Source organism: Carassius carassius, chromosome 19 (genome assembly GCF_963082965.1).
Source record: "Carassius carassius chromosome 19, fCarCar2.1, whole genome shotgun sequence".
NCBI lineage: Eukaryota > Metazoa > Chordata > Actinopteri > Cypriniformes > Cyprinidae > Carassius > Carassius carassius.
The window spans coordinates 16,460,027-16,532,115 of record NC_081773.1 but is presented as its reverse complement, the minus strand read 5'-3'; the positions used below and the strand labels follow the sequence as shown (position 1 = coordinate 16,532,115).

Here is a 72,089-nt window from a genome sequence, read left to right as displayed (position 1 = left end):
CCTCCTCGATGTGATCTGGCATTAAAGAGATGGTAGGGTTGCCATGCTTTGCAATGTAGTGGAATAAAAGCTTTAATTTTCAGTATTTATGTATGACAAAGCTGCTTGTTTCAAGCTTTTTTTTTATAACAGAACCTGGGGCAAAAGCCCCCACCCCTTAAAAGCCATGTGTTGTGTCATGATGATACCATAACACCCTTACCCTTTCCTGTACAGTGAGATTTCAATGTTGAAATACTGGAGGGGTGACAAACAAGTTTCATGTCAAGTACTGGAAGTACTTTGCTATTTTCAATAGGGCTGTAGTCAACCAAAGAAATGCTTAGTCGACCAAAGTCCTGTCCTGCACAATAATCAGTCAACTAAAAAAAAAAAAAAAAACAGATGCGATGTTTAGCATTTTGATTGAACATTTATGAAACAATTGTCATAGAGCATTTATAAAACAACAACGAAAAAACATCAATAATACATTAAACTATAATAATAATACGGTTCCTTGAAAATTAAGTGATTTTTTTTAACTGCAAAATGAGGAGCTCTGTCCTAGGTCTATAGTGACAATCACAATCGTGCACCTGACCACACCTAACCAACTCCACGTCTGGCCACTGACCAGATCCCTTCAGTAATTCCACCGAGAGCATGTTGGCAGCGTTGTCTGTTACCACTGACACCAGCTTCTCTGGTGGAATGTGGTAAGCGTCCGCGACTTGAGTGAGCCATCTGCTTTGTTTCTAACACAACGCTATTCATTTTCCAGTCCGCAGCGATAAAATGGGCCATAACTGTCATGTATGTCTCCATTCTATGCGAAGACCACAAATCAGTTGTGAGGCCTACAGCCTCGGAGGATTGGAGTAAATGTCTTGTCTTTTTTTTTTTTTTTGTAAAATGCAGCCAGACAAAATATTTAGATTTCTTGGACATTTTGTCGACTGAAGCCAAAACAAGTAGCTTTCTAACTGAATGAATACAGCAAAACTACCTATATTCCTTACTGAGCGCGAAGCAGCAGTGCAGCCAGCCACAGGTACGGTTCCCGAGTGTTCACGTGGTGCGCTAAACTGTGGCGCTGTTATAAAATAGCTTAAATTAAAGCATTTAAAGTTGGGGATAAAACATAGGCTAATTATATACAGAATACAGTAATATATAACTGTTAATAAAGGCATAAATATCAAGGAGTAAATTAATGAAAATGTCTTTATTGGTGAAAAAAAAAAATTACGCAACTGGTCGACCAATGAGAATGTCAGACTAAACGACTAATTTTCAACCTGATAGTTTCTTTATAGTGTTTCTCTTTAAATTTTGTTAAAAGGATATTCCAACCCAAAATGAAAATGTTGTCATTAATCACTTACCCCCATGTCGTTCCAAACCTGTAAAAGCTTCAGTCATCTTCGGAAAACAATTTAAGATATTTTGGATGAAAACCGGGATGCTTGTGACTGTTCCATTCACTGCCAAGTGAAATACACTGTCAAAGTCAAGAAGCCGCTTTTGTGTAGTAGTATGATAACCTCAATGATAGGAAATTATAATTTTCTGAGAATTTAATATATTTAATATTGATTAAGTGGAATCAGAAAATAACATTAGCATCAATTGGCATCAAATTAAAATGCTGGACAATTAGGTGTAAATTGTCAAATTGCTTAAAAAATGGTTAATAAAGAAAAAAAAAAGACTTTTACCCTTCATCTTTTTTTTTTATATATATATGAGGGGGCTGTTGATATAAAACAATCAGCTGTGTTTTCAACAAATGTTAGTATGGGGTAAAGGAGAGATCTAATTGTGCACTTAGCATTCCTAAATAAATTCCTAGACTGATTCAGACAATTTAACAGGATAGAACGTTCTGTGCACTTCGATGCCTGTGTTTTGTGTCTTTATAATGAACTACATGGCTAAATTGCTTTGATTGAAATTATTTTAGTGAGCGAGAGAAGGAAAATAGGTTTTATATATTATCCTAGCAGAATTCACTAGTTAATCAACCTCTACTTCAAGTTAAAGCTGCAGTCCTTAAGTTTAGCCTCTTTGTCGCCATCTGTGTTTGAAAACCTGGAATTATATTCCATGCGTGGGTTGTGATCCAGCGCGGATGAATCTGTTTTGAGGTGAATGTGTAGCCGTCTTTCACCGCACTGGTGTGGATATTCACTGTACTTATTAATCTCAGATTCTAGCCTATGTCTTGGAAATTATGACCCAAATAAGAATTTTTACCACATATTGTCATCTGAAAAAGTAACAAGTCTGCCATACTTTGTTCTGACCAACTGAGGAAAAAAGCATTACAATAAACCATGCTACCAACGGTGATTTAATCTAACGTTCGATTAGCTAATATCACATCAAACCTTGCAAATTATTGTTATACTCATTGCGTGACTAGTGTGTTTTCAGTGGTGTTTTTTATTATTATTATTATTTAGGTATCATTTTCATTTGTGTAATGTCCACAAAATGGCCTATGATTAGTTTCGTTGAGGTTGAGTCTGGGTCCAGCACTACAGATAGCGCTTCCCTTTTGTTCAAAGATGGCTCATCTGATTAGTAAAGAGCATTAGTGACAGAATCATCAGCCAATTAAAATGACATTCCATGACAGCACGCCCTCTGGGACCAGCGACGTGCCCAGTGCTTCCCCCAGCCAGGGTTGCCAGGTTTTCTCGTCAAAACCCACCCAATCGGGTTTCGAGGTGTCCCCCATTAAAAATTTTATTTCAGGGGTAAAATTCACATTTTTGGTGGGGTTCCCCTGGTAAAATTCACATTCCAGGGGCTAAATATCATGTTATTGAGGTCGCTTCAACCAGCAAACATGAAAAACAACCTGCGCCAACTGTGTAAAATTAGCCCAATTTGACAACAATGTGCCCCAGCGTTTAGTTGGGAATTTCCAAGCTGCAGTCGCCGGTGCCTACACCAGATATCCGTGTCCGTGACGTCACCCATAGACTCCTGAAGAGCGTTTTTGAAGCTCAAAGTGTGCAGTGCGGGCCGTCGCCATCTTGGCAGCGCGTCACCGTGCGACTCTCCCGGACAATTCAAAATGGGCAAAAAGGCGGGAGCTGGATGCTGAAGCCACGGCCTCCTAGCTCGATGGCAGTGTCAGCAGCGGCAATCCACCTGTCACTCAAGTGGCCACACCCTTCATTATGCAGAAGTTTAAGGCTGAATATAATTGAAACGGATGAGTTATATAAAAATTCACCCCTTCACAGTTGTCATGAAGGGAAAAATTTGCAATATAGACCAAACTCACTTTTTGCACCAGGCTGTAAACATGTTCTGCTTTAAAGTTGGGCATTTTAACATGGGGAGTCTATTGGACTGACTCCCTTTTTGCAGCCAGCCTCAAGCGGCCAGTCAATGAATTAAAGTTTTAGTCACTTCCTTGTTGGTTTCAAGAGAGAGAGCAGGAGGTTGCCGCTCAGGAATAACTGAGAAAGGATAAACTACTCAAACTGAATTCACTAACAACGGTTTTGTGCGCCATTTCAAAGATTAAAACAATTAGTGGCTAACAGAACAAAAAAAAATATATAAACATGGCCAAATAACTTTGGCTCGGTGCTAGCACAAAAAGTTATTTGGCCATGTTTATTTTTTTTTAAATGAGTAAAGGGACATGGAATGATAGATCCAATGATTTTATTTACAAGTGACAGGTGAGTGCTTTATTATTTGATGAATATTGTATCATGCATATTGTTATGAAAGTGTACGTGGTGCTTTGATAATACTGTGGCGTGGTGTGTGGATGTCCAGCATTTGTACAGTTTGGCTGCTGTGGGCGCGTCGTCATTTTAGAGTGACGTGAATGTTCATAGTGACCCGTGTATTGGTGGATTAGTTTTACTGATCCATGTAGGGACCTGCACGATCCTTACAAGGCCTAGTATCCGGTACAACAACTTTATGTTTACAGACGTGACATAATGAAGCAGTGCCATGCTTGAATTTCCCGCAAAAACCTACCCGAACCACTCAAATTGGAAAACATTTTTATAAATTAACCGTTGTGAATCAGGCTAAAGTAAGGCGATAGTTTCGAACACTGGCTGGTTATGTACTTGCTCTAATACTAATATTGGATAATTTTTAACCCAAAAAAGTTACAGACTGCAGTTTTAATTACTTAATTAGTCAGATTTTGATTTTCTTTTTTCTTTTTTTTTTTATACACTTTGTATATTACATGTTATGTGTGGCTCTGTGTGATTGATTAGCGTTCTGTTTTACAGGGATTAAAATGTGTTCAATAACTATTGAATGTGAATGGATGTGTAAGAAAAAGATACAATTTATCCTGGGAAGTGGCCCATATCTTGTACCCGGATTCCATTTGAAGTAGTTCAGGACTAAACTTAGCTCAGTCATTAACTTGGCATATTCACAGGCAAGTGTGAATCCTTTGAATGATGACTGTTTGCTGGGACAATTACATTTGACAATCGAAGTTACTTTATTACTACTTTGTGATTTATTTATTTGCTGTTAAAAAAAAGTAAGATGGCAACAATTATTTTGCAATCTCTTGACGTATTTAATAAAGTATCTTCAGGGAATGTGCTAAAACACAGCCTTCATCTGATCCCCACGTGCCAGCATCTGATCCACCCAGTCCAAAGATAGGTTAAAAATAACCCTTTCCATGTGTCCATGGGTTCCCTATGTACTGGGTTTTAAGATATCAACAGTTGTTTGTTTTACAAGCAAATTACTCAAGATTATTTGAACGATAATTACATTTGAAAAATCAAACATTTCAAGTGATTTGTGGGTTATTCCTCAAAATCAAATATAATATCTTCTGAATACAAGGGGGGAAAGAAGGGTGTGGTTGAATGTAGGTTCATTTTTTTGTTGTCTTTGGTATCTGGTCACTTATTTAAGGTGCCAAGTCAAAATAGACTGCTTAGCGCACAATTTAGTGTTTTCTTCTTGTAAAAAAATGTCATAATTATTCTGTGCAGGACAGAAATTAGCAATAAAAATTCAGAGGGTTTGCTTTCTTGACATGAAACATGTTGTCACCCCTCCAGTATTTCAACATTGAAATCTCACTGTACAGAAAAGGGTAAGGGTGTTATGGTATCATCATGACACAACACATGGCTTTAAAGGGGTGGGGGCTTTTGCTTCTCCAAAAATGAATCTTGAAAACAAGTGGATAGGAATGTGTGCTCTGATTGGTTGGAGGAATGGCATGTCATCCACTGGCCGAGGGTAGTATAAAGGCCAGGGCCACTTTGCCCCAGAACAGATCTAACAACTGCAGGGAATCATTTACTGCCGTGCCACAGCTTATTTTTTTACTTTTTGGGGGAAGACAGACATTGAAGTTATACAGCAAAAGGCTTCAAATCGACCATTAACATGGACATTCAGCGAGCTTCCTTGTTGTTGGGGTCTCCTGGCTCCATGGAGAGCCTTGAGAAACAACTAAGCTGCCCGATTTGTTTGGACATGTTCACCAAACCGGTGGTGATACTGCCCTGTCAGCATAACCTGTGCCGTGGATGTGCTAGTGATCTTTATGACTCTCGAAACCCTTATCGTTTCTCTGGTGGTGTCTTCCGGTGCCCTACTTGCCGTTTTGAAGTGGTTCTTGATCGTCATGGCGTGCATGGACTTCAGAGAAATCTTCTGGTTGAGAACATAATTGACATATACAAACAGCAGCAGGAAGGTGGAAGTGGTGGCAGCACCACAGAAACGCCAATAAAACCTAAAAGCTCTAAAGAACCAATGTGCCAAGAGCATGAGGACGAGAAGATCAACATCTACTGTGTGACTCACCAAATTCCCACTTGCTCCATGTGTAAAGTCTTCGGCCAACATAAAGACTGTGAGGTGTCACCACTTGCTAGTGTCTATCAGGCTCAAAAAGGGGAGCTGAGTAATGCCATCGATGCTCTTGTAGCAGTTAATGGTCGCCTTCAAGCGTTGCTTAACCAGATGGAGGAGGCCTGCACAACTGTTCAGGACAATGCTCAAGGTGCCAAGCAAAGGCTTGGTGAATGCTTCGATTCCCTGTATGCAGCCTTGGAAGAGCGTAAGAATGCCCTCTTGGAACGTATAACCAAGGAGCAAGATGAGAAGATAGATGCCCTCAGGAGTCTGGCCAAGCGTTATGGGGATCGTCTTCAGGCAGCCACAGAGTTGACAGACACGGCCCTGCAGGCACTGGAGCAAAGCAGTGCTGCAGATTTCCTGCTGGCCTCCAAGAACCTGATTGCACAGACAAAGGACGTGACGAAGAGCTCATTGGCTGAAGAAAGGCCTGAGCCAGGCTTTGAAAGAATGGACCATTTCACTCTGGATACAGAACAAGTGGAGACTTTGTTGTCCAAGATGGACTTTGGAGGAGATGATGATGAAGAATTTGAAGATGCTGAAGATCAGGAAGAGGAGTAAATGGGAATAGTTTTCTAGAGGGCAAATAGGATGTGATGAAGGACAAGATCAAGCAAGGACAATAGCAATGAGAAAGACGCAGGTTTAATGTTCGTATATCACTGCTAAGCAGTGTCAGCATTTCAACTTTTATGACAATAAGAATATTTCAGAATAACTAGGTGCCACTTTTATACTTTTTATGATGTAGTTGCTGTTGTCACTTTAAAAGTTATCTTCTTTTACATGTTTTACTTAGCATTGTTGTAACAGTATGTGGTTATACAGTTCTGTTTACTCAAATGTGGACTTAATGCTTTGATATTAAATAAAATGTTCAAATTTATTGAGATGAGTTTATTTATTTTACAATTATTTTATTTTAACAGATTTTCAGTACAAATCAAATGTCAAATTTAAGAAGCAGTTTAAACAGAATATTTTGGAAATGGAAAATACTCCAAAGGTTGCTGTTTACAAGTAAACTGTTTGCACTCTTTGCCCTCAACTTTCTTCTCTGGTTAAAGGCACATGCTATTTTTAAAAGGTAACAGGATGAGTTATAGCTGGGGAACCTTGGGGGTAGAATACCAGAATAGGACAGATGGACACTGCCTTCACCTCCCCAAGCACTGCAGCAGCTCTAGCTGTTCATGATTTCAGGTCAAGGCGAGTGAGAAATCCGGAACTGGAAATCAGGTTGTCTAGCATGGATTGACAAGTAATAAAAATAAAAAAAGCAACATGCAAAAATCCTGTTAAATCCTCCAAATGTAATGTGTTGCTTGTGAGGTGGTAAGACCAAACATGTTTCACACATTGAGTCAATCTGAATTTCTTTCTGTAGAGGGCATCCTTGTATAACATGTTCTTGTCTATGTCTAATTTCTAAATGGTGGGCTTGTAGGCTCTGCTGACTGTCCTGGTGTTGCATACAAGTAGCGGTTAGTAGACACTGTTGCTATGAGTGTTGCTATTTATTTAGCCTTCAAAGCATACCCCTGTATTTGATTTAATGGAGTTTATAAGTAATTTTCCGGATCCAAAGCAATATATTTGTATACCTGGGTTAATGGATAATGTCACACTTATAATTCCTTTAAGTTTCTTGAAGTACTTAAAGTCCACTGTAGTAATCAAAAGTGACAGATACAATGTCAGACACCAAGGATGCATTTATTTGAATTAAAAATGTAGCAAAAATATTATTACAATTTTAAATAACTGCTTTCTATTTTATTATATTTTGAAATATAGTTCATGGCAAAGCTTAATTTTTTTAGCAGCTATTACTCCAGTCTTGAACGTCACATGATTCTTCAAAAATCGTATGATATTCTGATTTGGTGCTCAAGAAACATATCTTATTATTGAGTTTGTGGCAACCTCGTTATATTTTAAAAAGATTCTTTGAAGAATATATAGAATAGAATTTAAAAAAAAAAACATATATAAATATTTTTGTTTCAAACAAACATTTTGTAACAAACATCTTTGTCTCTTTCAATCAAAGTGTCATTAACCCCCCATTTTAACACTGGTCGTTCACACCTCAGATTTGAAAAATACTCAAGAAATGGTTGCGTAAAGTTGTGGGAGTGAAGAAGGGAAAAGATAACAATTAAAACACAGACCTACAACACACTCATTATAGAGACTTGTTGTTTTTTGGGGTGGGGGGTCAACTAAATGGGTGTGAACTGCTGTCTGTATAAAGTTTAAGACCACTGTTGTACTGTTATGAAACATAAAAAATGGTTTAGTGCACTTTGCAAAGTGTTGTTATAGTATTTTCACTGTCACAGTACCTTCTTTCCTTGTCCGTGCCTGGGTGTGTGCAAAGATGGTGCAAAGTTTGCAGAATATAGAGTGAAAGGAAAGAGTATGCAGGTGTGTTGGGAGATTACCACCTTTTTAAAAATCTTTTTGTTTTTCTCTTGTGCTTCATGTTACTTACAGAGTCCACCCGTAGGAGGGCATATGGGCTAGTAGCGCAAGCTTACACCTCTATCAGTGCAGAGGACTTTGCTGCCTTTGTGGGATACTCTGTAGAAGAGGCGGTCAAAGGTACATAATCCAAGACGCTGAGTGCTGCAAAAATATTTGAGTTTTTTTTTAGGGATTAAATTATTGTTATTAATTAAATTATTAATATTGTGTATATTGATATATGGATTTTTTTCCCTTACCCTTCCTTTCCAGTAAAAATAATTATGCCAACCCAACCTTTTTTTTTTTTTTTTTTCAAAACAAAAACATTTAAACAAGTCTGCAGTTCTTTTGAAATACTCTCACATATAATTGGTCATCATTAGAATAAAAGTAATTTAATTTGGCTGTGATGATTTCTTGATCTTCTACAAAAGCAGTGCAACTTGCATCGGTTTAGAGAGAAATGTGAACAAACTTCTGTTGTCTTTGTGATATAAATGTCTGTTTCTCTTTCTTTTAAGGTGTAGTTAGCCATGGGTGGCAGGCGGATCCGAACACCAGGATGATCATGCCACAGAAACCAGGTGGGGGCACTGTTTCACTTCTTATTACTAAGAACAGATGTTTCTTCCCCCCACTCTATGACTCATTCCTCCATAAGGTTTCATTCAGGGCCTCTCCTCTTTACAAAGAGCTTGTTCCAACCAGTTAACGGTTCTGCAAGTTTTTATTTTTTTCATAACAAGCATGTGAGTTGGTGACTTCACTCAGACTCCACTTTCATCCTGCTCTCATGTTTGTCGCTGATTGGCTCTCACAGTTTCTTAAAGATTCATTCATTTTGTAAACAACGAGAACTTCATTCGTTTTTGGTCACCTTATGTTCATCATTCTTTGTGTTGTGTGTTTTAGTGCACAGCTTTTTATGTGTTCGTCTGTTACCATTGAGAACTGTTTTTATGAGAGACATTTAATCCAAAGGAACACGAACAAGCAGCATCTGGGTTTCTGCATGGGCCTCGTGAGAGAGTGCAGATGTCTGTAATGCATTTAAATAACTGATGATTGAGAAATTATTCCCAGTACCGATGACCTGCAGCTTTCACTAAGAGCAGCTGATGTTTATTAATTCAACACAGTTGCCATGACATTTTTCTTTCTTGCATAAGCTGTTACATCTGTAACCGATTCTTGTTGCACATATATTCTTGTTCTGTGCTCGACATTGTTTACATTCATATGTCTGTGTGTTATAGAGCAGATCGTATAGGGCTTGAAGGAATCCCCTCTTCTCTCATGTTTTCTTCTGCCTTCCTTCCTCTCTCTCCAGATCCGCCTCCGGTCTCTCTGGTTCCCAACGAACAACAGCTGGCCAGGCTCACAGACTACGTGGCTTTTCTTGAGAACTGATAAGCACTCCACCCCTCTTCTTCACCACCTCTCAGTTTTACAGAAGAAACCTGTGGAATCCAGGACCCTTCACACACATTTATCTGTCCTGCTTCAGTGATGGAGCCACCATCTTTCTTTTGTCTGTTTTGCTTCTTGAACTGGTCAGCCACAGTGATGTAGAAAAGTTCCAAATTCTTTTACATCTACTGTGGAGTATGACATCGCTGTCAATATTGTAAATTACTGTTTTTCAGCATAAATGCTTCACTATATGCACATATTGTTCAGGCTTTTTGTGCTGTTTTCATATAACAGGTCAAAATCGCATCCTTATGTAATTTCATATTAACAAAGATGATGGTTAGGACTTCCTTTTACAAATTGTGTACAAAATCACTCTTCAGAATGAGTAGACATTTGTCTAGACGTGTAATAAATTTTTTATCATATAAATTTGGGCACATTAGACAAAATGACTTCTTCTTGCAATATTTAATGCATTCAGTTATGCACTATATAAACAATATTCTCTTATGTTGTTGCAGTGAACAAAACGTTAACTTTTTAACCACTAAAAAATGTCTTTTTTTTCTTTATATAATAATTTATGAAAGTCAGTTATGAGGGAATAGTTCAGTTTATGATAGCTGGGGAACAAAAAAAACCTAGCAAAGGTATTGTTTACCAGTGCAGACAGCCGACAGCTCAAAGCAGCTTATTTTGGGAGGCGCAGAGTTGTGTTTAAGATGTTTTCCACTGTCTGACAAGTGTTTTGTTGACTGTGCATCTCTGTCTGTCTGCTATTCAGATGTTTTGCTCTGCCACTGGTTTCTCACGCACAGTGGATTTGAAAAGCAGAGGAGCCATACCAGCTGTTGGCCACTGTCACATCCTTTCAGCTTGAGAATAAAAGTGCGATACATATGGTACTGTGAGAATGTTAACCTCATCCATTTTACCATATGTTTGTCTTTGGATTTTATCTTCCATATTGCATTTGCTCATCTTTTTGCATTTTGAGGTTGCACCAACCTGGTCCTATCTAGTTTTTGACTAATATTATTATTATTATGGACTTGGTGTTTAAGTTTCTAAGTGCCCGAGGTCTAGCATCTTGCCTAAGGTTATTGGAAAAGAGTTGGCTGTCTGGCACTTGACAAGTTTCCTGTTAGCGCTTATCTGGCATGTAACCCTCAACTTTTACTTCAATGACTGAACCGTTATGTTTATTCTTAGCATATTTAATTTCTGAATATTTTAAAGGAGACTGTTTCTAATTCTTCCAACATAATCCTGCACACTTCAGTTTAGTCTGTTCTCTAAAAAAAAAAAAAATGTTGGAATGTTGACAGATGCTTCATTTGGTTGTGCATTCTTTTCCCATGTGCTCTATCACAGTGTGAGAAAAGACTGAAGGACTTTGCACTACTGAGAGGTAAATGCGTTAAACCTGCAGACTTTGTTTTAATTATTACTTGGACCAGCCTGATTTCCTTTGATTTTATATTTCTATATTATATCAAGTATTTTAAGCTTTATGATCAAGTGCAAAAAGACCTTCAAAGGACATGTTTAATGATCTGAGATCATCACTGACCTTACATCACATAAAACGGTAATAAATGCAGACCAGCTGAACTGAAGTCTTTGATTCAGGACCGGTCAGGGTAACAGACAGGCTGTACCGGAGCAGTTTGTGTGTATGTGTGTGTGTGAGAGAGAGAAACTGTTCAGCCATTTGTGAGGACAAATTAAACTGATATCCACTCCTGAACCTTTAAAGTTGGTGTTCTTTTAGCTTGCTTTTTGAATTCTCCTTGACAAATGATAAATCAGCATTGTCATGGTAGTGTTTGTCTTTGCTTTCAAATAAAACAGGCACCCTGAGATAGGTTTACAAGGCCAGGTCTTACCTCTTCTTCGACAGATGTTTGTAAAGTGCCATTGGCCATTCCTAATGAGCTCAGTGTTTGCAAGGTTTAAGGGTTATGTCTGTATCCCATCATGCTACATTCCACAGAGGTGACGTGCAGTAAAGGTGAGCAGATTTCGGATCCTCCTCTTGCCTTTACATAACTTTTCTTATGGTTTCCTCTTTGAAGAGATTGTCATATTTTTGTCTCTCAACAACATGATGAAGTCTGAAAGTCTGGGATTGAATCTGTAGAGAATGTTTTTTTTTTCTGCTTTTGCTACAGAAAAAGTGTTACTTCTTAAAATAGTGAAAAGACTTTATCTCCTTTGCCGAATTTTCTGCATCTGTTTAAAATTTTGATTCAGCACCGTAAGTGTTGCCATCCCACAAACCTGAACTTCTCTCCAGTACTGTCGTTCTGTTTATGGATAGAGAGCGTTATGAACCATTGAGGAAGAAGGGCTATTCGTCAAAACGCAGAGTATTAGATTTTTTAATTTAAATAAACAAAAATCCTGCTGCTTGTGATGGCGAGTGTTTCCATGTGGGTGGATGAGTCATAGTTTTTTTTTCTTTTTTTTTCAACCTATGAAGTATTTAAACACTGTTTAAAACACTAAAAATAGCAAAATATTCTGAAGAAGCTGTTTGTTCTGATTAATTTATGGTGTAAAATGTTATAGTTAATGGTTATAGATGATTCAGGAGCGGGGTAGATGCTCCTGATTAAAGATTGTTATAACCTCATACAGTTAAAAGAGTGACTCATTTAATTTGACCCATATGGAATTCTGTAATTTCAGCAGATTTTTTGTGTATTTCACATGCCCTGTTAGTCCATGAAAAGTCAGAGGTGGATAACATTGCTTTGTCATTATGTCTCTGTATGTAAACTACGGAAGCGGTCTGACCAACATCAGCGCACACATGAAGGTGGCCTCCAAATACAAAACACACTGCCGTCCATATAGCAAATGTTTTAGGTTCTTCTCCGTGGTAAAATGAACTCACAAGGATTACAAAACAATGCTTTTAAGACAGTCAAACAAGCTGCAGCTGTTTTTCATTTGGCTCCAAGTAGTTGTGCATTTTAGTTCCAGTATTATGATCTTCGATAAAAATTAAAAAAAGGAAAAAGATTTATCTTCTTTCTACAAATAATCATTGCCATTGTTTTTCTTTGTGCAGGGGTTTAGCTGTCATCCAAGATTGTATCTCATTTTTAATTTATTAATCTACATTGTATGTTTGTTGAAGTTGTTCAGCTATCTGGGTGTTCCAAATAATTCATACAACTTGTGTTTTTTTTATCACGAGTTGCATGGAGACAGTGTAATTATCAACTGTGCTTCCTGGACAGATGACCTGAAGCCCACCCAACAGGAAAAATCAAATTTACCAGCCCTTTTTCTAGGGCCACTACAGTTATGCCCTGAAAAAACAGTGTGTTTCAGGTTTAAGCGTTGTGGCTTTCTTATTAGGCCTAAAACATACTGTATATAATACAATGTCAGATCAGAGTCTGATGGCAGCCGGTGCTCCACACAGAGATCTGATCTCCCCGTCACCCAGTCTGTCCGGAGTGACATGAAGAAACAGAACAAACTGAGACAGAATAAATCCAGAAGAACTGTGGCAACATCTCCAAGATGCTTCAAGAAGCCTACCTGCAAAGCTACTGTTTCTTCGTGTCACTCCAGACAGACTGATGATGATGAGATCAGATGTCTGTGTGGAGCACTGGCTGCTGTTAGACTCTTTGTGCAAACAAAATTCTCACTGGATTATTACAATTAATGGCAAAATGACAAAATTACAAGTGTAAACTGATATTTCTTACTCACACACTACAGCAAAAGATAGAAATAACTGACTTAAACCCATTTTTAGATTGTGTAAATACTATTGTTTTGATCATTTTGGCCACCAGTGTATATATAGTACAAGTGTCAAATGTGCATATTTCCTAATATGCAAGTTTTTTACATAGAGTACATAGAGTAAAAAAAAAAAGGATTCAAGGAAAGACTGCCCCTGTTATTACTATTATTAAGCAGTATTTATTGTTCAGCAGAGTGTTGGTTGATAGCAAAAGACAAACTAATGAGAATAATGAGACTTCTCATTTTCAACAGTTTAAACATTACTGAGAAAGTTTTTGTTATTTCAACCTGCCACTGCTCCATAAATTTAGAGTACTTTTCCATGGGCTTCAAACCTAAACATGTACAGGCCAAGAAATTACATAATGCTCCCTAGAAGCTGAAGTTTGTCAGGATATGGAAAGGTAGATGTGCTAAACACTCAGCCAAAGCAGCCAGTTCTAATCACAATTAGATCCAATCATTTGCTTGTTACTTTTCCATTCCAATCACTGAGAGATAATGGGTCATTTAGATAACCAGTAGCACAAAATAAAGTGTATAATTAAAAATGTTTAACCAGAATTTTTCATACTTGCATGTGAACAAACAGGTATCTGTGGAGAATATTCTTGCCTGCTTCACCCTGTCCCAACGAATGGGAGCATTTGGTGTCTCATTGCTGGCTGACTTGGAAATATTACCCAAAACGGAGGCAGATGAGAAGCATCAGGATGTTACGAGTCAGTGGAAAAAGCCCTTTTGCCATCTTTCATCTGGAGCAGGGGGAAGTCTGTGGGTTGAGGGCTAATCAGTGTTCTGGGGCAGAAGGCTGAAGATGAGTGTGGGATGTGATTTTGGTTTGGCTGAGGTGGACATAATGATTCTCTTCACTAAATAAATGGACAGTTATGTACAGCTGTGTAAAAAAGCAAAATATTATTTTTTACTTTTTAAATATTATACAATTAATTTAACAGAAGCCTAGCTCTAAATATTAAACATGGATTCATATTATACCATTCTGACAGCAGATTCTTCAGAAAGACTGATAGTGGTGTACAACATGCTACAGGAGCCTAAAGGCTCAGTTCATTTTCTTCTAAACAGCAAAATGCATTGATTACATCTATGGCTTGATATAGATAATGTTTATGCACTCGTGAAGTAATGTTTCTTAAAGTTTAAAGATACTTTGTTTTTACTTATTTAAACTGTAATGTGTCTTACAGTTTAAGGTAATTTTTTATTTTTTCATTTAAACATATGTTTATCATAATTATGATCAAAGACTAGCCAATTTCCCCCAAAACATTTCACACAACACGTTTTTCTCGTTTTAACCTCCATGTTGATCTTCAAACAGAATTTTGAACTTTGGGTAAATACTAAATGGTTAAATGGATAAATAATAATAAGTTATCAATGCAGTTTCCTAGCAATAAATGTTAAAAAAAGAAAAGAAAATTTATCTAATTAGTAACTACAATTATGAGATTTAAATACATTGTAAAAGTTATTGTTTTACACAAATGTCTTGAACCTTCAACAACATACAACATATTGATTTTTGCTTTGATTTGTTAGTGCCTCTTCACATCAAATGCAAAACAAAAAAGTGTAACAAATTGTAGACAAATCATGTTACACTAAGGTGCCAATGACCTTGGAGACAGATACGGTGCCAGTGCCATGAAATGCTTGGCTCCCACAGTCAGACAAATGGAGATAGTTTTGCTTTGTGATGCAGCTTGCAGATAAATTGGACTTATGGTGAGCCCTTTCATGATTTGAAATATATGGTTGGTTTTCGTTTTTATTGCATCCATGGAAAGCCAAAATCCCATTAGGATGAGTCATTCAATGAGCCTGGGATACACTCAGAGCAAAAAGTCACAGAGCAAAAAAGCTTGAACTTCTCATCTGAATAGATAGAAAAGAACAAGAAGTACTCTGTAACTTGCACAGACATCTGAACCATGTAGACCTTTTGAAATCCCCTGTTAATATTCAGAGTGTATCTACTTCACACTGCTAGAGCTTTTTCCGCCACTTTGTGTACAAATGAATCCTTCCCTTTTTTCCACTCCTTTTTAAATTTTGTTTCATGATGCCTAAAAATAGTTGTTGAGAGATGAGAATATATTTAACACACACACACACACATATTAAATCAACTATCAGGTATGACGTTTTGAAAGGTCAGTATTAGAAAGATAATATATATGCATGGAATGCAAATATATTGACTACTTTTAAAGCACCACTGAATGGTTCTATATTGAAAGGCACCACATTCCTAAAAATTCTGAGTATTGAAGTGAAATCTTTTTAGTATGGGTGTGTAAGACCTATGAAAAAGGATGCAGGAGCGAAGCAAAATCTTCATAAAAATATCAATGAAATACACTATTGATTTAGCACTGTCAACAGTACTGTACATTGTTTTTTCATTCCAGTAGTTCACAAGAAACAACTTCTGTTTAACTAAACCAGAAGAAGAATGTAATAACATCCTACTATGGTAACGCTTTATTTTAAGGACCAGTTTTCACTAATAACTAGTTGCTTATTACTAGCATATAAGGTGTTTATTAGTAAGGCACATATTAATGCCTTATTCTGCATGACCATATCTTATATCCCTTAACCCAACCCAATATCTAAATGTAACATCTACCTGAGCTAACAGTTACAGTTAGCCTCAGCATGAGAAGGGGGCCACAAGGACTGCTGCAAAATCCACATAACTAGCTACAGATTGTTCCGGATGCATATATGCTGCTGTGATGTATTTACAAACAGACTGTCAGAAAAAGAAAATGCAACACGTGTGAATGACATATCAGAAAGAGATGCTTTGTAAATTGTTTATAAAATGTGTGGATTGACATACAGTTTAGGAATGGAAAAATACAGTTTATGGAGATGAAACCCTTTCCCATTTAAGCGATTTACAATAACTTTATAAATACTAGACTGGAACTAGTTTTGGAAAGTTTTATGTGGCAGTGTTACTCTGAAAATGTTAAGAAATTGTAATCTTTCTAAAGTGGGTCACATAGAGTTCACAGTGAAATGTTTCTCAAAGTTTATCTTTAGTTGCCATAGAACTTGATTTATAGAACATCTGCCAATGAAGCCGTCTGTCCTCCACAAACAGTCTTGATTTGGGGTAATTCCCAGTGTGATAAAAAGTCAACTGTTCACAGGAGAGAGAGGAAATTACAGCTTTGGTGGAACAGAGGAAATCAGAAGCTTACCTCTTTTTAATATGCACAGGTTCCTGCACTTTCAACAAGCTGATTCTTTTTATATAATTTTTCAAAGTCTGAACTTACAGTATGTATGCGGGATAAAGGAAAGGGAGAATCTTGTATCTCTGAAATATAAGCTGCCAGTGTAGTATGTCTTGAATTACACTATGCTTTCCTATGAGCATGCAAAGGCCACATCTGTTCATTTATTTCTTGTTCTCTCTGCAGAATTTGGCGTGAATGATCAGAGTCATAAAATGATACTCTTCTCAGCATGACTCACAGCAAGAGTAAAATCACTTTTAAACATGAATCTTTTGTAATGCATTACAAAAAGTAAAAAAAGAAAGCACAATCAAAATCAAAGTTTTATAGAAAGAGTAATTTATTTATATCTGCCCATTTCCAAGTGAAAAAAAACACCCCAAAACATATGGAATGTAAAAAATACATTCCAATTTCTTTTTGAAACCAAAACTTGTGTGCAAGGCAATGGCTCCAAAAAATGCATATTTAAAGAAATTACTTTCTTGGTTTCATATGATGTTCATGTTATCAAACAGTAAAATAACATTTGTTTGGAGATTTTAGAGTCAGTGGAGATATCCAGCGATATGACCAGAAAGAGCAATTAAAATTCTTCCTCTCAAGCAGTAAAAACAAAAACACAAAAAAGGAATTAAATCGTCTTGACCTTTTCTCATAACTACAAAGATTTACTGATATGTTTTTATCAAGATACTTCCACAAGCAAACCACATGTTTAAAATAGCATAACATTTTTTTAAAAAAAATTTACATTTACAATGGGTTTTATTCAAACCCTCACACACATGAAAAATAAAACAATAACAATTCTAATAAACTGAATGTAGCACCAGCACGAAACAAAAAATCTTGTTATGCTTCTTTCTTTTTTTCTTATGTGGAAAATACTACTTCAAGGATTTCTTCAATCCTCTTACAAGCTCCAGTGCAGGCATCTTGGCTGTGGCTGTGCTTCTTGTTTTAGGTGCTCTATCCTCTGAGTGTTGTCAGTGGTTAGCTTACAATCTTCATTAATTCCTATGTTTTAACTGCAGCTATGATCCCTTGTTTTACAGGTGCTGTTAAAAACAGACAATGTTAAAGCGATACCTTTTTTTATCAATCAATACTTACACTACAATTACCTTGACATGCTATTTTTAGAAGTAAACACACCTGCTTTTCCACAAGCCTTCTCACACTCATCTTGTGTATCAAATCGATTCTGGTTCCCTCCACATCCTCCGTACCAGAAGCGGGCACAGTTTCCACTAAGCGGGTCATAATGCCATTTAAGCACAAATTTAGTACAGGAGCCTTCTTCTTTTGGTAACTTGCAGATATCCACACTGAAGCGCAGGGCAGCTGTTAGAGGGTGTAGCAAGGATGAGAAAATAAAGACAGTGATTTTAATTGAGTATCTGATTATTTGCTAATATATATATATATATATATATACACATATTATAATAATATAAATATAAATATTATAATAATATAAATATTATAATAATATATATATATATATATATATATATATATATATATTTCTTTTTTTTTATACTGCATACAGGTTTTATGATCTCTGGACAGTGGCATTTCATATGTCAACTGCAAAGTGATTTCTTATAACCGTATATTTTACCCTAAAAATTTCAACAGCTATATAAACCTTTCAGTTCACTTAACACAACATTTACATTAGGATTTAGTCGCAATTATTTCCAGGAATCATTAAAAAGTATTGGTCACTAAGGAAAATAAGTTACTTGACTTGCCAAGGTCTTTCACAAGAAAACAGTTCTTTATCTGAACATGGGCCATATTTTACGCATTATTATCCATGACAGGATATTTCTTGTGTAAACCAATTCATATGAATCAGGCATTATTCGAACTGAATAACAACAGTACTGTCTTATACTGTAGATACATACTGCCAAATTGAACTTGTTTCATGACAAATTAACTTCACACAGTTAAACCGAACCAACACTGTACTTACTTTGAACTGAATAATGACATTATGGTCTTGATACAGCTGCTAGGCCTGTAGCAGGATTTGTATTTGCCTCTTTTGCAAAGTTTGTATCATTGATTCAGTACTTTCCTGTTTAATATTGTGAAACAGCTTTGAAATCTCTATTGCTATAAACCAATATAAAAATAAAAGGTGACTTGACATTACTGCAAGGAATCTAATCTGAATTTTAAATCTGTTTCTCTCAGTTAGCATTTTTTTGAATGTGGTCTTGTAATAGAATTGAAACACTTCATGACTGTTGAAAACACAGAAGAAAGGGTTATTAGAAGTTAACTGGTGGACTGACCTGGAGCTGGTGCTGGGGGAAGAACAGCTTTGACATGCTCTTCACTTGCTTTAGGTTCAGACACTGTGGTTGTCAGAAAAAAAAAAAAGTTTAGCTTTTTTCAAGAATCTTCCAATTTTTCATTTTATTGTACCTTCTTTGAAAGTATTCTAGAAGCCACAAGTAGCCAAATAATAGGCTAGTAATAGAACAAACATTATATTTGTGTGCTGGAGAGTTAGTATGTGGATCATACATCACTGTACCATTGAGAAAGGCACTGCATTTAGTGTGCTGTAAATTCTTTAGTTTAGCCATCTAATTAATAATTGATCTACTTTTGTAGCTATAGATTGTTTCAGTTTCATCTTGTTTTGGGATTAAAGTCATTGAGTACTGCAACTTGTATACTCATAATTAATAATTTTATGGCTCAATCATGAAGTTTTTGAAATAGAAATAACAGGATAAATCAATCGCTGCAGTGATCAGGTCAAGGGGTCAAATGGCACACATACCTGGCTTCATGCAGCGTTTGAGGCAATCAGCCTCAGTCTCAAACCTATTGTCATTTCCTCCACAACCTCCATACCAGAACTGTGTACAGAATCCATTTTTTCTGTCAAAGTACCACTTAGCTTGGTAATCTTTGCATGGCAGTCCAGTGTCAAAGTCAAGTGAACATGGGTCCATTAGATTTTTAACTGAAACATGCAAACAAATGGACACAAACAAAGAGGGTTTATCATGAAAGAGGAAAGACAAAGTTAGTGTTGTCAGAACAAATAGTCAGTAAATATTAGGTGACTATAGCTTGTTTAGAGGAATTAGTTAATTATTTGAGTGGGTTAGCTGTATTAAAGTCAAGATTATGAAAATCATGTCATTTTCAAGTCAAGCTTGAATTTAAACTTTAATGCTGAAACTTTGTTATAGGTTATACCTGCAAAAGGCAAAGTTTGCTATTTACAAAGACATTATTAAGTTTTCTAAATATCTTTGGATAAAATAGGAATCATGTTTCTAAATGCATTCATTAGTATTTTAACCACATCAACTCTGGGGACCCACCGGTGGGTCCAATATTGCATATGCCTAATTCTCAAAAAATCAAAATAACAGCTGAAGTGGATAAGCCCCGTCAGTCCAAATAAATGGTCATTGGACCTTGATTGAAAAAGCACTTTGAAACATTTATATTTTATATGCCTTTTCTGGTTCATTTGATTTATGTGCTATATATCAGCCATCTGCAGGTAATTACTGTGATGTCAGTCTCATTAACTCTGTCTGTGCTGGGACCATTTCACAAATCTCTGCTTCATAACCCATACAGAGTAAACCTGCCTTTTATGTGAAACAACCATTTTCCCTTTGCATTGTATTGCACTTTGTTAGTGGGTCAAGTCGAACAATCTCTAGTTCAATACAACTTAGGTTAGTTTATTAGTTTTTGTAGATGCATTTATGTTAAAAGTCAAACTGCCCTGAATTAAACGGGACTCTCTATTGCCAGCTAATAAAAACAATGATCTCATTGTTTTGCAATGCCGAAAGCCTCAGTCCAAAAATAAAAAAATCACTTACAGTGCAGATTCAAAACTCTAAAAAATACCCTTAAAATGCAGTTTTGTGAGCTGCTCTGACTTCACAAATGTATATATTTTGTCTTTAAAACAATCAGTGCAAAGAATATTGTATATGCAGATATATTAGATTTTTTTACTTTTCTAAAACACAGGAAACCTCTAAGAACTTTTTTTTATTTTATCCCACAGCACTCACAAAGCTGCTTTCTTATATATTATTTAAACAAGTCAAAAATAAAATAGTATACTTGTTTGCTCACAAACAGGTAAACAAAAAACTGAACTGATCCATGTGCTGTTTGTTTTGTGGATTAGAATTCACGAAAAAAAAAAAAACCTGCAAATTTTTAACATGCAAAGATGCTTCTGCTGTTAATCCTTAGAATTTCTTACTTGTTTCTGGTTTACTTAAGGGTGCAGAGGACACAATCCCCATTGCTTCACTCGGAACCTTCTGTTCTGCTATTTCTGTTCAAAAAGACCAGATCTCAGTTAATTAGATCTCAAAAACTTAATGGCTTTCAGCCAACGTTAAGGCTTTACTACTTGGGAGAATGCTCTAAGAATGATTCCAAATACAAAAGCTGTGCTCTACTTGTTTCTCTATATAGGAGTAAAATCATCTTGCTTATAGAGCAAATTCTTTCACTTACTAATTTCTGGTTTACCTGAGGGTACAATTCCTATCACTTCACTTGGATTAAGAACCTTCTGTTCTGCTGATTCTGTTCAAAATAAATCTGAGGTTAACTAGATCCTGCAGAAATCATAGTTTTCAGTCATCGTGAATGCTTTCTTATCAAACTCTCAACTATGTACCGTAAGAGAGCAAGGTCTATTAAAAACATTATTTCCTCTGCTTTGCATGTTTTGCTATATTCAGAAATAAAATCTGGTCACTTACTAATTTCTGGTTTACTTAAGGGTGCATTCCCCATCACCTCACTTAGAGTAAGAACCTTCTGTTCTGCTGATTCTGTTCAAAAGAAATCTGAGGTTAACTACATCATAGGTTTTCTGGCAAGATTTAAAGTATTCTTATTCTATACTACCTGTATGTAACAATATGGAAGCTAGAGTTATAAAAGAAAAAACACATAGCTCTGTTGTACTACAGTATATCAAATGTGCAACAACAACAAAAAAAAACCTGACATGATCTGTGAAGCTAATTCTGTCACTTACTTGTTTCTGGTTTACTCAAGGGTGCAGTGGGCACAATCCCCATCACGTCACTTACAGTAAGGACCTTCAGATGTGCTGATTCTGTTTAATATGAAGAATGAATATAAAGGTAATGTCATCCTGCACTGCCAACATTAAAAGAACGGTTTGTGAAAATTAATAAATAAATAAATACAATTAGGTTATCAATTTACTTTACTGATGCTGAAATTATAACATTTTAATGATCAGGAATCATTAAAAATTTGCTTTTTATGAGGACATCCAGTCTGCTTTTTTGCAAAATAAGAACTAGGGCCGGTCAGCTTCAAAAGAAGAAAAAGTAGCTGCCCATATGATTTGCGGTCTACAAGTTGAAGACACCCAAAACCTTTGTAAGAAACAGGTCATAAATTACTATTCACTGAAAATCTTGTCTTCCAGAACAGGCCACAAATCTCCTTCACTAACCAAATAAGGTTTAAGCCTAGCTCTTCTCCTTTTGTGGAGTAAAGTGCACTGTGTTTCCTGACAAATGCAGATGAGGAAAACTCAGCACATCACTAGTTATGTGTTCCACTGAAATACATAAAAATCATACTTCTTCATAATGAAGTAGATGACAGAATTTTTTTTAAGCTGTTCATGTAATGCATTTCTTTTAATTTCATTACTTGTCAATTAATCAATTGATAATTTACTTTAAAAAAACATGAACTTACTTGTGGGAACAATGCCTTTGTAGGTGCTGGCAACATGACCATTGACACTGTGAGTATTGACCACTACATGGTAAGTTTCGGCTGCCTCCAACTCAGAAATGGAGAGATGGCTGCCGGTCACATTTTTCCTCAGCACCAGACTATGATCCTTCAGGCGAGTCACAGTAACCTCATGGGTGGCCTTCGAATCACCACTCAACCACTGCAGGGAGAATCCACTGGAGGTGACGTTAACCAGGTGCATTTTCTCCATATCTGTTTCTGGACATCAACATACACACAATGTGACCAGAATTCAACCCCAAACATGTCTCTATAAACAAATACCCACAACCTACAGTGCCTACTGTCAGTACCTTTATGTTTTCTGTCATGAACATCCTGCTGTCTATGATGCGTCTGGTGTATCCTGGAAAAGACACCATAGCAACATTCATGCAATTTATCAACTCAGTATTAATGTGAATTAAGTTATTAAGCAACTCATAATGTCTGTGAATTGCTTTCGATCTATGCAGATGCAACATAGAAAGTGGACATATGCGGGTTTCAGAACATGTTGCTCATAAATATACTCACTCTGTTTTTGGCAAACTGAATGGGGATTTGTGTGGCTGGTCACTTAGATGCCACTGACACTTCTTAGAGACTTCAGGTGACAAGTAGAAAGCGTTTTCAACTATACAGAAAAAAATGAAACTGTCAACAACAGTTTTTGGTACCTGGTACAAAATTACAGGCTAATACATCAATGGATATTTTGAGCATGTTAAAACAATTCTCTGACTTACGGCCAAGGTACTTGGGCAACAGTCTGGCAAATGTCTGAATATGATCATCATAGAAGCCTGAAGGTTTATCCACCCTCTTTAAGAACACATCTGAAGGCTCGCTTGCCACTTGGGCCAAGACACGGACATCACCTGGACTAAACCGCTTTCCAACTGCAATCACCACTATGAAGTATCCTTTGCATTTAACTTCAGTGGCAGCCCTTATTATCCTCTCCCCATGCAGTTCAACTAGTCCAGTCACCAACAGAACTAATACCTTCAAATGGCGGGGATGTGGTGCCTTCTCAAACACATGTTCAACAGTGGCTTCAAGAGCATCTGCAAGGGCCCGTCCTCCTTCAAGCTGGTGCACCTTATCCAGTAGAAAGCTTTGAACACTATTTGGTGACTTGTGATCTGTCAAACCAAAGGTCACGCTGATGGGAATGCCACTGCCATTGTGCAAGTATTCATAAGGTGCATGCTGAACAAGTGCTACTCGAGCATGATGGGTAGTGCTGGCTGGCTCAGGGGACATTTCTAGCTGTTCGGTCATTAGAGCCACATATTGCTTTATCTCTGTGAAGACGGAGGGCCAGGTGCTCTCTGAACTATCAAGAAGAAAGGCCATGTCGATGTCCAAGTCAGTGGTGGGATCCCTCCGGCCCCGGACTCCAGTTCGTGGGGGATAATCACACATCTGATCCGGGGCACAGAAATCTGGCAAAAAATAAAAATAAAAATTAAAAGATTAAAGAAAACCGACATTTGAATATTATCTGTTGGTACTCTTTTGCAGTTTTAAAAATTTTGGTGGCTTTTCTTGTTTTTGAACTCTGTTGTGCATGATAACACAGTTTATACCCAGGCAGATATGGCAGGTCATGATCTTCTTGATGACATTGTTGTATTCAGCACTTCCAGGTGAGGGTAAGATGATAATCTGGGCTAAAGCAGTGTTGTTAAGCTGAAACAGAGTAAATGTATCATACTTAATGGTATTCTTTCTTTTATGCCAAATGTTTCTAGCTGTGTCAGGTTTTTAATTAATTGACTTCTGATTCACTAAAACACTAATTAAACTTGTCAGACTTTGTGTAGAGTTACAGATAATTTGTCCTAGTGATTGACATTTCCCCCATTTAAATTCTAACACAGCAAATTTATGTGAGCTTCAAATCGATTTGGAAGTTACCTTAATGAAGGCATGAAGTTACTTAACACATTATTCAAAATCATATGACCTGAAATTAAGCCCAACTAAGCATTAAGGCATAATACTATACATGCAGTATTGTTGCAGTATGCAGTTACTGCCTCTACCTGCATGGCTCTTGAGAGTTGGCGATCTTCACGGTTAAGAAGGAATACAGAGGAAATTCCTGCATCGTAGAGGCGCAAAGAAGCTGCACTTAATTCTTTATTGACTGTAACAGGGCCGTTGACAAAGAAAACAGCAACCTTCCGCATTAGGAACCCACTGCGAACTCTCTTGAATGTATTCTGTGCAACAAAGTTCATAGCTGTCGCCAAGCTGCTCTGTTTGCGGGTCTGCTGAGTCTGGAGGCCTTGAACTCGCTCAATAAGTGATCGCTTCTTCTGGGTATCTGCAAAGCGGATCTCAGTAGTCACCTCATTGTTGTAGAGTGCTAGAGCAACACGGGCACCTCGGGGACAGTTGCTCTCAGCAATAGTGATGTCACCGACCAGGCGGAGAACAGTGTCACGCATGTTGTTGAAAGCAGGGCGTGATACACCATCTGATGCATCCAGGGCAAAGGCCAACTCAGTAGGGTATAAAGGACATTCCTGAGCACCTGAAGATTTAGAAACTCAAGCTAAAGTACAGTTTTATGCAATGAGTAATTTAAAATGTGACCCCTTCAGTACAGTGCAAAAGCAGAAGCGATTGTTAATTTATTCACTTACCATAACAGCAGGCTAAAAGAAGAGAAACAAATAGAGAAAGATTTCAAAATTTAAAAGCATAACTATTAGAAGGTATATAAAAGGTATAACTCAAACTATAAGAAAGACAGCATAATTATACACTGTACAATCACTATACTTACGACAGTTATCCCTAATTTTCTTGACCAGATCACATTGCTGTCAGGACAAAAATATTTGGAATTAATGTTCCAAGCATGTAAGTAGAACAAAACAATAAAGAAACGTATTCAGTTAAAGAAAGGAAAAAGTACATACCACTGGACCAAGTCCTCTGGTTCCTTTTGGACCCTGTTTTTGTCAACAGAAAAAAAAGACACTTTCTCAAGAGCTGAACACAGCTGGGTAGAACAATCTGGATTTATTCCATGGAGCATTTTTGTGTGCCAAACTAATGCCTGACACTAATTAAAAAAAATTAAATAAAATTTAACAGCTTGAGTAAATCAAAGCTTATGACTTGCAGAGAGAATTGAACACTTTGTAAGAAAGAACATCCAAAGTCATTCCTATCAATATATATTTTTTTAAAGCAGTATTATATTAAAGTATGGTGCTTACATGGGGCCCTGGGTATCCATTATCTCCCTTTTGTCCAGGTCCACCAGATTCCCCTGAGGTACCCTACACAAACATATTATTAGTGATTATCGGCAGTATGGATGTAATGACCCACTTATAAATAGTTCCATCAACATTACTCACTCTCTGGCCATTGTTTCCTCTAGGTCCAGGTCCTCCCTTTGAACCAGGGTCACCTGCTTCACCCTTTAAATCAATTCAAATTTAACAGTTAGTTAGAATTTAAAGGGTGCATAATAGTATGAGTACTACTGTATATACTGTAAAACACTCAAAGGAGCAGACAACATCAGTAATCTCACCTTTGGACCAGGGAAACCAGGGAATCCTTCATCACCCTAAAATAACATTTAAGAACACTCAGTATAAAATACACGTTTTTGAGAATATATTAGTATGCAGAGACATAAACTGAACTAGACATCACACGTTTCACAGACATTTGATGATCAGAAATGGAATAATGAACCTCCCAGTAGCCTTAGGTATCTTACATTAAGGACAAAGCTGATTATTACGCTTTCCATTGCTCAGTTTATCTGCAGTCCTCATGCCTCCCTTCAGCAGAACTTACTGCATATTCAAATATGTGAGCAGGGACCCTGGGCAGGTCTCCATAATGTTTTAAGTTATTGTAACTGTGACTTTAATTGCCTACTGCAAGTAAACTCTGGGATGTTCCACAGGTGCATGTGCAACAATTCTATACGATTCATTGCAAAAGCACACACGCAGACACATGCACACCAACACACACACAAAAAAACACTTTTAAGCCCTTTCACACACACACACACACACACACACACACACACACACACACACACACACACACTCACCTTTCGTCCTTTCGGACCAGGTATACCAAAACCATCTCGTCCATCTTCACCCTGTATACACAGGAAACAGGAATACACTTAGTTTGATCTAGGCTAAACTGCTGTCATACAGACGATTGATCAGATAAATTATCAATATGCTGTATGTTTTAATATGGAAGTAATGTTTATAATTATTAAATCTATTAGTGAATGTTTTATATAATCATTCTGATGGTTATTATTATTAGTGGTCTGTGTTCCTTGCGATCATGCAGGGCTTCTTTAGGGAAGTCGTGGCCTAATGGTTAGAGAGTCAGACTGGCAATAGAAAGGTTGTGAGTTCGAGTCTCGGGCCGGCAGGAATTGTAGGTGGGGGGAGTGAATGTACAGTGCTCTCTCCACCCTCAATACCACGACTTAGGTGCCCTTGAGCAAGGCATCGAACCCCCAACTGCTCCCCGGGTGCCAAAGCATAAATGGCTGCCCACTGTTGTGTGTGTGTGTGTGTTCACTGCTCTGTGTGTGTGCACTTTGGATGGGTTAAATGCAGAGCACAAATTCTGAGTATGGGTCACCATACTTGGCTGAATGTCACGTCACTTTCACTTTTAACATATGTTACAATGTTTGAAATGTATTTGGTATGACTGGTGCAGACTCTGACATCTCACTTACAGGCTCCCCACGGGGTCCCAGGGGTCCAACGACACCCTTAGGTCCTGGCTCCCCTGGTTCACCCTTTGGAGTGAATAAGAAAAAAGTGAATCAGAATTTTATCTATAAAAGTTGCAATGATCATACATTTAGAAGCTGAAAGAGCACCCTAATTCTCACACTAATTCACTGAAACAAAAATGTGAGTTAATTTCCTCTTCCCAAACTGTACAAATACAAACTTTCCAGAAGCTTTGCTTTCAGTTGACACTGAGATGTTTTCTTTAAAAAAAAAACAAGCTTGCCAATGTTAACTGGAACATGAGAGTGCAACTACCTTGCAATGAATTGCTAAATAAAGGTAACCAGTACCTTCCGGCCAATGGCACCTCTTCTACCCTTTTCTCCAGCAGGTCCTGGCAGTCCTCCTGGCCCCTAAAAATATATATATTGTTTCTTTTAATAAGTAATAAACCCACAATTGTATTTTTTTGTTTGTGTGTGTGGCATAAAACATTCACACAAATGGTCATTATTATTGATACCATCATCCCTTTAGAAGTATTGAAAACAAGAAAAGAACATCTCTTACCCTTGGACCAGGGTTTCCATCCTCTCCTCTTAAACCAGGTGCTCCAATTGGTCCAGCGGGACCCTGAATCAAGTACATATATGCAATAGTAATATTACATAAAATATATTGTCTCTTTGATAATAAAAATGTAACATTTGAATATGACGGATTATTGGTCTGTTTTTTTTTTTTTTTTTTTTAACAGCCGGTAAATTTACCCGAGATCCTCCAATTCCTGTCTCTCCTGGTAAACCATCACTTCCTGGACTTCCAGAAGCACCCTAAAATGCAACAGGATCTTTGATAAATAATAATAATAAATTATTTAACTAATAAACAACAGCTGTTGTTGGATCTCTGAGAGTATTAAAATTATGTTCATGTCCCTTGGCACTTGGCATAAAATAGTTTATATGTGACCCTGGACCACAAAACAAGTCAAAAGGGTCTCAAAAAATATATATATACATATATATATATATTCATGCAGCACAACTCCTTGTTCAAGCTCTTGTTCTGTCCAGGCTGGACTATTGCAATGCCCTCTTGGCAGGTCTTCCAGCCAATTCTATCAAACCTTTACAATTAATTCAGAACAAAAAGAATACATGCCACACCTCTGTTTATCAATTTGCACTGACTTCCAATAGCTGCTCGCATAAAATTCAAGGCATTAATGTTTGCCTACAAAACTACCACTGGCTCTGCACCCATTTACCTAAATTTGTTACTTCAGACTTATGTGCCCTCTAGAAGCTTGCGTTCTGCAAGTGAACGTCGCTTGATTGTGCCCTCACAAAGAAGCACAAAGTCACTTTTACGGACTTTTAAATTAAATGTTCCCTCCTGGTGGAATGACCTCCCCAACAGGACAGCTGAGCCCTTAGCCATCTTCAAGAATCGGCTGAAAACACATCTCTTCCATCTTTATTTGACCCTCTAACTTTAACACTCACTATTCTAATTCTATTCTTTAAAAAAATCTACCTACCTTTCTAATCTTTTTGTATTCTATTTTCTCTTCATTTATTATGCAATTATATATGTGTGTGTGTGTGTGTGTGTGTGTGTATGAAAAGATCTCTAACACTAGCTTGCTCTATTCTTTTTTTATTCTATCGGTTATTTTTTTATTTTTATTTATTTTTATTATTTAAAATCCCATGCTACGTGTACTGTGTTAACCTATCTGAGACTTGTTATAGCACTTATATATCATTGCTCTTTTTGTTGTTTTTGATTGCTTCCACTGTCCTCATCTGTAAGTCGCTTTGGATAAAAGCGTCTGCTAAATGAATAAATGTAAATGCAAATGTAAATATATATATATATATATATATATATATCTTAATGGAACATGATCTTCATTTAATATCCTAATGGTTCTTGGCATAAAATAAAAACAATAATTTTGACCTGTACAATGTATTGTTGGCTATTGCTACAAATATGCCACAGCGACTTAAGACTGTGGTCCAGGGTCGCATATGTGTACTCACCGCTTGACCAGGAGACCCCCTTCTACCATCAGGGCCCTTTTTCAAAAGAGAAGGTGGTGAATAAGATTATGAACAGAACATTCTGTCATTCAACATTTCATGGATATTCCATATAATATTATTTGAAATGTATTGCCAACACGAAAGCTATATATTAACTGTCAAAGCTAATATAGAAATTGATTCTTATCTCATAACAGTTTTCTTTTAACTCTTAGATTCGAAACATTTGATTGAGCTGTTTGGGATTTTTTAAGAGATTATTTATGAACTGACTGCAAGGATTTTAGCCCATTCAGCACTGCTGGGTAAGTTAGAAAAGACATTCTCTTTGGTTGAGGAAGCATACCCGTCTGCCTGGTTCACCAGGTCCTCCTTTATTTCCGTCCACTCCTGGCTCTCCCTGAAGAAAAAAATTCAGTGAACTTCAAAAATGCAATTAGATTTGTGGATTTTATTAACATAGACACAGACACACATTTAGGACACACTAACAAAATGTGCAAGAATTACTACTATACGTAAAGCTTGGCCAAGTTTTAAAGTTTGACAATGACCAGAGACTAAAATTACATGTAATGAGAAATAGTTTAATCAAATGAAAAATAATTAATAAAACAACATCTATGATTTTTTATGAGATTATAGTGCAGAACTATAAAAGAAGCTTCATATGAAGCGTAGTACGTTACAATATTGATGTGTGAATGTGCTACAGTCCTGACCAGACAAATAAATGGAAGAATCTACCAAAATGACACAGTATGAACTATGTTAAAAAATAAAAAATAAAATAAAATAAAATAAAATAAAATAAAAATTAAATTAAATTAAATTAAATTAAATTAAATTAAATTAAATTAAATTAAATTAAATTAAATTAAATTAAATTAAATTAAATTAAATTAAATTAAATTAAATTAAATTAAATTAAATTAAATTAAATTAAATTAAATTAAATTAAATTAAAGGACCATACCGGTGGGCCAGCATCGCCTGGATCACCTTTTGGTCCCCTCTCATTATTGTCTCTTCCTGGGATGCCCTAAAACAACAACAACAGCATCAATCTTACTTATTGAAGGAAGAAATACTCATTCTAAATGAAGTCAAATCCTTGAGTAAATAAGAGGGCAGATATATATGAGTATGTATAAAATACATACGGGATCACCACGGATTCCAGTCTGACCAACATCTCCTGCCTGGCCTTTGGCCCCTTTAGGTCCCTAGAAACATACCAAAAAGATCAGATAAACTATATTTATTTTCAATATATTCCTCATGACCCTACCCACCACTATAGTCTAAATGACTTACCCTTTCGCCAGGGTTTCCTCTATCTCCTGGAGGGCCAGCAACGCCACTTATTCCCTGAAAGACAACAACAGATTTTAAATGGCATACACAAAGACTTAAACAAACTATTGTATAACTGATCACTAATAACAAAATCCAAAATAGCTGACCTCCTCTCCGTTGATTCCATCTAAACCAATCTCTCCAATTTCACCCTAAAACAAAACAAATGCTTTTAATTAAACATTCTCTTATGTTAATTTTAATCATGGTAATATATTATTAATTTACTATGACATGATAACAAAAGTGTTTTATCTATGTGAGTTCTTACCTTTTCACCATTGTATCCTCGAGATCCCTAAATAAAAGTAAAACGAATACATTAGATTGGTCACGTTATATTTTAACCATAATGTGCCGCCTTAAATGAAATTTAGTTCAACTTACTTTAACACCTCTTTGACCTGGACATCCTTGGAATCCTTGAGTTCCATTTACACCAGGTGGACCTCTCTCTCCCTGAGAAAATATGGATTATCACAATCATGAGAAACAATATGCCACTTACACAAATGTTGCATATTAAAATGTTGCCATCAAACTAAAATCTGATTTAATGACAACAGAAAAGTTTTGGTTGTTCAGGAAGAATTCTTTTGTTGATGATTTACATGGGGTAGGGAGAGAATTTTATTGTATTTGTGAGCAAAAACATTAAAATAAATAGAAAAGAAACTCCAGTGCTGTGGTTTAAATTAATAAATCAACACATTTTATTATGTAACATGCATTCCGTAACACATTACCGTAACAATGGTAAAGATATGTAAATGTATGTGCAAAGGTATGTACTGTATAGGATCTTTCCATTTATTAGTGCATGCTGTAAAATCTATGTAACTTTATGTGTAGTGAAAAAGTTGGCAATTACAAAGTATTGAGAAGGTTAAATCACAGATAAATACGAGTGAAAAAAATATGCCTTTTAAATCTTTATATATATATTCATAGTAGATAATTAATACATTCTTACCGGACCACCTTCATAACCAGGATGTCCTCTCAAACCTTGACCACCAGGTTGACCCTATACGCAATCAAACATTGACATGAGCAATCACTGAATCATTTCAGATTTTTTTTGTTATTTTTTATCTATGTTGTAGTATAAAATGTTGTTTTTCAAAAAATGAATTTGACCTTTGGTCCAGGAACACCAACAGCTCCTCTGTCCCCTCTCTGGCCATTACACTTGCATGGAACAGAACAGCATTCCCGCTCAGCAATGTTATCCTTAAAAAGAGACAACCAAAATAATATTAGACAAACATATTCGACTGTCTTTGTCATTTTAGAAGGCCATCCCTTAGTGAGCTTATTTGACTGAGCAATTAGCAATTAGGACAGTTCTCACCAGTTCTTCCAGAAGTTCATAATCCAAGTCTATGAGGTTGACACGCAGAGGTCTTGTGTACCTAAAGCCACGGCCAAATTCCAAGAGAACTGCATCCTCAAATCGTGGCACTCTTTCCAGTGCAACAAGAATGAAACTACTGACACCTTAAGGAAATTTTTTTTTTTAATGTTTATGGTAACATATTATGAGATGTCTAAATCATCATCAACAACAAATATAAGTATTGGTGATTATAGAAATAAAGAAAATGAACAGACAGCCTATCGATATTTGAGTGTAAAGTAATGAAATTCTGTCATTTTCATATATATATAAAATCATGATTACTCTTACCAGCTGAACGCATCAGCTCAACTCTCTCTTTCAGGATGTTGTACTGGGCATCCAATCCATCAGTAAAGTGGATCACAACCTTCATGGGTGTAAAACAGCGATTAATTAAATTTTTAGTACAAATAATTGTTTATAAATATACAGAGATATTCAGCACATACAATATGGTTCGGCAAATTTGCCCTGAATGAAAATGATTTACCTTGACACTATCTAAAGGCTGACTCTTGAATCTATCAGCATAAGCTTTGATTGTGGCAGCATTTAGAACAAAAGGTCCACGGTTTCGAAGGGCCTTGAAGGGCTCAATAAGCTCTTTGTATCTGTTTGTGAAGTCCAACTGAACAGGTTCAGAGGCAGAGTCCATTGCTAGCATGCCTACTTGTATTGAGGGAACCTGGCCAGAGGTACAGCTGATGGGCTGCATCTGGGTAATGCGTTGGAGAATAGTATCCACCTTCATCTCTAATGTTTTCTGAGCAGCAAATATGTTCTGTGCACCCACATCAAACCCCACAAGAACATTCAACTTGCATTCTGCCAGAAACAGAATTATGAATTAATACAAATTGAGAGTAAACCTCTGTTTAGAACACTTAAAATGTACTTTCACTTTATAAATAACCTTAAAAACCAAACCTTTTGTGGCAACCCTTTCTCCAGTGCACAGTCCTATTCCATTAACCTCATCATCCAGTGTTTGCAAAATCTGCTCATTCAGTTCAGAGAGCTCTTGGAAGGTGCTGGCTCGGGCCACTGTAGTAGCTTCACTGCCCAAATTATTGAGCTCATCCTCAATATCACCCACCCCAACAGCATAGATTCGCACACCACTGTCTTTGAGAGCTTGTGCCGCTGATTTGCTGTCATCTCTTGACCGTCCACCAGTGACTACCATCAGGATCTGTGGAATTCCTGCATCCTTCCGACTGCCTCTTTCTTTGACAAATTGTGTTTTCTGAACATGGCGAATGGCATTGCCTGTTTTAATTTCCCGACCTCCCTTGTACTCGGCTCGAGTTATGGCATTAATAATGTCATCCTTATTTTTGTAAGTATTGAGGTAGAATACATCAGTCACATCTGTAGCATAATGTGCTAGACCAATCTGAAGACTGTCTCTCTCATTGAAGAAAAGGTCAATTAAATTAATAATGAATTCCTTGACCTCTTTAAAATTTTCCCTGCCCAGATTGATTGAGCCATCAAACAAAAACACAATGTCAGCAGTCTTGGCCTGTGGGAGCTCAGGAACTAGGGGAAATCAGAGAAAATAAAACAGGCTGAATAAATGAACAAACAAACATTTATGGCCTATTACTACATACCCATCATGTAAAGAATGTCAAACATAACAATGACACTAAAGCTCTACCTACCTGGCTCATCGGTCACCTTTATAATTGTTCCATTAAGTCTGGCTATAAACTCGCTCTGTATGTTTGAAAGATTTGGGAAAGCAGCCACCTGCAGGACATCATCAGCAGTGGTAGTAATCTGTGCCAGCTGTCTTGGGTCTGCATTTCCTGCACCAATTCCTATACAATTGACATCAGCGTCTTTGAGAAGTGGGCCAAAAGTAGATACATCGGAGGTTGATCTTCCACCAGTTAGCACAACTAAATGCTGGGAAGCCTGTGATAGACGTACCCCAGCAGATGCCTGGAGCTCGTTTCGAATTACATAATCTATCGCCTCAGCTAGATTAGCACCACGCCCACCCATATGACGCAATCTCTTAATTGCAGAGATGACAGATTGCTTGTTGTCATGAGAGTTCAAAGAGAATTCAGTTTGAGACCTTTCACCATACTGCACAAGAGCCACACGGACTTGGTCAGGTCGTACATCAAGCTGATCAACCACTTTCAAGATAAAGTCACGAATGTGAGCAACACCGTTTTGTCCAACACTATCAGAGCCATCAATGAGGAAGATGATGTCCTTTCTTCCAAGACTGAGTGGGACTGATAGGAAACAAAAATTAATACATTTACTTATACATTTCTGCATGATCTATTAAAGCTATGCGCGTGTTTATAAATAAACAAGACATGACTAAATTTGGCATCAAATGCTCTGCTAATGTGGATTAACTTGGAATAATCGTTTTAATAAAAGCAGAAAAAGTGGTATACCTCTAGGTGTAGGGGGGGTCGAAATTTGATCACTGGTCATTGTACTGACTCTGGTGAAAAGCTGTTGCTCCACTGTTTTAAGTTTCTGGAAGTCTGCAATGGTGTATGCTAGTTCTGGACTAAAGGAAATTAATTTTAGCTCCTCTTCATCAGCATTATGAGCTCCAACTGCTAAGGGGGCGATGCGGCTTGACTTCAGTAGGTTAGCGGGGCCAGAGACATCATCATTTGACTTTCCTCCGGTTACCACGATGAGAAACTGGGGCACACCCTCTTCTACACGGCTTCCGGCCGATCTTTGATAGATCTGCTTTGAAACGTATTCCAGAGCTTGGCCAGTGTTAAGCTGATTGCCACCTTTACTTCTCATTCTTCGTATTGCCTGGCGAACTTCCTCCTTGGAGGAGTGCTCATTGAGAAGAAACTCCAGTTTGGGATCATCACTGTACTGCACAACTGAGACTCTCACATTGTCGAGACCCACATCTAATTTCTCTACCACTCGCTGAACCATATCTCTTATGGCAGGGAACTCACTCCGCATCTTTGTTGTGCCATCAATAAGGAAAACAACATCCCTTTTATCTCCTCCACGAGGTACTGGTCCTGGAATTACAGTCTCTATGTTTTGAAATAAAGAGATGAAAATTGTACATAAAAAATAAATAGATCTTAATACACAAATGTACCTAAATGCAAATTATACACTAAATTTTCAATTCTTTCATTTTAAGTTCTAAAAAATGGCAGGCATACAGTATTCAAAGTAAAGAACTTAAAAGGGACTTTACTGAACACCTGAAAATGTTTTGCTGATCTGAGCTGATTTACACTTGATAAAATGTTGTAAGCATTTGTTCGATTAATATCCAATGTATGTTGAAAATGTAAATGTAAATATGAGTTAGACTGCTATCTTTGTCCAATTATTTTATTGCAATGTTAAGAACTTTAACTGTTTGTGCTATTATAATTGATGTGAGCCTTTGACCATTGCAGAAGGTCTGTCTCAATGTGTCACACCATGAGTGCTGTGTTTTGCTGCTGTGTCAAGAATGCCTCAAAAACAAAAGCCAATGGAGAAGCTGACCATACTTAATGTTGTCTTTTTAGCCACAGTCCATTGCATTTACATTTAGTAATTTTGCAGATGCTTTCATCCAAAGCGATTTACACTTGTCGCTACATGTGTATACATAAACGATTCTTCTTAAAGAGGCAAACAGACACAGAAAGTGCTCATAATGCCAAGTTTACCAAGGGAAGTGCTTACAATACCAACAGCACACAACAGTGGAAAGCACTTTCTTGATCTAGTAATTTATAATCTGATCAGCAGGCTTTATGCAGCAACAAGAATATGGCCACATTTTTCTTATGCAAAAATTTTAGCCAATCATAACAGTGAAAGTTGAAGTCTTAAAAGGCAGCAGCAAAACTGAGCATTTTATTCATATGGTTAGAGAATGGTCATGCATTACCAATAGATGACTGCAGTTTAACAACATATTTAAGGAATATAATAAAATGTGTCATGAAAACTTTCAAACCTTCAAAGGTGTATTTTTTATGCTTTTCCTGTTGAAAAGACTAACAAATCTGGTGATATTCATTTTGCATTTTAGATGCTGTTCCCAGCATAGAATGCTAGTGTTTCTAGCAAACATCTTAACTAGGTTAACAACAGCAAGACTTCCTTGGTCAACCAGCAATAAGTGTTAGACCATACTGGATAACCATTTTCACAAACTTAAAATTTAAAAGAGAACTAAGTTTAACCACCAGCTGGACCAGATATAAAAAAAATCAGATGTAATGGAAACTAATTCTGGTCTATGAAGTCTATGAGTCTGGTCAAGAAACCCAATTATGAAATGATTACAGTTACCTGGAGGGTATACAGGACGTAATTTGGATAACTCCTCACTAGATAGCTCTGTCAGGGAGGTGATGAGTGTGTCCTGAATTGTATATAGTCCAGGCAAGTCATCAACTGTGTAGGCAAATCTGGGGACATAGGATGTCACCTGCAATTCCTGAGTGTCCACATCTCTTGTTCCTATGCTAAAAGGGACGACTCCTGACTGTTTCAGTGCAGTTGCAGATGGTCTTATATTGTCTGAAGCTTTTCCTCCTGAAATTACAACAACAAATTGTGGAACTCCCTCCTGTTTCCTTCCACCATGTCCAGGAGCCAGGACGTCACGACTAACAAAGTCAATGGCCCGACCAAGGTTACGCTGTCTCCCCCCTCGTTGTCGAAGATCCTTAATGCCGTTTAGGACACCTTCTTTGGACCTGTGTGAGTTGAGGTATATGTCTGCATACGGTAAATCTCCATACTGCACCACGCCTACTCGGATCTTGTTCTCACCAACATTGAGGTTCTCCACAACTCTGCGCACAAACTCCTGTATAATTGGGAACTCTCTGCCAACACCTTCAGAGCCATCAATCACAAAGATGATGTCCTTCTTAGGTCCTTGGGACTCGGCTAAAAAAAAAAAAAAAAAAAAAATTAAGATTTAATATCAAATGTTGCTGACTAGATGAGGGACAGTCTGTATACACACCCAACAGCAACATGAATATAATTACATAAACTGTACAATCCTTTGTTCCCGATCAATGAACATAACTAATTTTCACCTGCTTTCAGATTGGGCGGCATTCACTACACAGAGCCAAAGCTCAGTGACAAGTTAGGCGACAGCGGCATAGCGTCTGGGCATGCAGGGCATGCAGATGCATTTGGGCCCAGGCAGTTTGGGGGCCTGCTGAGCCCAGGGGCCTGGCACTTGTCCTACAGCTTATCAGAATTTCTCCCTGAGTCCGACTGGAGCCTGTGTCTTTTTTTTCTCTTTCTACCCCATACACAGCTGCTGTTGCAGCCATTACAATACATTCTAAAAAATAAAGGTGCCTCACGATGCCATAGAAGAACCTTTTTTTCTAAATGGTTCCATATAGAACCTTTAATGTCTGAAGAACCTTTCTGTTCCACAAAATGGTCATTGTGGCAAAAGAAGGTACTTCAGATTATAAAAAAAGTAAGAAAGAGATGGTTCTTTAAAGAACCTTTGACAAAATTGTTCTTTGTGGAACCAGAAATGGTTCTTCTATGGCATCGCTTGAAAAACCTTTTGAAGCACCTTTATTTTTAAGAGTGTATTTCAGCTTTGTTTTTTTAATGGCAAAGTGGTAATATTTCTTTTAGTTTCTTTATTAAGTTAATTTAGAAATATGTTTGGAACATTTTATGTTTGTTAAATAAAAAAATAAAAAAAACGTCATGCTTTTGACCATATTAATTTACCATACTAATTTAAAAATTGAACCCAGATAAATGTGCATCTATTAGGCGCCTATCTGATAGTTTGTGCCGAAAGTGGAAGCTGAAGCACGCTTGTGTCACCAGCGCAATCTCAAAAAAAGAAAAGAAAAAGAAAAACATTTTGCATCTCTGACTTGAGCGGGAGGGCTTCACAAAAATTAACCTAAACTCAGCAAATACCTGCCTCATAGACATAAACATATCTACAAAAAGCTTTGAATTACTACTTTAAAACTAAATAATTAAAATCAAAAACAAAAACTCATTCATAATGTTATCTGCAAAGAAGCATTTCTCTCTAAAGGCGCATCCAATTGAGGAGATGGCGAGCCAGGATTGTCAAATTAATTTTTGTGACACTGACTCAGAAAACACTAGTTTATTAACAAATAATTCAAATATCCCCTCACTATTTTTATTTTAATTTTTTTACTTTTTTGTTGTTGTTGTTTTGTTTGTATGATTTTTTGCCCGCTGTGCCCAAAGTGTGTGCATTCAGTACAAATATAGCCTTTGACATTGTGACATTGTGACATCTTGAAAAATAACGAAATAAGATTAACATCATAATATTTTAGGAATATTATATTAAATTATGATATGATATGCTATTATTATATATTTAACATGAAAAACATCAATACAAATTTTATTAGACTTAATTAACGTTTTTTGAAAATCTGATCAATCGATTTCATGAGACATTCGTTTGTATTAAATTGTTCTGATTATTTTTTATCATGCATTCAAATAAGTTATTTCTTGTTGCAAATATGAATTAAAAAAGGTAAATATAATTGATTCATATGCCACTACTGGCGAATTATCTAACAATAGGGCAGTTAGCACACATTTTTTTTTTGTTTTTTTTTGCTATGGGCTCAGGGGATGACTTGCTATGCCACTGCGAGGCGATATCGTGTTTGAAATGGAAAGTGATTTTGATATTGCCTAATTGTCAGTGAACTACGGCTCTGTGTAGTGAATGCCGCTCAATCTGAAACCAGGTGATGGAGATTTACTATTAATCACGGGACCGGCTTTACTGACGAGATGCGCTTGATATTCGAATGCGATTAATTGCACAGCTCGCTGTGCATTAGAAACACTGCAACCTTGATAAATTGTAAACTTGGAAAGCAACCATACTAACATATATTTGATATGTGTGACCCTGGAACACAAAACCCATCATAAATAGCATGGTTATACTTGTAGTAATAGCCAGCAATACATTATATGGAGATAATAATGAAGATTATCGATTTTTCTTTTATGCATTATCATTAGGATATTAAGTAAAGATCATGTTCCATGATGATAGTTTGTAAATTTTCTGCTAGTAAATATATCAAAACTTATAATTTTTTGTATTAGTAATATGCATATGCCTAGACAGCTTTAAAGGGATTTTATTTTATCCTCAGATTCAAGATTTTCAAATAGTTGTATCTCAGATAAATATTGTCCAATAAAATATTTCCATACATCAATGGAATGCTTATTTATTTATCTTTCAGATGATGCATAAATAATCAATAAATAAAAAGATCCTCATGACTGGTTTTGTTGTTCAGGGTAACATATATGCATTTAAACATGGGCAATTAATTTAATGTAAAAAACATATTAAATAATAAATAATTAGATAATAAATCTTAAATACATTAGAGGAAAATAATCAATCAATTAATCAATCAACGCAGACTGAGCAACACTGGTCTACACACATTTAATATAAAATATGAACTCTCAAAAAGCACAAAAAAATAAATGTTTCCATTTACTAATTGTATATAAGTAATTAGGAAGAATTAAAGCATATTAAAGGAAGAAAAAGTATGAATAAAAAAATACATGTAAAATTTCAATAGATCAATACATACGATGTTGGACCCTCCATTAGTGAAAGTCTAGAAATTTTTGCTCATTTTGTTGAACCAAAAGAGAACAGTACATCTCTCCTTAACAAGCCACAAACCTTTAGATAACATTCATCATTTTAGCATGGTAAAGCACAATATATGCAAAAAAAGTTTAAACATGAAAGCAGATACTTACCTTAGCTGACATCATAATATTTATAAGGAACTACAGCAAAAATGGTTTGTAAATTTCTTACCGATTACTGTAGTAGTGATAGGCGTGCGATTTACAATACTGCATAGATGCTAGTGAAAAACTGCAGGGCTAAACTTGGAAGATCAGTTACTCACTGAGAGGGCATAACATTACATCACGTTAGCTCACTACCACTTTGACTACCTAAGCTGCGAGTAATCAAAAAGGCACAGCCTGTCAGCAAGCTCTTATGAAGATCTGCCATGCACATACCGTTCAGAGTCAGAGAAGTTGGAGTGACAGGCATTGCAACATCCTGGACAGAGGCCAGCAGCTGCTCTTGGACTTTTGGAAGCTCACTGAAGTCGGACACAGTCATAGCATAATTGGGTTTGTATGAAATTCTCTGCAATTCTCTGCTATCAGAGCGCCTGGATCCTATTCCAAAAGTCAAAATGCCAAGCTCTTTCAGAGAGGAGGCTGCTGCATCAACACTGTCAGATGACCTTCCTCCGCTAAGCAAAACCAGTATCTGCGGCACACCCTCCAGTCGCCTGCTGCCAGAGGTTACAGTAAAGACACTGTCTCTGACGTACTGGAGAGCTGCCCCCATGTTGAGGGGTCTGCCTCCTTTGTGTCTCAGGCCTCTGACACGGTCAAGAACGTCTTCCTTTGTCGTGTAGCTGTTCAGATAGAAATGGACCTCAGCGTCTCTACTGTACTGCACCACAGAAACATGGTCTCTGTTGGCCTCTATGTTGAATTTCTCCACTACTCTTTGCACGAAGTCACGCATAGCTGGGAAAGAATTCCTAGTGCCATCTGAACCGTCCAGAAGAAAGACTACGTCCCTTCTGGGTGTGGTGTAAACAGCTAGGAGGGGGGGAAACAGCATCATTAACGGCAAGAAATATCAATAACGTTCATTATACTTCAGAATGTCATATCAGTTCACCCCCTCAATAACAGTCCAAGCTCTGGGTAACATTCCCAGTGCACAAAAAAAATTTTTTTAAGAAAACAAAGAGAAAAGAAAAAAGGGAGGGCATTAAGTAGAAAGCCGAGACACAGTGTACTATGACGTTCTGCCATGCACATACCGGTGACAGCTGGTGATGTTGGAGTGATGGGAATTGCAACAGCCTTGACAGAGGCCAGCAGCTGCTCTTGGACTTTTGGAAGCTCACTGAAGTCGGACACGGTCAGGGCATAATTGGGGTCAGATGAAATTCTCTGCAATTCTCTGCTATCAGAGCCCCTCGATCCTATTCCAAAGGTCAAAACTCCAAGCTCTTTCAGAGAGGAGGCTGCTGCATCAACACTGTCAGATGACCTTCCCCCACTAAGCAAAACCAGTATCTGCGGCACACCGTCCAGTCGCCTGCTGCCAGAGGTGGCAGTAAAGACATTGTCTCTGACGTACTGGAGACTGGCCCCCGTGTAGAGGGGTCTGCCTCCTTTGTGCCTCAGACCTCTGACACTGTCAAGAATGTCTTCCTTTGTCGTGTACGTGTTAAGATAGAAATGGACCTCTGTGTCTCCACTGTACTGGACCACAGAAACGCGGTCTCTGTTCTCATCTATGTCCAATCTCTCCACCATTCTTTGCACAAACTCTTTCATTGCTGGGAACCCATTCCTAGTGCCATCCGATCCATCCAGAAGGAAGACAACATCTCTCCTCTGCCTACGGCCCTCAGCTAAGAAATAACAGTCACACGTAAGATGGGGGACATTGTAAGGAAAAAAAAAAAACGGAATAGGGGAAAACAGCATATTGCATTACATAGTAGATGCTTTGCAATTAATCGTGCTTTCTGTGTTTTTCCGATATCATCTCACCTCCCGCAAAGATTTACGACTCAGGAAGAAATCATTTTCCTTCTCTAACTAACTAGAACTACAGGTAAAGCACACCTCACTACAACATTAAAAGCTGTGAGGAAGTAGAAGAAGCATGTTTATTTCTTTCTTACCTATCGTCGTGGTAGTGGTAGACGTGACCTCTACAAATACTGTGTCAATGTTGCTGAACAGCTGCTGTTGGACACTTGGAAGGTCAGCAAAATCACTTACTGAGAGTGCATAACTAGGCTCATGGGAGATCCTCTGGAGTTCGCTGCTGTCTGAGCTCCTTGACCCTATGCCAAAGATAAGCACTCCCAGCTCCTTCAGGGATGAGGCCGGTGTATCAACATTATCAAATGACCTTCCACCACTCAGCAGAATCAGTAACTGGGGCACACCTTCTACACGTCTGCTTCCAGAGGAGGCAGTGAATATATTGTCCCTCACGTACTGCAAAGCTGCCCCTATGTTGAGAGGTCTCCCTCCTTTGTGCCTCAGACCCCTGACTGTGTCAAGAATGTCCTCCTTTCTTGAGTATGTGTTAAGATAGAAATGGGCCTCTGGATCTCTGCTGTACTGGACCACGGACACGCGGTCTCTGTTCTCAGACACATTCAGTCTCCCCACCATCCTTTCAACAAAGTCGCGCATCGCAGGGAAAGAGCTCCTAGTGCCATCCGAACCATCCAGCAGGAACACCACATCCCTCTTTCGCTCAGCTAAGGATAATGAAATGGAACACAGAGTCACGTGAGCACTTGGCATCTGATATTTTCTGTAGGTGTATGCATGCTCTAGCTGGCAACAGCAAATGGGAAAAGACTCTCCCGCCCTTTAAGTTATTTTACAACCAATCCGATGGCCAAATGTAAGTCCCATCTGCTAAAATAATACCTCGTTTTGGTCAGAGTAAAACTGCCTAAATTTAATGAATGCGAAGCAGTGAAATAAGGTCTAAATTTAAAGGTTATATTGGTCAAAAGACAAAAACTTTGCCTAAAGCAAGCTAACGAGTGATTGAACAAACACTTTAAAATCTATGAATGTCTAGTCTAGAGTTCAAGCCCTTGGCTTTTTAGTCTAATTTCCCACGGCTCTGCTCACATGCAGTGCTAACTTAAACTGTTCAGGGTCAACTGCACGCTTTGCAAAGAGGAGCTCAGAGTACTGTTCTCTAGAGGCATGCGGGAATCTGTCTTACCCGGCACAGTAGTTGTCACCGGTTTGACTTGACCAAGCACATTGTTGAGGGAGCTGATAAACTGCTGTTGGACACTGGGAAGGTCAGAGAATTCATTGATGGACTGTGCATAGGTAGGATCATTGGCAATTCTCTGCACCTCTCTGGTCGAATTTCTGGTGCCGACACCAAAAATCAAGATCCCGCCCTGTTTCAAGGCGGAGGCAGGTGTATCTATGTTATCGCTTGACCGTCCTCCACTGAGGAGGATGAGAATCTGAGGGACACCCGCTTGCTTTCTACTCCCCGCAGAGGCAGTGAAGACATTGTCCCTCACGTACTGGAGAGCTGCCCCAGTGTTGAGGGGTCTCCCTCCTCTATGCCTCAGACCTCTGACGGAGTTCAAGATCTCCCCCTTTGTTGTGTAGGTATTCAGATAGAAATTGACCTCTGCGTCTCTACTGTACTGCACCACGGCAACACGGTCTCTGTTTGCATCTATGCTGAATTGCTCCACTAATCTTTGCACGAAGTCACGCATCGCTGGGAAAGTATTTCTAGTGCCATCTGATGCATCCAGCAGGAACACTACGTCCTTTCTGGGTATGGCGTCATCAGCTAGAAAAAGAAAACAGCATCATTAACACCAGGACATTTCAAAACATCTTTAGAACATCACGTTAGTTCACTACCACTTTGACTATCTAAGCTGCGAGTAATCAACAAGGCACAGCCTGTCAGAAAGCTCTTGTGAAGTTCTGCCATGCACATACCGGTCAGAGTCGGAGAAGTTGGAGTGACAGGCATTGCAACATCCTGGACAGAGGCCAGCAGCTGCTCTTGGACTTTTGGAAGCTCACTGAAGTCGGACACGGTCAGAGTATAATTGGGGTCGGATGAAATTCTCTGCAATTCTCTGCTATCAGAGCCCCTCGATCCTATTCCAAAGGTCAAAACGCCAAGCTCTTTCAGAGAGGAGGCTGCTGCATCGACACTGTCAGATGACCTTCCCCCGCTAAACAAAACCAGTATCTGCGGCACACCCTCCAGCCGCCTGCTGCCAGAGGTGGCAGTAAAGACACTCTCTCTGACGTACTGGAGAGCTGCCCCCATGTTGAGGGGTCTGCCTCCTTTGTGTCTCAGGCCTCTGACACGGTCAAGAACATCTTCCTTTGTCGTGTAGCTGTTCAGATAGAAATGGACCTCAGCGTCTCTACTATACTGCACCACAGAAACACGGTCTCTGTTGGCCTCTATGTTGAATTTCTCCACTACTCTTTGCACGAAGTCACGCATAGCTGGGAAAGAATTCCTAGTGCCATCTGAACCGTCCAGAAGAAAGACTACGTCCCTTCTGGGTGTGGTGTAAACAGCTAGGAGGGGGGGAAACAGCATCATTAACGGCAAGAAATATCAATAACGTTCATTATACTTCAGAATGTCATATCAGTTCACCCCCTCAATAACAGTCCAAGCTCTGGCTAACATTCCCACTGCACAAAATTTTTTTTTTTAAGAAAACAAAGGGAAAAGAAAAAAGAGAGGGCATTAAGTAGAAAGCCGAGACACAGTGTACTATGACGTTCTGCCATGCACATACCGGTGACAGCTGGTGATGTTGGAGTGATGGGAATTGCAACAGCCTTGACAGAGGCCAGCAGCTGCTCTTGGACTTTTGGAAGCTCACTGAAGTCGGACAGGGTCAGGGCATAATTGGGGTCAGATGAAATTCTCTGCAATTCTCTGCTATCAGAGCCCCTCGATCCTATTCCAAAGGTCAAAACTCCAAGCTCTTTCAGAGAGGAGGCTGCTGCATCAACACTGTCAGATGACCTTCCCCCGCTAAACAAAACCAGTATCTGCGGCACACCCTCCAGCCGCCTGCTGCCAGAGGTGGCAGTAAAGACACTCTCTCTGACGTACTGGAGAGCTGCCCCCATGTTGAGGGGTCTGCCTCCTTTGTGTCTCAGGCCTCTGACACGGTCAAGAACATCTTCCTTTGTCGTGTAGCTGTTCAGATAGAAATGGACCTCAGCGTCTCTACTGTACTGCACCACAGAAACACGGTCTCTGTTGGCCTCTATGTTGAATTTCTCCACTACTCTTTGCACGAAGTCACGCATAGCTGGGAAAGAATTCCTAGTGCCATCTGAACCGTCCAGAAGAAAGACTACGTCCCTTCTGGGTGTGGTGTAAACAGCTAGGAGGGGGGGAAACAGCAGCATTAACGGCAAGAAATATCAATAACGTTCATTATACTTCAGAATGTCATATCAGTTCACCCCCTCAATAACAGTCCAAGCTCTGGCTAACATTCCCACTGCACAAAAAATTTTTTTTTAAGAAAACAAAGGGAAAAGAAAAAGGGAGGGCATTAAGTAGAAAGCCGAGACACAGTGTACTATGACGTTCTGCCATGCACATACCGGTGACAGCTGGTGATGTTGGAGTGATGGGAATTGCAACAGCCTTGACAGAGGCCAGCAGCTGCTCTTGGACTTTTGGAAGCTCACTGAAGTCGGACAGGGTCAGGGCATAATTGGGGTCAGATGAAATTCTCTGCAATTCTCTGCTATCAGAGCCCCTCGATCCTATTCCAAAGGTCAAAACTCCAAGCTCTTTCAGAGAGGAGGCTGCTGCATCAACACTGTCAGATGACCTTCCCCCGCTAAACAAAACCAGTATCTGTGGCACACCCTCCAGCCGCCTGCTGCCAGAGGTGGCAGTAAAGACACTGTCTCTGACGTACTGGAGAGCTGCCCCCATGTTGAGGGGTCTGCCTCCTTTGTGTCTCAGGCCTCTGACACGGTCAAGAACTTCTTCCTTTGTCGTGTAGCTCTTCAGATAGAAATGGACCTCAGCGTCTCTACTGTACTGCACCACAGAAACACGGTCTCTGTTGGCCTCTATGTTGAATTTCTCCACTACTCTTTGCACGAAGTCACACATAGCTGGGAAAGAATTCCTCGTGCCATCTGAACCGTCCAGAAGAAAGACTACGTCCCTTCTGGGTGTGGTGTAAACAGCTAGGAGGGGGGGAAACAGCATAATTAACGGCAAGAAATATCAATAACGTTCATTATACTTCAGAATGTCATATCAGTTCACCCCCTCAATAACAGTCCAAGCTCTGGGTAACATTCCCACTGCACAAAAAATTTTTTTTTAAGAAAACAAAGGGAAAAGAAAAAAGGGAGGGCATTAAGTAGAAAGCAGAGACACAGTGTACTATGACGTTCTGCCATGCACATACCGGTGACAGCTGGTGATGTTGGAGTGATGGGAATTGCAACAGCCTTGACAGAGGCCAGCAGCTGCTCTTGGACATTTGGAAGCTCACTGAAGTCGGACACGGTCAGGGCATAATTGGGGTCAGATGAAATTCTCTGCAATTCTCTGCTATCAGAGCCCCTCGATCCTATTCCAAAGGTCAAAACTCCAAGCTCTTTCAGAGAGGAGGCTGCTGCATCAACACTGTCAGATGACCTTCCCCCACTAAGCAAAACCAGTATCTGCGGCACACCGTCCAGTCGCCTGCTGCCAGAGGTGGCAGTAAAGACATTGTCTCTGACGTACTGGAGACTGGCCCCCGTGTAGAGGGGTCTGCCTCCTTTGTGCCTCAGACCTCTGACACTGTCAAGAATGTCTTCCTTTGTCGTGTACGTGTTAAGATAGAAATGGACCTCTGTGTCTCCACTGTACTGGACCACAGAAACGTGGTCTCTGTTCTCATCTATGTCCAATCTCTCCACCATTCTTTGCACAAACTCTTTCATTGCTGGGAACCCATTCCTAGTGCCATCCGATCCATCCAGCACGAAGACAACATCTCTCCTCTGCCTACGGCCCTCAGCTAAGAAATAACAGTCACACGTAAGATGGGCACATTGTAAGGAAAAAAATAACGGAATAGGGGAAAACAGCATATTGCATTACATAGTAGATGCTTTGCAATTAATCGTGCTTTCTGTGTTTTTTTGATATCATCTCACCTCCCGCAAAGATTTACGACTCAGGAAGAAATCATTTTCCTTCTCTAACTAACTAGAACTACAGGTAAAGCACACCTCACTACAACATTAAAAGCTGTGAGGAAGTAGAAGAAGCATGTTTATTTCTTTCTTACCTATCGTCGTGGTAGTGGTAGACGTGACATCTACAAATACTGTGTCAATGTTGCTGAACAGCTGCTGTTGGACACTTGGAAGGTCAGCAAAATCACTTACTGAGAGTGCATAACTAGGCTCAAGGGAGATCCTCTGGAGTTCGCTGCTGTCTGAGCTCCTTGACCCTATCCCAAAGATAAGCACTCCCAGCTCCTTCAGGGATGAGGCCGGAGTATCAACATTATCAAATGACCTTCCACCACTCAGCAGAATCAGTAACTGGGGCACACCTTCTACACGTCTGCTTCCAAAGGAGGCAGTGAATATATTGTCCCTCACGTACAGCAAAGCTGCCCCTGTGTTGAGGGGTCTCCCTCCTTTGTGCCTCAGACCCCTGACTGTGTCAAGAATGTCCTCCTTTCTTGAGTATGTGTTAAGATAGAAATGGGCCTCTGGATCTCTGCTGTACTGGACCATGGACACGCGGTCTCTGTTCTCAGACACATTCAGTCTTCCCACCATCCTTTCAACAAAGTCGCGCATCGCAGGGAAAGAGCTCCTAGTGCCATCCGAACCATCCAGCAGGAACACCACATCCCTCTTTCGCTCAGCTAAGGATAATGAAATGGAACACAGAGTCACGTGAGCACTTGGCATCTGATATTATCTGTAGGTGTATGCATGCTCTAGCTGGTTACAGCAAATGGGAAAAGACTCTCCCGCCCTTTAAGTTATTTTACAACCAATCCGATGGCCAAATGTTAGTCCCATCTGCTAAAATAATACCTCATTTTGGTCAAAGTAAAGCTGCCTAAATTTAATGAATGCGAAGCAGTGAAATAAGGTCTAAATTTAAAGGTTATATTGGTCAAAAGACAAAAACTTTGCCTAAAGCAAGCTAACGAGTGAATGAACAAACACTTTAAAATCTATGAATGTCTAGTCTAGAGTTCAAGCCCTTGGCTTTTTAGTCTAATTTCCCACGGCTCTGCTCACATGCAGTGCTAACTTAAACTGTTCAGGGTCAACTGCACGCTTTGCAAAGAGGAGTTTAGAGTACTGTTTTCTAGAGGCATGCTGGAATCTGTCTTACCCGGCACAGTAGTTGTCACCGGCTTGACTTGACCAAGCACATTGTTGAGGGAGCTGATAAACTGCTGTTGGACACTGGGAAGGTCAGAGAATTCATTGATGGACTGTGCATAGGTAGGATCATTGGCAATTCTCTGCACCTCTCTGCTGGAATTTCTGGTGCCGACACCAAAAATCAAGATCCCTCGCTGTTTCAAGGCGGAAGCAGGTGTATCTATGTTATCACTTGACCGTCCTCCACTGAGGAGGATGAGAATCTGAGGGACACCCGCTTGCTTTCTACTCCCCGCAGAGGCGGTGAAGACATTGTCCCTCACGTACTGGAGAGCTGCCCCAGTGTTGAGGGGTCTCCCTCCTCTATGCCTCAGACCTCTGACAGAGTTCAAGATCTCCCCCTTTGTTGTGTAGGTATTCAGATAGAAATTGACCTCTGCGTCTCTACTGTACTGCACCACGGCAACACGGTCTCTGTTTGCATCTATGCTGAATTGCTCCACTAATCTTTGCACGAAGTCACGCATCACTGGGAAAGTATTTCTAGTGCCATCTGATGCGTCCAGCAGGAACACTACGTCCTTTCTGGGTATGGCGTCATCAGCTAGGAAAAGAAAACAGCATCATTAACACCAGGACATTTCAAAACATCTTTAGAACATCACGTTAGTTCACTATTCCTTTGACTATCTAAGCTGCGAGTAATCAACAAGGCACAGCCTGTCAGAAAGCTCTTGTGAAGTTCTGCCATGCACATACCGGTCAGAGTCGGAGAAGTTGGAGTGACAGGCATTGCAACATCCTGGACAGAGGCCAGCAGCTGCTCTTGGACTTTTGGAAGCTCACTGAAGTCGGACACGGTCAGAGCATAATTGGGGTTGGATGAAATTCTCTGCAATTCTCTGCTATCAGAGCCCCTCGATCCTATTCCAAAGGTCAAAACGCCAAGCTCTTTCAGAGAGGAGGCTGCTACATCGACACTGTCAGATGACCTTCCCCCGCTAAACAAAACCAGTATCTGCGGCACACCCTCCAGCCGCCTGCTGCCAGAGGTGGCAGTAAAGACACTGTCTCTGACGTACTGAAGAGCTGCCCCCATGTTGAGGGGTCTGCCTCCTTTGTGTCTCAGGCCTCTGACACGGTCAAGAACGTCTTCCTTTGTCGTGTAGCTGTTCAGATAGAAATGGACCTCAGCGTCTCTACTGTACTGCACCACAGAAACACGGTCTCTCTTGGCCTCTATGTTGAATTTCTCCACTACTCTTTGCACGAAGTCACGCATAGCTGGGAAAGAATTCCTAGTGCCATCTGAACCGTCCAGAAGAAAGACTACGTCCCTTCTGGGTGTGGTGTAAACAGCTAGGAGGGGGGGATACAGCATCATTAACGGCAAGAAATATCAATAACGTTCGTTAAACTTCAGAATGTCATATCAGTTCACCCCCTCAATAACAGTCCAAGCTCTGGCTAACATTCCCACTGCACAAAAACATTTTTTAAGAAAACAAAGGGAAAAGTAAAAAGGGAGGGCATTAAGTAGAAAGCCGAGACACAGTGTACTATGGCGTTCTGCCATGCACATACCGGTGACAGCTGGTGATGTTGGAGTGATGGGAATTGCAACAGCCTTGACAGAGGCCAGCAGCTGCTCTTGGACTTTTGGAAGCTCACTGAAGTCGGACACGGTCAGGGCATAATTGGGGTCAGATGAAATTCTCTGCAATTCTCTGCTATCAGAGCCCCTCGATCCTATTCCAAAGGTCAAAACTCCAAGCTCTTTCAGAGAGGAGGCTGCTGCATCAACACTGTCAGATGACCTTCCCCCACTAAGCAAAACCAGTATCTGCGGCACACCATCCAGTCGCCTGCTGCCAGAGGTGGCAGTAAAGACATTGTCTCTGACGTACTGGAGACTGGCCCCCGTGTAGAGGGGTCTGCCTCCTTTGTGCCTCAGACCTCTGACACTGTCAAGAATGTCTTCCTTTGTCGTGTAGCTGTTAAGATAGAAATGGACCTCTGTGTCTCCACTGTACTGGACCACAGAAACGCGGTCTCTGTTCTCATCTATGTTCAATCTCTCCACCATTCTTTGCACAAACTCTTTCATTGCTGGGAACCCATTCCTAGTGCCATCCGATCCATCCAGCAGGAAGACAACATCTCTCCTCTGCCTACGGCCCTCAGCTAAGAAATAACAGTCACACGTAGGATGGGGACATTGTAAGGAAAAAAATAACGGAATAGGGGAAAATAGCATATTACATTACATAGTAGATGCTTTGCAATTAATCGTGCTTTCTGTGTTTTTTTGATATCAACTCACCTCCCACAAAGATTTAAGACTCAGGAAGAAATCATTTTCCTTCTCTAACTAAGTAGAACTACAGGTAAAGCTTTAAAAGCTTTGAGGAAGTAGAAGAAGCATGTTTATTTCTTTCTTACCTATCGTCGTGGTAGTGGTAGACATGACCTCTACAAATACTGTGTCAATGTTGCTGAACAGCTGCTGTTGGACACTTGGAAGGTCAGCAAAATCACTTACTGAGAGTGCATAACTAGGCTCATGGGAGATCCTCTGGAGTTCGCTGCTGTCTGAGCTCCTTGACCCTATCCCAAAGATAAGCACTCCCAGCTCCTTCAGGGATGAGGCCGGTTTATCAACATTATCAAATGACCTTCCACCACTCAGCAGAATCAGTAACTGGGGCACACCTTCTACACGTCTGCATCCAGAGGAGGCAGTGAATATATTGTCCCTCACGTACTGCAAAGCTGCCCCTGTGTTGAGGGGTCTCCCTCCTTTGTGCCTCAGACCCCTGACTGTGTCAAGTATGTCCTCCTTTCTTGAGTATGTGTTAAGATAGAAATGGGCCTCTGGATCTCTGCTGTACTGGACCACGGACACGCGGTCTCTGTTCTCAGACACATTCAGTCTCCCCACCATCCTTTCAACAAAGTCGCGCATCGCAGGGAAAGAGCTCCTAGTGCCATCCGAACCATCCAGCAGGAACACCACATCCCTCTTTCGCTCAGCTAAGGATAATGAAATGGAACACAGAGTCACGTGAGCACTTGGCATCTGATATTTTCTGTAGGTGTATGCATGCTCTAGCTGGCAACAGCAAATGGGAAAAGACTCTCCCGCCCTTTAAGTTATTTTACAACCAATCGATGGCCAAATGTAAGTCCCATCTGCTAAAATAATACCTCGTTTTGGTCAGAGTAAAACTGCCTAAATTTAATGAATGCGAAGCAGTGAAATAAGGTCTAAATTTAAAGGTTATATTGGTCAAAAGACAAAAACTTTGCCTAAAGCAAGCTAACGAGTGAATGAACAAACACTTTAAAATCTATGAATGTCTAGTCTAGAGTTCAAGCCCTTGGCTTTTTAGTCTAATTTCCCATGGCTCTGCTCACATGCAGTGCTAACTTAAACTGTTCAGGGTCAACTGCACGCTTTGCAAAGAGGAGCTCAGAGTACTGTTTTCTAGAGGCATGCGGGAATCTGTCTTACCCGGCACAGTAGTTGTCACCGGCTTGACTTGACCAAGCACATTGTTGAGGGAGCTGATAAACTGCTGTTGGACACTGGGAAGGTCAGAGAATTCATTGATGGACTGTGCATAGGTAGGATCATTGGCAATTCTCTGCACCTCTCTGCTGGAATTTCTGGTGCCGACACCAAAAATCAAGATCCCGCCCTGTTTCAAGGCGAAGGCAGGTGTATCTATGTTATCGCTTGACCGTCCTCCACTGAGGAGGATGAGAATCTGAGGGACACCCGCTTGCTTTCTACTCCCCGCAGAGGCGGTGAAGACATTGTCCCTCACGTACTGGAGAGCTGCCCCAGTGTTGAGGGGTCTCCCTCCTCTATGCCTCAGACCTCTGACAGAGTTCAAGATCTCTCCCTTTGTTGTGTAGGTATTCAGATAGAAATTGACCTCTGCGTCTCTACTGTACTGCACCACGGCAACACGGTCTCTGTTTGCATCTATGCTGAATTGCTCCACTAATCTTTGCACGAAGTCACGCATCGCTGGGAAAGTATTTCTAGTGCCATCTGATGCGTCCAGCAGGAACACTACGTCCTTTCTGGGTATTGCGTCATTAGCTAGGAAAACAAAACAGCATCATTAACACCAGGACATTTCAAAACATCTTTAGAACATCACGTTAGTTCACTACTCCTTTGACTATCTAAGCTGCGAGTAATCAACAAGGCACAGCCTGTCAGAAAGCTCTTGTGAAGTTCTGCCATGCACATACCGGTCAGAGTCGGAGAAGTTGGAGTGACAGGCATTGCAACATCCTGGACAGAGGCCAGCAGCTGCTCTTGGACTTTTGGAAGCTCACTGAAGTCGGACACGGTCAGAGCATAATTGGGGTCGGATGAAATTCTCTGCAATTCTCTGCTATCGGAGCCCCTCGATCCTATTCCAAAGGTCAAAACGCCAAGCTCTTTCAGAGAGGAGGCTGCTGCATCGACACTGTCAGATGACCTTCCCCCGCTAAACAAAACCAGTATCTGCGGCACACCCTCCAGCCGCCTGCTGCCAGAGGTGGCAGTAAAGACACTGTCTCTGACGTACTGGAGAGCTGCCCCCATGTTGAGGGGTCTGCCTCCTTTGTGTCTCAGGCCTCTGACACGGTCAAGAACGTCTTCCTTTGTCGTGTAGCTGTTCAGATAGAAATGGACCTCAGCGTCTCTACTGTACTGCACCACAGAAACACGGTCTCTGTTGGCCTCTATGTTGAATTTCTCCACTACTCTTTGCACAAAGTCACGCATAGCTGGGAAAGAATTCCTAGTGCCATCTGAACCGTCCAGAAGAAAGACTACGTCCCTTCTGGGTGTGGTGTAAGCAGCTAGGAGGGGGGGAAACAGCATCATTAACGGCAAGAAATATCAATAACGTTCATTAAACTTCAGAATGTCATATCAGTTCACCCCCTCAATAACAGTCCAAGCTCTGGCTAACATTCCCACTGCTCAAAAAAATTTTTTTTAAGAAAACAAAAGGAAAAGAAAAAAGGGAGGGCATTAAGTAGAAAGCCGAGACACAGTGTACTATGACGTTCTGCCATGCACATACCGGTGACAGCTGGTGATGTTGGAGTGATGGGAATTGCAACAGCCTTGACAGAGGCCAGCAGCTGCTCTTGGACTTTTGGAAGCTCACTGAAGTCGGACACGGTCAGGGCATAATTGGGGTCAGTTGAAATTCTCTGCAATTCTCTGCTATCAGAGCCCCTCGATCCTATTCCAAAGGTCAAAACTCCAAGCTCTTTCAGAGAGGAGGCTGCTGCATCAACACTGTCAGATGACCTTCCCCCACTAAGCAAAACCAGTATCTGCGGCACACCATCCAGTCGCCTGCTGCCAGAGGTGGCAGTAAAGACATTGTCTCTGACGTACTGGAGACTGGCCCCCGTGTAGAGGGGTCTGCCTCCTTTGTGCCCCAGACCTCTGACACTGTCAAGAATGTCTTCCTTTGTCATGTACGTGTTAAGATAGAAATGGACCTCTGTGTCTCCACTGTACTGGACCACAGAAACGCGGTCTCTGTTCTCATCTATGTCCAATCTCTCCACCATTCTTTGCACAAACTCTTTCATTGCTGGGAACCCATTCCTAGTGCCATCCGATCCATCCAGCAGGAAGACAACATCTCTCCTCTGCCTACGGCCCTCAGCTAAGAAATAACAGTCACATGTAAGATGGGGGACATTGTAAGGAAAAAAATAACGGAATAGGGGAAAACAGCATATTGCATTACATAGTTGATGCTTTGCAAGTAATCGTGCTTTCTGTGTTTTTTCCATATAATCTCACCTCCCGCAAAGATTTACGACTCAGGAAGAAATCATTTTCCTTCTCTAACTAACTAGAACTACAGGTAAAGCACACCTCACTACAACATTAAAAGCTGTGAGGAAGTAGAAGAAGCATGTTTATTTCTTTCTTACCTATCGTCGTGGTAGTGGTAGACGTGACCTCTACAAATATTGTGTCAATGTTGCTGAACAGCTGCTGTTGGACACTTGGAAGATCAGCAAAATCACTTACTGAGAGTGCATAACTAGGCTCATGGGAGATCCTCTGGAGTTCGCTGCTGTCTGAGCTCCTTGACCCTATCCCAAAGATAAGCACTCCCAGCTCCTTCAGGGATGAGGCCGGTGTATCAACATTATCAAATGACCTTCCACCACTCAGCAGAATCAGTAACTGGGGCACACCTTCTTCTACACGTCTGCTTCCAGAGGAGGCAGTGAATATATTGTCCCTCACGTACTGCAAAGCTGCCCCTGTGTTGAGGGGTCTCCCTCCTTTGTGCCTCAGACCCCTGACTGTGTCAAGAATGTCCTCCTTTCTTGAGTATGTGTTAAGGTACAAATGGGCCTCTGGATCTCTGCTGTACTGGACCACGGACACGCGGTCTCTGTTCTCAGACACATTCAGTCTCCCCACCATCCTTTCAACAAAGTCGCGCATCGCAGGGAAAGAGCTCCTAGTGCCATCAGAACCATCCAGCAGGAACACCACATCCCTCTTTCGCTCAGCTAAGGATAATGAAATGGAACACAGAGTCACGTGAGCGCTTGGCATCTGATATTTTCTGTAGGTGTATGCATGCTCTAGCTGGCAACAGCAAATGGGAAAAGACTCTCCCGCCCTTTAAGTTATTTTACAACCAATCCGATGGCCAAATGTTAGTCCCATCTGCTAAAATAATACCTCGTTTTGGTCAAAGTAAAACTGCCTAAATTTAATGAATGCGAAGCAGTGAAATAAGGTCTAAATTTAAAGGTTATATTGGTCAAAAGACAAAAACTTTGCCTAAAGCAAGCTAACGAGTGAATGAACAAACACTTTAAAATCTATGAATGTCTAGTCTAGAGTTCAAGCCCTTGGCTTTTTAGGCTAATTTCCCACGGCTCTGCTCACATGCAGTGCTAACTTAAACTGTTCAGGGTCAACTGCACGCTTTGCAAAGAGGAGCTCAGAGTACTGTTTTCTAGAGGCATGCGGGAATCTGTCTTACCCGGCACAGTAGTTGTCATCGGCTTGACTTGACCAAGCACATTGTTGAGGGAGCTGATAAACTGCTGTTGGACACTGGGAAGGTCAGAGAATTCATTGATGGACTGTGCATATGTAGGATCATTGGCAATCCTTTGCAACTCTCTGCTGGAATTTCTGGTGCCGACACCAAAAATCAAGATCCCTCCCTGTTTCAAGACGGAGGCAGGTGTATCTATGTTATCACTTGACCGTCCTCCACTGAGGAGGATGAGAATCTGAGGGACACCCGCTTGCTTTCTACTCCCCGCAGAGGCGGTGAAGACATTGTCCCTCACGTACTGGAGAGCTGCCCCAGTGTTGAGGGGTCTCCCTCCTCTATGCCTCAGACCTCTGACAGAGTTCAAGATCTCCCCCTTTGTTGTGTAGGTATTCAGATAGAAATTGACCTCTGCGTCTCTACTGTACTGCACCACGGCAACACGGTCTCTGTTTGCATCTATGCTGAATTGCTCCACTAATCTTTGCACGAAGTCACGCATCGCTGGGAAAGTATTTCTAGTGCCATCTGATGCGTCCAGCAGGAACACTACGTCCTTTCTGGGTATGGCGTCATCAGCTAGGAAAACAAAACAGCATCATTAACACCAGGACATTTCAAAACATCTTTAGAACATCACGTTAGTTCACTACTCCTTTGACTATCTAAGCTGCGAGTAATCAACAAGGCACAGCCTGTCAGAAAGCTCTTGTGAAGTTCTGCCATGCACATACCGGTCAGAGTCAGAGAAGTTGGAGTGACAGGCATTGCAACATCCTGGACAGAGGCCAGCAGCTGCTCTTGGACTTTTGGAAGCTCACTGAAGTCGGACACGGTCAGAGCATAATTGGGGTTGGATGAAATTCTCTGCAATTCTCTGCTATTAGAGCCCCTCGATCCTATTCCAAAGGTCAAAACGCCAAGCTCTTTCAGAGAGGAGGCTGCTACATCGACACTGTCAGATGACCTTCCCCCGCTAAACAAAACCAGTATCTGCGGCACACCCTCCAGCCGCCTGCTGCCAGAGGTGGCAGTAAAGACACTGTCTCTGACGTACTGGAGAGCTGCCCCCATGTTGAGGGGTCTGCCTCCTTTGTGTCTCAGGCCTCTGACAAGCTCAAGAACGTCTTCCTTTGTCGTGTAGCTGTTCAGATAGAAATGGACCTCAGCGTCTCTACTGTACTGCACCACAGAAACACGGTCTCTCTTGGCCTCTATGTTGAATTTCTCCACTACTCTTTGCACGAAGTCACGCATAGCTGGGAAAGAATTCCTAGTGCCATCTGAACCGTCCAGAAGAAAGACTACGTCCCTTCTGGGTGTGGTGTAAACAGCTAGGAGGGGGGGATACAGCATCATTAACGGCAAGAAATATCAATAACGTTCGTTAAACTTCAGAATATCATATCAGTTCACCCCCTCAATAACAGTCCAAGCTCTGGCTAACATTCCCACTGCACAAAAACATTTTTTAAGAAAACAAAGGGAAAAGAAAAAAGGGAGGGCATTAAGTAGAAAGCCGAGACACAGTGTACTATGGCGTTCTTGCATGCACATACCGGTGACAGCTGGTGATGTTGGAGTGATGGGAATTGCAACAGCCTTGACAGAGGCCAGCAGCTGCTCTTGGACTGTTGGAAGCTCACTGAAGTCGGACACGGTCAGGGCATAATTGGGGTCAGATGAAATTCTCTGCAATTCTCTGCTATCAGAGCCCCTCGATCCTATTCCAAAGGTCAAAACTCCAAGCTCTTTCAGAGAGGAGGCTGCTGCATCAACACTGTCAGATGACCTTCCCCCACTAAGCAAAACCAGTATCTGCGGCACACCATCCAGTCGCCTGCTGCCAGAGGTGGCAGTAAAGACATTGTCTCTGACGTACTGGAGACTGGCCCCCGTGTAGAGGGGTCTGCCTCCTTTGTGCCTCAGACCTCTGACACTGTCAAGAATGTCTTCCTTTGTCGTGTAGCTGTTAAGATAGAAATGGACCTCTGTGTCTCCACTGTACTGGACCACAGAAACGCGGTCTCTGTTCTCATCTATGTTCAATCTCTCCACCATTCTTTGCACAAACTCTTTCATTGCTGGGAACCCATTCCTAGTGCCATCCGATCCATCCAGCAGGAAGACAACATCTCTCCTCTGCCTACGGCCCTCAGCTAAGAAATAACAGTCACACGTAAGATGGGGACATTGTAAGGAAAAAAATAACGGAATAGGGGAAAATAGCATATTACATTACATAGTAGATGCTTTGCAATTAATCGTGCTTTCTGTGTTTTTTTGATATCAACTCACCTCCCACAAAGATTTAAGACTCAGGAAGAAATCATTTTCCTTCTCTAACTAAGTAGAACTACAGGTAAAGCACACCTCACTACAACATTAAAAGCTTTGAGGAAGTAGAAGAAGCATGTTTATTTCTTTCTTACCTATCGTCGTGGTAGTGGTAGACATGACCTCTACAAATACTGTGTCAATGTTGCTGAACAGCTGCTGTTGGACACTTGGAAGGTCAGCAAAATCACTTACTGAGAGTGCATAACTAGGCTCATGGGAGATCCTCTGGAGTTCGCTGCTGTCTGAGCTCCTTGACCCTATCCCAAAGATAAGCACTCCCAGCTCCTTCAGGGATGAGGCCGGTTTATCAACATTATCAAATGACCTTCCACCACTCAGCAGAATCAGTAACTGGGGCACACCTTCTACACGTCTGCATCCAGAGGAGGCAGTGAATATATTGTCCCTCACGTACTGCAAAGCTGCCCCTGTGTTGAGGGGTCTCCCTCCTTTGTGCCTCAGACCCCTGACTGTGTCAAGTATGTCCTCCTTTCTTGAGTATGTGTTAAGATAGAAATGGGCCTCTGGATCTCTGCTGTACTGGACCACGGACACGCGGTCTCTGTTCTCAGACACATTCAGTCTCCCCACCATCCTTTCAACAAAGTCGCGCATCGCAGGGAAAGAGCTCCTAGTGCCATCCGAACCATCCAGCAGGAACACCACATCCCTCTTTCGCTCAGCTAAGGATAATGAAATGGAACACAGAGTCACGTGAGCACTTGGCATCTGATATTTTCTGTAGGTGTATGCATGCTCTAGCTGGCAACAGCAAATGGGAAAAGACTCTCCCGCCCTTTAAGTTATTTTACAACCAATCGATGGCCAAATGTAAGTCCCATCTGCTAAAATAATACCTCGTTTTGGTCAGAGTAAAACTGCCTAAATTTAATGAATGCGAAGCAGTGAAATAAGGTCTAAATTTAAAGGTTATATTGGTCAAAAGACAAAAACTTTGCCTAAAGCAAGCTAACGAGTGAATGAACAAACACTTTAAAATCTATGAATGTCTAGTCTAGAGTTCAAGCCCTTGGCTTTTTAGTCTAATTTCCCATGGCTCTGCTCACATGCAGTGCTAACTTAAACTGTTCAGGGTCAACTGCACGCTTTGCAAAGAGGAGCTCAGAGTACTGTTTTCTAGAGGCATGCGGGAATCTGTCTTACCCGGCACAGTAGTTGTCACCGGCTTGACTTGACCAAGCACATTGTTGAGGGAGCTGATAAACTGCTGTTGGACACTGGGAAGGTCAGAGAATTCATTGATGGACTGTGCATAGGTAGGATCATTGGCAATTCTCTGCACCTCTCTGCTGGAATTTCTGGTGCCGACACCAAAAATCAAGATCCCGCCCTGTTTCAAGGCGAAGGCAGGTGTATCTATGTTATCGCTTGACCGTCCTCCACTGAGGAGGATGAGAATCTGAGGGACACCCGCTTGCTTTCTACTCCCCGCAGAGGCGGTGAAGACATTGTCCCTCACGTACTGGAGAGCTGCCCCAGTGTTGAGGGGTCTCCCTCCTCTATGCCTCAGACCTCTGACAGAGTTCAAGATCTCTCCCTTTGTTGTGTAGGTATTCAGATAGAAATTGACCTCTGCGTCTCTACTGTACTGCACCACGGCAACACGGTCTCTGTTTGCATCTATGCTGAATTGCTCCACTAATCTTTGCACGAAGTCACGCATCGCTGGGAAAGTATTTCTAGTGCCATCTGATGCGTCCAGCAGGAACACTACGTCCTTTCTGGGTATGGCGTCATCAGCTAGGAAAACAAAACAGCATCATTAACACCAGGACATTTCAAAACATCTTTAGAACATCACGTTAGTTCACTACTCCTTTGACTATCTAAGCTGCGAGTAATCAACAAGGCACAGCCTGTCAGAAAGCTCTTGTGAAGTTCTGCCATGCACATACCGGTCAGAGTCGGAGAAGTTGGAGTGACAGGCATTGCAACATCCTGGACAGAGGCCAGCAGCTGCTCTTGGACTTTTGGAAGCTCACTGAAGTCGGACACGGTCAGAGCATAATTGGGGTCGGATGAAATTCTCTGCAATTCTCTGCTATCGGAGCCCCTCGATCCTATTACAAAGGTCAAAACGCCAAGCTCTTTCAGAGAGGAGGCTGCTGCATCGACACTGTCAGATGACCTTCCCCCGCTAAACAAAACCAGTATCTGCGGCACACCCTCCAGCCGCCTGCTGCCAGAGGTGGCAGTAAAGACACTGTCTCTGACGTACTGGAGAGCTGCCCCCATGTTGAGGGGTCTGCCTCCTTTGTGTCTCAGGCCTCTGACACGGTCAAGAACGTCTTCCTTTGTCGTGTAGCTGTTCAGATAGAAATGGACCTCAGCGTCTCTACTGTACTGCACCACAGAAACACGGTCTCTGTTGGCCTCTATGTTGAATTTCTCCACTACTCTTTGCACAAAGTCACGCATAGCTGGGAAAGAATTCCTAGTGCCATCTGAACCGTCCAGAAGAAAGACTACGTCCCTTCTGGGTGTGGTGTAAGCAGCTAGGAGGGGGGAAACAGCATCATTAACGGCAAGAAATATCAATAACGTTCATTAAACTTCAGAATGTCATATCAGTTCACCCCCTCAATAACAGTCCAAGCTCTGGCTAACATTCCCACTGCTCAAAAAAATTTTTTTTAAGAAAACAAAAGGAAAAGAAAAAAGGGAGGGCATTAAGTAGAAAGCCGAGACACAGTGTACTATGACGTTCTGCCATGCACATACCGGTGACAGCTGGTGATGTTGGAGTGATGGGAATTGCAACAGCCTTGACAGAGGCCAGCAGCTGCTCTTGGACTTTTGGAAGCTCACTGAAGTCGGACACGGTCAGGGCATAATTGGGGTCAGTTGAAATTCTCTGCAATTCTCTGCTATCAGAGCCCCTCGATCCTATTCCAAAGGTCAAAACTCCAAGCTCTTTCAGAGAGGAGGCTGCTGCATCAACACTGTCAGATGACCTTCCCCCACTAAGCAAAACCAGTATCTGCAGCACACCATCCAGTCGCCTGCTGCCAGAGGTGGCAGTAAAGACATTGTCTCTGACGTACTGGAGACTGGCCCCCGTGTAGAGGGGTCTGCCTCCTTTGTGCCTCAGACCTCTGACACTGTCAAGAATGTCTTCCTTTGTCATGTACGTGTTAAGATAGAAATGGACCTCTGTGTCTCCACTGTACTGGACCACAGAAACGCGGTCTCTGTTCTCATCTATGTCCAATCTCTCCACCATTCTTTGCACAAACTCTTTCATTGCTGGGAACCCATTCCTAGTGCCATCCGATCCATCCAGCAGGAAGACAACATCTCTCCTCTGCCTACGGCCCTCAGCTAAGAAATAACAGTCACATGTAAGATGGGGGACATTGTAAGGAAAAAAATAACGGAATAGGGGAAAACAGCATATTGCATTACATAGTTGATGCTTTGCAAGTAATCGTGCTTTCTGTGTTTTTTCCATATCATCTCACCTCCCGCAAAGATTTACGACTCAGGAAGAAATCATTTTCCTTCTATAACTAACTAGAACTACAGGTAAAGCACACCTCACTACAGCATTAAAAGCTGTGAGGAAGTAGAAGAAGCATGTTTATTTCTTTCTTACCTATCGTCGTGGTAGTGGTAGACGTGACCTCTACAAATATTGTGTCAATGTTGCTGAACAGCTGCTGTTGGACACTTGGAAGATCAGCAAAATCACTTACTGAGAGTGCATAACTAGGCTCATGGGAGATCCTCTGGAGTTCGCTGCTGTCTGAGCTCCTTGACCCTATCCCAAAGATAAGCACTCCCAGCTCCTTCAGGGATGAGGCCGGTGTATCAACATTATCAAATGACCTTCCACCACTCAGCAGAATCAGTAACTGGGGCACACCTTCTACACGTCTGCTTCCAGAGGAGGCAGTGAATATATTGTCCCTCACGTACTGCAAAGCTGCCCCTGTGTTGAGGGGTCTCCCTCCTTTGTGCCTCAGACCCCTGACTGTGTCAAGAATGTCCTCCTTTCTTGAGTATGTGTTAAGGTACAAATGGGCCTCTGGATCTCTGCTGTACTGGACCACGGACACGCGGTCTCTGTTCTCAGACACATTCAGTCTCCCCACCATCCTTTCAACAAAGTCGCGCATCGCAGGGAAAGAGCTCCTAGTGCCATCCGAACCATCCAGCAGGAACACCACATCCCTCATTCGCTCAGCTAAGGATAATGAAATGGAACACAGAGTCACGTGAGCGCTTGGCATCTGATATTTTCTGTAGGTGTATGCATGCTCTAGCTGGCAACAGCAAATGGGAAAAGACTCTCCCGCCCTTTAAGTTATTTTACAACCAATCCGATGGCCAAATGTTAGTCCCATCTGCTAAAATAATACCTCGTTTTGGTCAAAGTAAAACTGCCTAAATTTAATGAATGCGAAGCAGTGAAATAAGGTCTAAATTTAAAGGTTATATTGGTCAAAAGACAAAAACTTTGCCTAAAGCAAGCTAACGAGTGAATGAACAAACACTTTAAAATCTATGAATGTCTAGTCTAGAGTTCAAGCCCTTGGCTTTTTAGGCTAATTTCCCACGGCTCTGCTCACATGCAGTGCTAACTTAAACTGTTCAGGGTCAACTGCACGCTTTGCAAAGAGGAGCTCAGAGTACTGTTTTCTAGAGGCATGCGGGAATCTGTCTTACCCGGCACAGTAGTTGTCACCGGCTTGACTTGACCAAGCACATTGTTGAGGGAGCTGATAAACTGCTGTTGGACACTGGGAAGGTCAGAGAATTCATTGATGGACTGTGCATATTTAGGATCATTGGCAATTCTCTGCACCTCTCTGCTGGAATTTCTGGTGCCGAAACCAAAAATCAAGATCCCTCCCTGTTTCAAGTCGGAGGCAGGTGTATCTATGTTATCACTTGACCGTCCTCCACTGAGGAGGATGAGAATCTGAGGGACACCCGCTTGCTTTCTACTCCCCGCAGAGGCGGTGAAGACATTGTCCCTCACGTACTGGAGAGCTGCCCCAGTGTTGAGGGGTCTCCCTCCTCTATGCCTCAGACCTCTGACAGAGTTCAAGATCTCCCCCTTTGTTGTGTAGGTATTCAGATAGAAATTGACCTCTGCGTCTCTACTGTACTGCACCACGGCAACACGGTCTCTGTTTGCATCTATGCTGAATTGCTCCACTAATCTTTGCACGAAGTCACGCATCGCTGGGAAAGTATTTCTAGTGCCATCTGATGCGTCCAGCAGGAACACTACGTCCTTTCTGGCTATGGCGTCATCAGCTAGGAAAAGAAAACAGCATCATTAACACCAGGACATTTCAAAACATCTTTAGAACATCATGTTAGTTCACTACTCCTTTGACTATCTAAGCTGCGAGTAATCAACAAGGCACAGCCTGTCAGAAAGCTCTAGTGAAGTTCTGCCATGCACATACCGGTCAGAGTCGGAGAAGTTGGAGTGACAGGCATTGCAACATCCTGGACAGAGGCCAGCAGCTGCTCTTGGACTTTTGGAAGCTCACTGAAGTCGGACACGGTCAGAGCATAATTGGGGTCGGATGAAATTCTCTGCAATTCTCTGCTATCAGAGCCCCTCGATCCTATTCCAAAGGTCAAAACGCCATGCTCTTTCAGAGAGGAGGCTGCTGCATCGACACTGTCAGATGACCTTCCCCCGCTAAACAAAACCAGTATCTGCGGCACACCCTCCAGCCGCCTGCTGCCAGAGGTGGCAGTAAAGACACTGTCTCTGACGTACTGGAGAGCTGCCCCCATGTTGAGGGGTCTGCCTCCTTTGTGTCTCAGGCCTCTGACACGGTCAAGAACGTCTTCCTTTGTCATGTAGCTGTTCAGATAGAAATGGACCTCAGCGTCTCTACTGTACTGCACCACAGAAACACGGTCTCTGTTGGCCTCTATGTTGAATTTCTCCACTACTCTTTGCACAAAGTCACGCATAGCTGGGAAAGAATTCCTAGTGCCATCTGAACCGTCCAGAAGAAAGACTACGTCCCTTCTGGGTGTGGTGTAAGCAGCTAGGAGGGGGGGGGGGGGGAACAGCATCATTAACGGCAAGAAATATCAATAACGTTCATTAAACTTCAGAATGTCATATCAGTTCACCCCCTCAATAACTGTCCAAGCTCTGGCTAACATTCCCAATGCTCAAAAAAATATTTTTTAAGAAAACAAAGGGAAAAGAAAAAAGGGAGGGCATTAAGTAGAAAGCCGAGACACAGTGTACTATGACGTTCTGCCATGCACATACCGGTGACAGCTGGTGATGTTGGAGTGATGGGAATTGCAACAGCCTTGACAGAGGCCAGCAGCTGCTCTTGGACTTTTGGAAGCTCACTGAAGTCGGACACGGTCAGGGCATAATTGGGGTCAGATGAAATTCTCTGCAATTCTCTGCTATCAGAGCCCCTCGATCCTATTCCAAAGGTCAAAACTCCAAGCTCTTTCAGAGAGGAGGCTGCTGCATCAACACTGTCAGATGACCTTCCCCCACTAAGCAAAACCAGTATCTGCGGCACACCATCCAGTTGCCTGCTGCCAGAGGTGGCAGTAAAGACATTGTCTCTGACGTACTGGAGACTGGCCCCCGTGTAGAGGGGTCTGCCTCCTTTGTGCCTCAGACCTCTGACACTGTCAAGAATGTCTTCCTTTGTCGTGTACGTGTTAAGATAGAAATGGACCTCTGTGTCTCCACTGTACTGGACCACAGAAACGCGGTCTCTGGTCTCATCTATGTCCAATCTCTCCACCATTCTTTGCACAAACTCTTTCATTGCTGGGAACCCATTCCTAGTGCCATCTGATCCATCCAGCAGGAAGACAACATCTCTCCTCTGCCTACGGCCCTCAGCTAAGAAATAACAGTCACACGTAAGATGGGGGACATTGTAAGGAAAAAAATAACGGAATAGGGAAAACAGCATATTGCATTACATAGTTGATGCTTTGCAAGTAATCGTGCTTTCTGTGTTTTTTCCATATCATCTCACCTCCCGCAAAGATTTACGACTCAGGAAGAAATCATTTTCCTTCTCTAACTAACTAGAACTACAGGTAAAGCACACCTCACTACAAAATTAAAAGCTGTGAGGAAGTAGAAGAAGCATGTTTATTTCTTTCTTACCTATCGTCGTGGTAGTGGTAGACGTGACCTCTACAAATACTGCGTCAATGTTGCTGAACAGCTGCTGTTGGACACTTGGAAGGTCAGCAAAATCACTTACTGAGAGTGCATAACTAGGCTCATGGGAGATCCTCTGGAGTTCGCTGCTGTCTGAGCTCCTTGACCCTATCCCAAAGATAAGCACTCCCAGCTCCTTCAGGGATGACGCCGGTCTATCAACATTATCAAATGACCTTCCACCACTCAGCAGAATCAGTAACTGGGGCACACCTTCTTCTACACGTCTGCTTCCAGAGGAGGCAGTGAATATATTGTCCCTCACGTACTGCAAAGCTGCCCCTGTGTTGAGGGGTCTCCCTCCTTTGTGCCTCAGACCCCTGACTGTGTCAAGAATGTCCTCCTTTTTTGAGTATGTGTTAAGGTAGAAATGGGCCTCTGGATCTCTGCTGTACTGGACCACGGACACGCGGTCTCTGTTCTCAGACACATTCAGTCTCCCCACCATCCTTTCAACAAAGTCGCGCATCGCAGGGAAAGAGCTCCTAGTGCCATCCGAACCATCCAGCAGGAACACCACATCCCTCTTTCGCTCAGCTAAGGATAATGAAATGGAACACAGAGTCACGTGAGCACTTGGCATCTGATATTTTCTGTAGGTGTATGCATGCTCTAGCTGGCAGCAGCAAATGGGAAAAGACTCTCCCGCCCTTTAAGTTATTTTACAACCAATCCGATGGCCAAATGTTAGTCCCATCTGCTAAAATAATACCTCGTTTTGGTCAAAGTAAAACTGCCTAAATTTAATGAATGCTAAGCAGTGAAATAAGGTCTAAATTTAAAGGTTATATTGGTCAAAAGACAAAAACTTTGCCTAAAGCAAGCTAACGAGTGAATGAACAAACACTTTAAAATCTATGAATGTCTAGTCTAGAGTTCAAGCCCTTGGCTTTTTAGTCTAATTTCCCACGGCTCTGCTCACATGCAGTGCTAACTTAAAATGTTCAGGGTCAACTGCACGCTTTGCAAAGAGGAGCTCAGAGTACTGTTTTCTAGAGGCATGCGGGAATCTGTCTTACCCGGCACAGTAGTTGTCACCGGCTTGACTTGACCAAGCACATTGTTGAGGGAGATGATAAACTGCTGTTGGACACTGGGAAGGTCAGAGAATTCATTGATGGACTGTGCATATGTAGGATCATTGGCAATTCTTTGCACCTCTCTGCTGGAATTTCTGGTGCCGACACCAAAAATCAAGATCCCTCCCTGTTTCAAGGCGGAGGCAGGTGTATCTATGTTATCACTTGACCGTCCTCCACTGAGGAGGATGAGAATCTGAGGGACACCCGCTTGCTTTCTACTCCCCGCAGAGGCGGTGAAGACATTGTCCCTCACGTACTGGAGAGCTGCCCCAGTGTTGAGGGGTCTCCCTCCTCTATGCCTCAGACCCTTGACAGAGTTCAAGATCTCCCCCTTTGTTGTGTAGGTATTCAGATAGAAATTGACCTCTGCGTCTCTACTGTACTGCACCACGGCAACACGGTCTCTGTTTGCATCTATGCTGAATTGCTCCACTAATCTTTGCACGAAGTCACGCATCGCTGGGAAAGTATTTCTAGTGCCATCTGATGCGTCCAGCAGGAACACTACGTCCTTTCTGGCTATGGCGTCATCAGCTAGGAAAAGAAAACAGCATCATTAACACCAGGACATTTCAAAACATCTTTAGAACATCATGTTAGTTCACTACTCCTTTGACTATCTAAGCTGCGAGTAATAAACAAGGCACAGCCTGTCAGAAAGCTCTTGTGAAGTTCTGCCATGCACATACCAGTCAGAGTCGGAGAAGTTGGAGTGACAGGCATTGCAACATCCTGGACAGAGGCCAGCAGCTGCTCTTGGACTTTTGGAAGCTCACTGAAGTCGGACACGGTCAGGGCATAATTGGGGTCAGATGAAATTCTCTGCAATTCTCTGCTATCAGAGCCCCTCGATCCTATTCCAAAGGTCAAAACTCCAAGCTCTTTCAGAGAGGAGGCTGCTGCATCAACACTGTCAGATGACCTTCCCCCACTAAGCAAAACCAGTATCTGCGGCACACCATCCAGTCGCCTGCTGCCAGAGGTGGCAGTAAAGACATTGTCTCTGACGTACTGGAGACTAGCCCCCGTGTAGAGGGGTCTGCCTCCTTTGTGCCTCAGTCCTCTGACACTGTCAAGAATGTCTTCCTTTGTCGTGTACGTGTTAAGATAGAAATGGACCTCTGTGTCTCCACTGTACTGGACCACAGAAACGCGGTCTCTGTTCTCATCTATATCCAATCTCTCCACCATTCTTTGCACAAACTCTTTCATTGCTGGGAACCCATTCCTAGTGCCATCCGATCCATCCAGCAGGAAGACAACATCTCTCCTCTGCCTACGGCCCTCAGCTAAGAAATAACAGTCACACGTAAGATGGGGGACATTGTAAGGAAAAAAATAACGGAATAGGGGAAAACAGCATATTGCATTACATAGTTGATGCTTTGCAAGTAATCGTGCTTTCTGTGTTTTTTCCATATCATCTCACCTCCCGCAAAGATTTACGACTCAGGAAGAAATCATTTTCCTTCTCTAACTAACTAGAACTACAGGTAAAGCACAGCTCACTACAACATTAAAAGCTGTGAGGAAGTAGAAGAAGCATGTTTATTTCTTTCTTACCTATCGTCGTGGTAGTGGTAGACGTGACCTCTACAAACACTGCGTCAATGTTGCTGAACAGCTGCTGTTGGACACTTGGAAGGTCAGCAAAATCACTTACTGAGAGTGCATAACTAGGCTCATGGGAGATCCTCTGGAGTTCGCTGCTGTCTGAGCTCCTTGACCCTATCCCAAAGATAAGCACTCCCAGCTCCTTCAGGGATGACGCCGGTCTATCAACATTATCAAATGACCTTCCACCACTCAGCAGAATCAGTAACTGGGGCACACCTTCTTCTACACGTCTGCTTCCAGAGGAGGCAGTGAATATATTGTCCCTCACGTACTGCAAAGCTGCCCCTGTGTTGAGGGGTCTCCCTCCTTTGTGCCTCAGACCCCTGACTGTGTCAAGAATGTCCTCCTTTCTTGAGTATGTGTTAAGGTAGAAATGGGCCTCTGGATCTCTGCTGTATTGGACCACGGACACGCGGTCTCTGTTCTCAGACACATTAAGTCTCCCCACCATCCTTTCAACAAAGTCGCGCATCGCAGGGAAAGAGCTCCTAGTGCCATCCGAACCATCCAGCAGGAACACCACATCCCTCTTTCGCTCAGCTAAGGATAATGAAATGGAACACAGAGTCACGTGAGCACTTGGCATCTGATATTTTCTGTAGGTGTATGCATGCTCTAGCTGGCAACAGCAAATGGGAAAAGACTCTCCCGCCCTTTAAGTTATTTTACAACCAATCCGATGGCCAAATGTTAGTCCCATCTGCTAAAATAATACCTTGTTTTGTTCAAAGTAAAACTGCCTAAATTTAATGAATGAGAAGCAGTGAAATAAGGTCTAAATTTAAAGGTTATATTGGTCAAAAGACAAAAACTTTGCCTAAAGCAAGCTAACGAGTGAATGAACAAACACTTTAAAATCTATGAATGTCTAGTCTAGAGTTCAAGCCCTTGGCTTTTTAGTCTAATTTCCCACGGCTCTGCTCACATGCAGTGCTAACTTAAACTGTTCAGGGTCAACTGCACGCTTTGCAAAGAGGAGCTCAGAGTACTGTTTTCTAGAGGCATGCGGGAATCTGTCTTACCCGGCACAGTAGTTGTCACCGGCTTGACTTGACCAAGCACATTGTTGAGGGAGCTGATAAACTGCTGTTGGACACTGGGAAGGTCAGAGAATTCATTGATGGACTGTGCATATTTAGGATCATTGGCAATTCTCTGCACCTCTCTGCTGGAATTTCTGGTGCCGAAACCAAAAATCAAGATCCCTCCCTGTTTCAAGTCGGAGGCAGGTGTATCTATGTTATCACTTGACCGTCCTCCACTGAGGAGGATGAGAATCTGAGGGACACCCGCTTGCTTTCTACTCCCCGCAGAGGCGGTGAAGACATTGTCCCTCACGTACTGGAGAGCTGCCCCAGTGTTGAGGGGTCTCCCTCCTCTATGCCTCAGACCTCTGACAGAGTTCAAGATCTCCCCCTTTGTTGTGTAGGTATTCAGATAGAAATTGACCTCTGCGTCTCTACTGTACTGCACCACGGCAACACGGTCTCTGTTTGCATCTATGCTGAATTGCTCCACTAATCTTTGCACGAAGTCACGCATCGCTGGGAAAGTATTTCTAGTGCCATCTGATGCGTCCAGCAGGAACACTACGTCCTTTCTGGCTATGGCGTCATCAGCTAGGAAAAGAAAACAGCATCATTAACACCAGGACATTTCAAAACATCTTTAGAACATCATGTTAGTTCACTACTCCTTTGACTATCTAAGCTGCGAGTAATCAACAAGGCACAGCCTGTCAGAAAGCTCTAGTGAAGTTCTGCCATGCACATACCGGTCAGAGTCGGAGAAGTTGGAGTGACAGGCATTGCAACATCCTGGACAGAGGCCAGCAGCTGCTCTTGGACTTTTGGAAGCTCACTGAAGTCGGACACGGTCAGAGCATAATTGGGGTCGGATGAAATTCTCTGCAATTCTCTGCTATCAGAGCCCCTCGATCCTATTCCAAAGGTCAAAACGCCATGCTCTTTCAGAGAGGAGGCTGCTGCATCGACACTGTCAGATGACCTTCCCCCGCTAAACAAAACCAGTATCTGCGGCACACCCTCCAGCCGCCTGCTGCCAGAGGTGGCAGTAAAGACACTGTCTCTGACGTACTGGAGAGCTGCCCCCATGTTGAGGGGTCTGCCTCCTTTGTGTCTCAGGCCTCTGACACGGTCAAGAACGTCTTCCTTTGTCATGTAGCTGTTCAGATAGAAATGGACCTCAGCGTCTCTACTGTACTGCACCACAGAAACACGGTCTCTGTTGGCCTCTATGTTGAATTTCTCCACTACTCTTTGCACAAAGTCACGCATAGCTGGGAAAGAATTCCTAGTGCCATCTGAACCGTCCAGAAGAAAGACTACGTCCCTTCTGGGTGTGGTGTAAGCAGCTAGGAGGGGGGGGGGGAAACAGCATCATTAACGGCAAGAAATATCAATAACGTTCATTAAACTTCAGAATGTCATATCAGTTCACCCCCTCAATAACTGTCCAAGCTCTGGCTAACATTCCCAATGCTCAAAAAAATATTTTTTAAGAAAACAAAGGGAAAAGAAAAAAGGGAGGGCATTAAGTAGAAAGCCGAGACACAGTGTACTATGACGTTCTGCCATGCACATACCGGTGACAGCTGGTGATGTTGGAGTGATGGGAATTGCAACAGCCTTGACAGAGGCCAGCAGCTGCTCTTGGACTTTTGGAAGCTCACTGAAGTCGGACACGGTCAGGGCATAATTGGGGTCAGATGAAATTCTCTGCAATTCTCTGCTATCAGAGCCCCTCGATCCTATTCCAAAGGTCAAAACTCCAAGCTCTTTCAGAGAGGAGGCTGCTGCATCAACACTGTCAGATGACCTTCCCCCACTAAGCAAAACCAGTATCTGCGGCACACCATCCAGTTGCCTGCTGCCAGAGGTGGCAGTAAAGACATTGTCTCTGACGTACTGGAGACTGGCCCCCGTGTAGAGGGGTCTGCCTCCTTTGTGCCTCAGACCTCTGACACTGTCAAGAATGTCTTCCTTTGTCGTGTACGTGTTAAGATAGAAATGGACCTCTGTGTCTCCACTGTACTGGACCACAGAAACGCGGTCTCTGGTCTCATCTATGTCCAATCTCTCCACCATTCTTTGCACAAACTCTTTCATTGCTGGGAACCCATTCCTAGTGCCATCTGATCCATCCAGCAGGAAGACAACATCTCTCCTCTGCCTACGGCCCTCAGCTAAGAAATAACAGTCACACGTAAGATGGGGGACATTGTAAGGAAAAAAATAACGGAATAGGGAAAACAGCATATTGCATTACATAGTTGATGCTTTGCAAGTAATCGTGCTTTCTGTGTTTTTTCCATATCATCTCACCTCCCGCAAAGATTTACGACTCAGGAAGAAATCATTTTCCTTCTCTAACTAACTAGAACAACATGTAAAGCACACCTCACTACAACATTAAAAGCTGTGAGGAAGTAGAAGAAGCATGTTTATTTCTTTCTTACCTATCGTCGTGGTAGTGGTAGACGTGACCTCTACAAATACTGTGTCAATGTTGCTGAACAGCTGCTGTTGGACACTTGGAAGGTCAGCAAAATCACTTACTGAGAGTGCATAACTAGGCTCATGGGAGATCCTCTGGAGTTCGCTGCTGTCTGAGCTCCTTGACCCTATCCCAAAGATAAGCACTCCCAGCTCCTTCAGGGATGACGCCGGTCTATCAACATTATCAAATGACCTTCCACCACTCAGCAGAATCAGTAACTGGGGCACACCTTCTTCTACACGTCTGCTTCCAGAGGAGGCAGTGAATATATTGTCCCTCACGTACTGCAAAGCTGCCCCTGTGTTGAGGGGTCTCCCTCCTTTGTGCCTCAGACCCCTGACTGTGTCAAGAATGTCCTCCTTTCTTGAGTATGTGTTAAGGTAGAAATGGGCCTCTGGATCTCTGCTGTACTGGACCACGGACACGCGGTCTCTGTTCTCAGACACATTAAGTCTCCCCACCATCCTTTCAACAAAGTCGCGCATCGCAGGGAAAGAGCTCCTAGTGCCATCCGAACCATCCAGCAGGAACACCACATCCCTCTTTCGCTCAGCTAAGGATAATGAAATGGAACACAGAGTCACGTGAGCACTTGGCATCTGATATTTTCTGTAGGTGTATGCATGCTCTAGCTGGCAACAGCAAATGGGAAAAGACTCTCCCACCCTTTAAGTTATTTTACAACCAAACTGATGGCCAAATGTTAGTCCCATCTGCTAAAATAATACCTCTTTTGGTCAAAGTAAAACTGCCTAAATTTAATGAATGAGAAGCAGTGAAATAAGGTCTAAATTTAAAGGTTATATTGGTCAAAAGACAAAAACTTTGCCTAAAGCAAGCTAACGAGTGAATGAACAAACACTTTAAAATCTATGAATGTCTAGTCTAGAGTTCAAGCCCTTGGCTTTTTAGTCTAATTTCCCACGGCTCTGCTCACATGCAGTGCTAACTTAAAATGTTCAGGGTCAACTGCACGCTTTGCAAAGAGGAGCTCAGAGTACTGTTTTCTAGAGGCATGCGGG

General features: G+C 41.3%; 3 protein-coding genes across 3 annotated transcripts in view; 2 read left to right on the top strand and 1 right to left on the bottom strand.

The window, feature by feature from the left end:
* The window catches only part of LOC132095189 (COP9 signalosome complex subunit 8-like), an 11,741-nt gene extending 1,074 nt beyond the window's left edge, over positions 1-10,667 (top strand). The window contains exons 5-7 of the mRNA XM_059499989.1: positions 8,377-8,484; positions 8,871-8,933; positions 9,680-10,667. Coding sequence (XP_059355972.1) covers positions 8,377-8,484; positions 8,871-8,933; positions 9,680-9,759 — 251 coding nt within the window. The 3' untranslated portion in view covers positions 9,760-10,667. The remainder of the gene's footprint in view (positions 1-8,376; positions 8,485-8,870; positions 8,934-9,679) is intronic.
* Positions 5,239-6,763, top strand: LOC132095188 (E3 ubiquitin-protein ligase TRIM63-like). Its single transcript, XM_059499988.1, has one exon. It carries the CDS (start codon positions 5,398-5,400, stop codon positions 6,436-6,438), a length of 1,041 nt encoding a protein of 346 aa, XP_059355971.1. The 5' UTR covers positions 5,239-5,397; the 3' UTR covers positions 6,439-6,763.
* A 6,475-nt stretch (positions 10,668-17,142) lies between the features above and the next one.
* Positions 17,143-61,844, bottom strand: col6a3 (collagen, type VI, alpha 3). Its single transcript, XM_059500790.1, has 67 exons — positions 61,262-61,844; positions 60,388-60,987; positions 59,562-60,161; positions 58,810-59,406; positions 57,738-58,328; positions 56,865-57,464; positions 56,040-56,639; positions 55,288-55,884; positions 54,212-54,805; positions 53,338-53,937; positions 52,511-53,110; positions 51,759-52,355; positions 50,687-51,277; positions 49,829-50,428; positions 49,004-49,603; positions 48,252-48,848; positions 47,179-47,769; positions 46,306-46,905; positions 45,479-46,078; positions 44,653-45,252; positions 43,826-44,425; positions 43,074-43,670; positions 42,001-42,696; positions 41,125-41,724; positions 40,298-40,897; positions 36,518-37,123; positions 34,630-35,250; positions 33,871-34,458; positions 33,131-33,745; positions 32,694-33,028; positions 32,492-32,570; positions 32,156-32,301; positions 31,942-32,034; positions 31,775-31,828; positions 31,189-31,260; positions 31,073-31,099; positions 30,909-30,953; positions 30,760-30,813; positions 30,606-30,668; positions 30,419-30,484; positions 29,789-29,842; positions 29,440-29,475; positions 28,159-28,221; positions 27,959-28,021; positions 27,739-27,801; positions 27,388-27,450; positions 26,731-26,781; positions 26,194-26,229; positions 26,015-26,077; positions 25,871-25,933; positions 25,568-25,600; positions 25,432-25,468; positions 25,289-25,300; positions 24,683-25,176; positions 24,224-24,326; positions 23,378-24,079; positions 23,166-23,265; positions 22,943-22,995; positions 22,587-22,847; positions 21,886-21,966; positions 21,605-21,676; positions 21,354-21,425; positions 21,094-21,168; positions 19,630-19,815; positions 19,133-19,195; positions 17,979-18,167; positions 17,143-17,881 (listed from the first exon to the last, which is right to left on the bottom strand). Exons 1-67 carry the CDS (start codon positions 61,842-61,844, stop codon positions 17,841-17,843), a joined length of 21,624 nt encoding a protein of 7,207 aa, XP_059356773.1. The 3' UTR covers positions 17,143-17,840.
* Between the last annotated feature and the right edge of the window lie 10,245 nt (positions 61,845-72,089).

Excerpts from the sequence above, each read along its gene's own strand:
- col6a3 (XM_059500790.1), bottom strand. The coding sequence starts at position 61,844 with ATGAGGGATGTGGTGTTCCTGCTGGATGGTTCGGATGGCACTAGGAGC. Across the intron at positions 28,022-28,158 it reads CAGGAATTGGAGGATCTCGG|GGTCCCGCTGGACCAATTGG; the intron begins GTAAATTTACCG and ends TACTTGATTCAG. Across the intron at positions 24,080-24,223 it reads GACCTGCCATATCTGCCTGG|ATTTCTGTGCCCCGGATCAG; the intron begins GTATAAACTGTG and ends ATTTTTTGCCAG.
- LOC132095188 (XM_059499988.1), top strand. The coding sequence starts at position 5,398 with ATGGACATTCAGCGAGCTTCCTTGTTGTTGGGGTCTCCTGGCTCCATG.